The 67,530-nt window shown below is 41.7% G+C and overlaps 1 protein-coding gene across 1 annotated transcript; it reads left to right on the top strand.

Moving 5' to 3' along the window:
• The first annotated feature begins 21,976 nt into the window (after positions 1 to 21,976).
• On the top strand, positions 21,977 to 51,657 carry LOC138590756 (protein NLRC3-like). Its single transcript, XM_069661116.1, has 11 exons — positions 21,977 to 22,194; positions 22,497 to 22,665; positions 23,578 to 23,813; positions 26,760 to 28,560; positions 33,311 to 33,481; positions 35,332 to 35,505; positions 37,204 to 37,377; positions 45,745 to 45,855; positions 49,845 to 49,912; positions 50,041 to 50,189; positions 51,463 to 51,657. Exons 2-11 carry the CDS (start codon positions 22,535 to 22,537, stop codon positions 51,655 to 51,657), a joined length of 3,210 nt encoding a protein of 1,069 aa, XP_069517217.1. The 5' UTR covers positions 21,977 to 22,194; positions 22,497 to 22,534.
• The last annotated feature ends 15,873 nt before the right edge of the window (positions 51,658 to 67,530 follow it).

Below are 67,530 nucleotides of genomic sequence, written 5' to 3'. Positions count from 1 at the left end.
TCACACCATTAAAATGTCCATTAATTGATATAAAGCGGTGTGGCTGGCGTCCGTCTCCCTCTGCAGGAGGAGGTGAAGCAGCCAACTCTAGCAGGTGGCCAGACGAGCAGCATGCAGGGCAAGAGACGGACAACCAAACAACTTCCGAACAGTCAGTAGGATCCTCGAACACAAAGCAGCAGTGTTTCCTAGTCAGCTGATGGTGACGTGACGTATAGCGGCGAAATATTTACAGCCGCTCCGTTCAACTTCACCTCTCAGCAGCAGCAGACCCACACACACACGAGAGGAGGGCAGAAGAGAGACCCAGGCAGCTACCGGCATCTCACCACAGCAACACGGAGAGAGACACACACGCGCCAGGGGCACACCAGTCGCTCTGTCGCAGCCGAAAGTGACAGACAGGAGCGCAAAAGAAAGAGGCAGGGGGGAAGTCGCTGCTTAAATGCTTCCCCCTAGTTCAATGATTGGCCAACAGTGGTGCTCCATTAATTGCAGCCGCACACTGCATAAAGAAATAAATATATTTCTATGCTGCTACAACAGCAACACAGAAAATAGGCCCGATGACATTTCCAGCAAGCTAGCACTGTTACAGTTGGGACGCCAGTTTAGCTCAGCGGTTTAATCACACGTCCCATGTACAGAGGCTACAGTCCTTGATGCACGGGCCCGGGTTCTACTCCCACCCTCGGCCCTTTGCCGCGTGTCATCCCCACTCTCTCTTCCCCTGTTTCCGACACTATCCACTGTCCTCTCTCCTTAAATAGACGCATAAAAATGGGTTGTTTAACTTGAGGAACTACTTAAAATCACCTTTATTCTGCAACAGAGGCAATATCTTTGAATCCACATGTTCACAGGAGTTCTTGCAGACCTTTCGGAGCAGCAGTGAGTGTTGCTCTGAAAGGTCTGCAAGAACTCCTGTGAACAAGACTTGCTGGCTTTTTCAGAGATGACAGTTTGAAATGCTGTGAATTAGTATTTAATGTGTGAGAAGTTTGTTTGATGTGTGTCTGTGTGTGTAATGCTGCAGCCCTGTTACCATGCTGTACCAACACTCATCACACACACTCTGCTCATTTGCTCAGAACTAAAGTTAAGGAAAGTTAAACTACATGTCACATAGGTTCTGGTTGATCTCAGATTACAGACAAAAGACGACAAGAACGTGTTCACGTGTAGAGAAACCCAGAGAGGATTTCAGAGCTGATCCTAGAACTAACACTGATCTGTTTGTGGTGGCAGATACTTCTATCATTAATCTAAGAAGTTAATAAATACAAAGAGGACAATTCAGATTTATTTTGATGTTCATGTCAAGAATAAAAATAAAAGTTGGTTTACGTTTTGACTCAAACAATAAGAGAAGAATCAGATCCGGATTGAAGAAGAACAAGAACCAACAAAGAGAACCCAAACTGATCAAACTGTATGTGGAGCTTTAAATAGTGTTAAAGGAAGTGATGACATCATGTTCTCAGTACCAACAATACTCTGTTAAGGTTAAGCACCTGCCTTCTCATTGTGACTTTATTAAAGTACAAAACACTTGAATTTCAAAGTAAGTACTCACAGGGCAGTGTTGTGTTCTTATGTTAGTGGATCATTATTGTTGATATATCATAATGTAGGAGTTACTTTATTGTTGTAGTTTGTCCAGGTAGAGTTCGGGTGGATTTTATCTGAACTAATGCATCATATGTTAACTGATCACATGTTTGTATTTAAAATGTTCATCTATGAAGTAACTTGAAAATAGAGCTTTGAAATAAACGTAGAGGAGTCAAAAATACAACACTTCCTGCTGAATTTATTGGGCACAAGCACCAAGTAGATGTTCTCAGGTAAAGTTCAAGTCCCTCAAAATCTCCAAACAGCTCCTTAAGGGGAGACAAGAGGAGAAAAGTGGATGTGAAGAGGTTAATAAAACGTCAAAGCTTCCTGATATTTATGTTGATGTTTCTGAGTTGTGTCCGTGTCACAGGTTTGATCCCAGTTTGTCTCCCTGTGTGTCTGTCTGAGTGCAGAGAAGACAAAAACACACTGATGTTTATGTCTCGGCTCGTTGTTGGTGCAGCGGCGCCACCTGCTGTCCACACCAGCAAACCTCCAGCTGAAGTCAGACGAGCTCTCTGTCTGTTCTTAAATCACACATCCTTCATGCTCTCTGCTGTGTGTGGGATATTTCTGTGTTTTGTGTCACATATCTTGTGTTGTTCTGTGTGTGACGCACCCAGAGAAGTGATTTGTGAGCCTCAAGGACAAAATTCTATACGGAGAAAACACAAAACATTTCTTTATTATTTACTCAGGTTTTGCTTTCAGTTTCATCTTTTTCCTTTTGAGTGGCTGCAGGATTTTATTTTATACTTTGTAATTCCTCTCAACTACATTTATAAAAAAGGTTTTCTTACTGCAGATCAAGTTTCAGACACTAAATATATCATGAGTGTAAAGGACCTCAATACACAGTGCAGTATGTGTTTAATTCATGTGTTCATAATATGTAATTCATGGTTTTATTTTGATATTTGTGGTTTTATTTCATTTGTAATTGGTAAATTTGAGTTTAAAATGATATCTTCCTGGTGCTAACAGTAATGTATTGTCTTCCTTTCTGCTTGTTTAATTTCTGTTTTAGCTCTTACCTTGGTCCATGTATGTTGTTAAGAAGATTGTCGCAAATAAACAGCATTAGACCATCAGTCCAGGCTTGCTTAATTCGGCTGGGAGCTACAGTAAGAGCTTGGCCAACCGCCGCCACGTTGTACAACGGGATCTCAACGTTGCAAGGTGTAGTACCCGCCATGGACAGCAGGTGGCAGAAGTTGACCTGGAAACTGAACCAATAAAGAAGTAAACAAGGTTGCACTCAAAATGAATGACACCATTAATGAAAAGATTGAATGTCTACTAAAGGAAATTGAGGATCATAAATGCTTGCTTAAAAATGCAAGTGAAATTACAAGACAGGACATTAAAGAGACAATTGAATGTAAAGAAAAAATGTTGAAGGATTTACAATGTAAAGCACAGAGCACTACAGACGAACTTCGCAGCTCTGCAACAGAAACAATGCTTGCTCATCAGATGGAAGAAGCTAGCAAAAAAGAAAAAAGACTTACTAACTTATATGAACAGTGGAAAATCCAAGCACGTCAGGCCAGGGAAAAACTAAAGTCAGACATAAATGACGACGACCCGTCATCGCTTGCAGAAATTATAGATAAAGGAAAAAATGACATTTTGAAACTCTTTATTGAAATAAGAAATCTTGGAGCACCAACAGCTGATTTAAGGCGGAAGATTGATGCGTGTGAAGCAGTAACTCGTGACATTATCAAAATCATACATGAAAGATTAACGGGTATCAATGGAGATTTTGATGCAGAAAATGAAAAATGTCGTCTTCGTGAGCTGCTGGAACGAGACTATGCAGTTTCCATTTACGGTTCTACTGCTGCACGGTCAAACAGCACCCATCATTCTTTGTCGTCACACATCGCATCCAAACAGGCTGATGCAGCAAAGGAGGCAGAATACAAGATTCTGCAAGAGGAAGTAAGCAAAGGGAAAAGATAAAAGCTCTAGAAGAACAGCACAAGAAAGAGCTGGAAATTCAAAGGTCTGAGCTGGAGCGCTTGCAAGCTGAACGAGACGTAGAGGCAGCTAGAGCCAGATTTGAAGCCTATAACAGAGAAATAGGTGATTTCCAGTCAGCCAAGAGTGAGCAGGTGCGCTCATATTCTGTATCTCAGCCCCCTGCACCACACCCATCGAACACAGCCATGTTATCTGCGCCCCCTGACGTCTCTCAACTAGCACAAGCCGTTCAGGACAGTATAGCAATGAACAGACTTCCCATACCAGAGCCGACAGTGTTCAGTGGTGAGCCAATCCATTTTATTGAATGGAAAGCCAGCTTTATGTCATTAATAGACAAAAGGGGCATTTCTGTTGCTGAGTATGTTACTGGTCCAGCTCGTAAATGCCTAGAAGGCACCTTTTTCAGAAATGATCAGGAAGCTAACCAAGACGCCTGGAAAAAACTCAACCAGCGATATGGCCAGGCATTTGTAATTCAAAGGGCATTTAGAGAGAAGTTATCAAGCTGGCCAAAAATACAGTCTAAAGATGTAGAAGGACTAAGAAACTTTGCAGACTTTACAAATGCTTGTCTGCTAGCTATGCCTCATGTAAAGGGCCTGGAGATACTTAATGATTGCGAAGAGAATCAAAGACTCATTCAGAAACTGCCTGAGTGGGCAGCTGCAAGATGGAACCGCCAGGTTACCAAAGCCCTAATGGAAGGGAAGGAGTTTCCCAGTTTCAAGGATTTTGTTACATTTCTGTTGTTGGAGGCAGAAGTCGCCTGCAACCCAGTCACCTCCATCTACGCTCTTTGTTCTTCAGAGTCATTCAGTGACAAAGGGAATCAAAGGGACAACAAGAGAAACAGGGCAAGTGTCTTCAGTATAAAAACAGACGTACACTGTGACAAACAACAACTTACCAGAGCAAACGTGGGATCTCCATGCATGTTGTGCAAAAACACACATCAGCTCCACAAGTGTCCAAACCTGATGAAAAAATCACTGGGGGATAGAAGGTGTAGCGTGGTATCAGGATAGGCCTGATCCAGGCCTGACCTGGTCACTTGACCCCACCGGGAAGAGAGCTAGACCACTAGCTCTGTTCTGGGGACCAATAAATTAAAGATTGTGTCCACAGGGGAAACTTTATAACTCTTCGTCTGCAGGACCAACATTCCACAGACACCAGATGAAGGACGTCATCTGATAAACCATGGGATTACGGTCGGTTAATGTTTGTCTTAGTTGATTAGCTGTGGGGAAATAAGGAACCACATGCTTTGATCCAGGGACGGTGGATCAACAGAAACAACTCACACTCCAGAGCCCTGGGGAGAAGAAAGAGTTTTGGAGCATCCATTTGTTTCCCCCCCCCCTAACACCCCTCTCTCTGCCGGACCTGCAGACAGGCAGGGGAAGGGGGGGTGAGACTGAGACAAAGGGATGTTGATTCAGTCAGGACATCTATTAATGAATTTAGCAAAGTTGTGTGTCTGTGAATACATATATGCCCTACAAGTATATATGTATATATATATATATATAGATCCAGGTGTCACATTCACACGGAAATGCATAAAGACTGTGGAAGGTTGCTATGTGTTGATCTGGACATTCATCATTAACTTGTACTTTTATCCTCAGGAATCTGCCATGTAACCTCATTCTGTGTATTTTCATCCTGTGGTGTTTGGAGTCTATGTGCAGCTGAGAATCCAGAGGTATTACATGTTGGGAGGTTAGATGGATAAGGATAACTACTTTGGGGTAAAAATAAGTAGTTTAATAAGTAGAGAAAGTCTCGGATATGAGGATTGGTCAAACTCGCGCCATTGCCCGACGCCCCCCCGGGGAGGGGAGACCCTTTAAATGAGAGGTGACAACTTCTCTCGTTCTCTTGCTTCTTCCCTTCTTGTGCTACACCCTGCGTCCCGGCCGCTGACGAGCGCCTCCGCCTCCCCCTTCCTCCGTAACTTCTTCCCTTTCCCCTTTTTAAGTTTTTGCCCGAGAGTAGGCCCAGAACCTGCGTGCACTCTGCCATGCTGAAGACCTCGCGTGTCCATATTGCTCCAGCATTAGATCTGACTGCTCAAAATACAGACTCTAGCTCTCCCGGTGCTCAAGCCCCGGTACTCGGACAGAATCTCAGTCCCGAACCCAGAAGACGCATTCAGCCTCCATCCGGCTCAGGCCGCAACGTGGGACTGACCAGCACGTCATCATCCAGAGAGGACGAACCGGCCGTGCGGCGCCGCTCCGAGGGAACCCGGGTACAAACCCCGGCATCAGAAGCTCCGAACCACTCCAACCTGACGCTCTCCACACGCCTCATCAGCAACGCGGTTGACCCTCCTCACCCTCCGAGTAGGTCTAACTTTGGTTTTACTGTATATTGGGGTTGATGCTTTAGTCACAGATTTGTTAGGAAGGTTAGGATAAGGTTTTGGGCGATATACCTCCTAATATCTCAGCTGCTACACTTCACTCCTTTGAACAGGTTTCAATCCATCTTTCATCCTATTCATCCTGTTATTAATCATTTCACGTTCATCACCATATTTAGTTATCTCATGTATGTTTAGTAGTATTAGTCAATAAATTCTCCATTTATAAAGTACTGATTCAAGTGTCTTTGTGTGTGTGAAGTACTAAGCCTCTGTACACCGCGAAACGAACTCAATTCTAAACTGTAGCAACCTTCAGATTATGAGACTGAATTAAACAATTAGGTAACTAATTATATGTTTTCCCTGTTTTGTCAAAATTGGGTGGTGCCCCGTTAAATACCTATGATAGGTTAAGTCTTTTAATTAACTTTAAAGTTAACTTCTCGTCAATATAGAGTGCAGGCATTCTATGACGAGTTTAATTAATTATTAAATAATTAATCGACCGATTTACACTACAAAGGACATATGTTAAGGATAACAAACTGTGTTATGGCTGCTTGAGACAAGGTCACATGGCAAAGGATTGTCAACGTCGACTCACCTGTGACACCTGCAAGAGAAGGCACCCAACCTGCCGTCACGATGATAACTACTTCAACCACAGACTACAAAAGGAGAATGGCATGTGAATACGGAAAATGCAACACAAACTAACACCACAGAGACAACGGCTGTTATGTCACTTAATGTTGCTAAGGAACGACAGTCTGCTAGCACTTCAATGATAGTTCCAGTTTGGGTGTCATCTGCTGCAAGCCCACACAAAGAAAAACTTGTCTATGCTTTATTAGACACTCAAAGTGACACCGCTTTCATTGATCAAGAAGTGAGTCGTGAGCTGCAGATGAATGCTAGTCCAGTGAAACTAAAACTAACGACAATGATGGGAGAGAATGCAGTTGTAAATAGTGAAAGGGTGTCCGGTCTCCAGGTGAGGGGTTACAGCTCTGCAACACACATCCACCTCCCTGCTGCGTACACAAAGGATTGTATACCTGTAAACAGAGGACACATACCAACCTGTGAAACGGCTAAACTCTGGATTCACCTATCACCAATCGTAGATGAAGTCCCGCCACTCCTCAGTTGTGAAGTAGGTCTCTTGATAGGCTACAACTGTGCCAGAGCACTAGCCCCTAGACGAGTGATGCTAGGCAAAGATGATGAGCCTTATGCTGTGCAAACAGATCTAGGCTGGAGCATAGTCGGCAGTGTAGCACCTACCCTTAAAACAGATATGATGAACAGCTTTTGTCACTGTGTTGCTGTAAAGGAAATCCCCCCAGTAACTCCCATGGATGCAATTCGTGCTTTAGAAAGAGACTTCAAAGAAATCAGTGGAAATGACAAAACAGTGTCTCAGGATGATCTCATCTTCCTCAACAAACTTAAAGAAGGCATAAAGCAAAATGAACAAGGACATTACATAATGCCATTGCCCTTTAAGGAAAGGCCATATGTGCGTGATAACAGACATCTCGCAGAGGCCAGACTTAGCCACCTCAAGAGGAAATTCTCCAGAAATGAGAAATATAAGGATGATTACGTCAAGTACATGAATGACATCATCAAAAGAGGTGACGTCGAGGAAGTTCAGGGTGATGGACCTCCTGGTGAGAAATGGTACATACCGCACCACGGTATTTATCACCCAAAGAAACCAGAAAAGTTGCGCGTTGTCTTTGACTGCTCAGCCAAGCATAATGGAACCAACCTTAACGAGCACCTTCTGTCTGGACCAGACATGACAAACAATTTAACTGGTGTCCTTGTACGCTTTCGACAGCATGAAGTGGCCTTGATGTGTGACATAGAAAAAATGTTCCATCAGTTTAAAGTCCAAGAGAACGATCGCAACTAACTCTGCTTCTTATGGTGGAAAAATGGAGACCTAAACACTACACCACAAGAGTACAGGATGACAGTACATCTCTTTGGTGCAGCCTCTTCGCCAGGATGTGCAAATTACGGATTGAAACACTTAGGCAAAGAGAACAGCCTTGCATATCCATTAGGTGCACAGTTCATCGTCAGAGACTTTTACGTGGATGATGGAGTGACAAGTGCGGAGACAGTAGAAAAGGCCATACAGCTGGCACGAGAGGCTCGTGAATTATGTGCTAAAGGCGGTCTCATAACATAAGTTTCTATCAAACAACAATGGTGTTCTAAACAGTATACCGGCATCAGAACATGCGACAGACACCAAAACAAAAGGACCTTGCGTTTAGTGAGATGCAAACAGAGAGAGCGCTCTGCATTCACTGGAACCTTGAAAGGGATTGCTTCACATTTAACATAACAAAGAAAGATCAACCTCCCTCACGGCGTGGAATATTATCCACTGTTGCGTCGATATACGACCCCTTGGGATTTGTCGCCCCCTATCTTCTCTGTGGAAAAGGGATACTGCAAGAAATGTGTCGTGAAGGTAGTGGCTGGGATGACCCGCTGCCTGAACAGCTGAGACCACGGTGGGAGCGATGGAGAAATGATCTCGTCAATCTGGAGAAAGTACAGGTAGCCAGATGTTATGAGCCTGCCAACTTTGGAAAGGTGGTGAAAAGGGAACTGCATCATTTCTCAGATGCAAGCACCACTGGCTTTGGACAATGTACTTATCTGAGGCTAAAAAACAAGGATGGAGACGTTCACTGTGCTTTCATCATGGGGAAGTCTCGGGTGTCTCCCACAAAGGTCATCACTATTCCAAGGCTAGAGCTGACAGCAGCAACAGTCTCGGTCACAGTGAGCAACATGCTAAGAGATGAGCTAGTTTATAGTGATGTTGAAGAGTTCTTTTGGACAGACTCTAAAGTTGTCCTAGGGTACATAAATAATGAAGCGAGGCGTTTTCACACATTTGTCGCAAACAGAGTGCAAAAGATTCGCAATAGCACAACGCCCCAACAATGGTTTTATGTCCCCACCAATGAAATCCCTCCAGACTATGCGTCTAGGGGAACAACAGTGGATGAGCTGCTGTCATCCACTTGGCTCATAGGTCCAAAGTTCCTGTGGGAAAAGGAAATAAATCCTCCAGCAAAAGAGATTCTGGAACTTCCTGTAGGAGACCCAGAAGTTAGAAAGGCTCTAACATTGCAAACAAAGACTAATGAACAAAGGAGTCTTACAGATCGGCTGACAAAATTCTCTTCCTGGGCTCAGGCTGTCAGCACTGTAGCACGTCTCCGAAGGCCACTCCTAAAGGACAAATCAAATGCACACCCTACTGTTAGTGAACGACAAAAGGCAGAGCTCGTGATCATCAAAGACCTGCAAAAACAAGCATATCAAGAAGAAATAAAGGCACTAAGCAAGGGAAATCTGCTACCAAGTAACAACAAGCTACATCATCTTGATGTCTTTTTGGACAGGGATGCTGTGATCAAGGTGGGAGGAAGACTACGTTGTTCAGCCCTTCCTAACTCAGTCAAGTACCCGACAGTCATTCCTAAAGAGCATCATGTCACCACATTGATAATCGCACACTACCATGAAAGGGTTAAACACCAGGGTAAAGGCTTTACCATCAATGAAATCCGTTCAAATGGCTATTGGATCCCTGGATTAAGTCAAGCCGTCTCATCCTACATTCACAAGTGTGTGGTCTGTCGGAAACTAAGGAGACCTGTGGAAGGACAAAAAATGAATGATCTCCCTGGAGAGCGAGTGGAGCCCTCTTCACCGTTCACGTACTGTGGCATGGATTGTTTCAGCCCATTCATGACCAAACAAGGACAAAAAGAAAACAAAAGATATGGACTGCTCTTTATGTGTTTCTGCTCTCGCGCAATTCATATGGAGATGTTAGATGATCTGTCGACTGACTCCTTTATCAATGGACTACGTTGCTTTATTGCAGTGCGAGGCTCAGTCAGACAAATTAAGTGTGACCAAGGTACCAATTTCGTAGGTGCCAAAAACGGACTAAATGCAGCTCTAAAGGAAGTTGATGCTGAGAGACTGGCAACCTTCCTTACAGAAAAACAATGTGATTTTGTCTTGAATGCACCTCATGCAAGTCATGCAGGTGGAGTGTGGGAGCGACAAATAAGGACTGTCAGAAATGTTCTCAACGCTACACTCTCACTCTCCCCTGGCAGACTCAATGACACTTCCCTAAGGACCTTATTGTATGAAGTCACGGCAATCGTAAACAGTTGGCCTCTTACAACGGACAATCTGAACGATCCAAATAGTTTGGAATCACTCACTCCAAATCACCTCATCACCATGAAGGCCACCGCTGCTCTACCTCCTCCAGGCAAGTTTGTCAGAGAGGATTTATATGGACGAAAAAGATGGCGCCAAGTGCAGTATCTGGCAGAGCAGTTTTGGAGCCGGTGGCGGAAGGAGTACCTCTTTAACATCATGGTCAGACAAAGATGGCACACGCCTAAGAGAAACATTCAACCAGGTGACATAGTCATAGACACTGATGAGACACAACCAAGGTCTGTTTGGAGACTAGGAAGAGTCTCAGAGACAGTATCTGACAAAGATGACCTCGTACGAAGAGTCAAGATATGCCTAAAAGGGTGAACGCACAAGTAAAGTATCTGTGGTAGAACATCCAGTTCATAAGTTAGTTCTGCTCTTAGAGGCCTCTTAAGTAATAAGTGTAAGGTTAAAACACTTAAAAGTTTTCAGTATAAATGTATTGTAAAAGTGTTTTGTACAAGGGTCATTTCATAAGAGGAAATTATTTGTGTTTCGAGTTCACTTGTGTGTGAAACACTTAAATAATTTGGTGGGAGTGTAAAGGACCTCAATACACAGTGCAGTATGTGTTTAATTCATGTGTTCATAATATGTAATTCATGGTTTTATTTTGATATCTGTGGTTTTATTTTGATATATTTCCTGTTATACCGGAAGTGAAGTGAAGCGGTGCAGCAGTGTAAACATAGACAAGGAGACAAGGAGAAAACGGGAGAGATAAAGTGATACACAAGTAAGACAAACTGATGAAAGTGTAAAGATAAATGAAACAGTATTAAGGACGAACGGGGAGAGAAAGAAAGGAGTTTAGCGCCAGTCGAGAGGGCAACAAGGTAACTATTTCATTTGTAATTGGTAAATTTGAGTTTAAAATGATATCTTCCTGGTGCTAACAGTAATATATTGTCTTCCTTTCTGCTTGTTTAATTTCTGTTTTAGCTCTTACGTTGGTCCATGTATGTTGTTAAGAAGATAGTCGCAAATAAACAGCACTAGACCATCAGTCCAGGCTTGCTTAATTCGGCTGGGAGTTACAATTATACAGAAGCAAGTAGAGTGTAAATATCGTAAAGACAAAAAGAAGAAGAAGAAAAAGACACTGTATGAATCCTCTGTTAGTTATTAGTCCTGAAATTCACACATGCACTTAGAGGACATAGACACATGCATCACTGTGTGGAGTCACAGCCACACAGTAAAAGGGTTCATGCTTACACACAAACATCATTGTCACATGTTCACTTATTTTCATTCACAGTCTCTTAAAATGACATCAGACCGTTTGTGTGTTCGGTTTAGAATGAGTTTAAACGCACTTGAAAAAGACGATCACTAAACTCAGCTAGTGTAAGTAAGTTTGTCTGTAATAAAAGCTGCATCATGGAACTTGTATCTGGTGTGCACATTAAAACACAGGGATCCAAGAGCCATTGAACCATTTAATGAGTACAGGCTGAGTGGATGGCGGTACAGATGATTGGATGGATGGATGGATGATTTCTCTGTTCAATTAATGAACATAAATGTGTCAAAGAATGGGACATACAGCAGGCCAATGTAAAGGAAAGCTAAGATGTGGAGGAGAACATGACTCTGGAAAATGTGGACAAGATGTAAAAATCAGATGTTGGTGAACATAGTGCTGCTTTTGGAGGATGCCCTGTTCAAAGACAAGCTAGAGAGGTGCATATAAAGAATGACAATAATATAGGGAGCGATCACTTTCCTATAATATGCTCTGTGAATTTTGATATGTATGTACAGTGTCATGGTTGTAGTTTTTGTTACTTTTATTTTGGTGTTTTTTGTGTTTTGGTTTGTTCTGCTTTATTTCCCTTTTCCTCAGTTTGCAGTGGTGTGGCAGGGGGCGTGGCTGACCTACTTTCTGTGTCCTGAGCTGCAGCTGAGCACACACCTGGTTCTCATCCACCAGCAGTCAACTCCTCTATAAAAGCTTGGTCCTCACTCCACTTCCTTGCCAGATAATTCCGTCCTGTTCCGTAGAGCTCTTGCTTCTAGTGTTGTTTCGCATATGTGAGTTTTCTCCAGTGTGGTTTTTTGTAAGTGTTTTTCTAATATCTTTTCTCTCGTGTTTTTCCTAGTGTGTGCCTCACTGCCGCTGAAGAGTGTTTTTGTGTTGCTGCATGCTCCTGCAGTTCCTGGTCAGCACGTCTCCTGCCACACCACCTGGAGTTTTTGTTTGCTACTTTGTGCTCGGTGATATTTTTGTATATTTTTGCCTCTCATAAATTAAAAGACTGTTCCTTAACCTGCTACTGTGTCTGTGTCCGCAACTTTGGGTCCAACTAGTCCAAAACGTGTCATACAGGAAGGTAATGTAATACAACGATGGTGTTTTTCTAAAGCTGACAAAGAGTTGGGTGACATTTGGGCTCTGATTAAAAAGACGAGTGGGAAAAGGAAATCTGTTAAAATCCCAGCATTGATAGATGGAGACAATATGGCAGTTACAAATAAGGAAAAAGCGGATCTATTGGGAAAGAAGTTTGCAAGTGTTCACAGTGGCAATCACCTAGATGAAACACATCAGCGACAAAAAGCTGACATTTTAAGAGCCAATGCTGATGTAACAAAGAAGAAGCACAGTGAGGGGTCGGCATTAGACATTAGACTTTACTTTGTTTGAGTTGAAAAGGGCCTTAGAGGGAAGTGGATATACAGCTCCAGGACAAGATCAACTGTGCTGTGCTATGTTTAGACAATGACCAGATGAAGTCATGGAAATTATATTAAACCTATTTAATATGATATGGAGAGAAGGTGTAATGCCTGGCAGCTGGAAAAGTGCTTTGATACTACCCTTTAGTGAGCCTGGCAAAGACCCGGCTAATGCAGGAAATGACAGGCCTATAGCACTTACATCTCATTTAAGTGAATGGTTGGAAAAGGTCATAGTTCATAGACTATCATACTGGTTAGAACAAAGAGGATTATTATGTGCATATCAAAGTGGTGTCCGAAGAGGCAGGTCTACACTAGATGCTTTAGTGAAGGTTAGTAATGAGGCAGAAAGAGCCATTAGTGTGAAAGAGGTTATGGCTATAGTATATTTTGATATGAGAAAGCTTATGATTCCATGTGGAGAGAAGGGCTACTGATTAAAATGAGTAAGATGGGTGGTGGCGGTAGGCTATACAACTGGGTGTTCGATTTCTTGTCTAACTGGACATTCCATGTTAAAGTTGGAGATGCTGTTTCAGATGATTATGATCTTGTTAAAGGAATACCACAAGGTAGTGCTATTAGCCCTATTTTGTTTAACATTGATGATGAATGTTGATGGAGATATTGGGTCATCGCTTTCTGCAGATGATGGGGCTATATGGAAGAGGGGGGAAAACATTAAACATGTAACCACTAGCATTCAGAGGGCGATAATGAAGGTTGAAAAATGCTCTTATGACTGGGGACTCAAGATGTCAGTTGAAAAGTCATGTTACATGTTCTTTACTAAAAGGAAAAGTGTAGAGCAGATACAACTTAAGTTATATGGACAAAATATGGAAAGAGTAAAAGACTTCAAATATTTAGGTTTGTGCTCTGATGAGAAATGTGTCTGGAGGAATCACGTGAAGCAAGTTGAAACAAAATGTAAAAAAGTACTGAGTCTCATGAGATCAGTTTGTGGTCATGAATGGGGAGCAGACAGACAGTCACTACTGGATATATATCAGGCATTAATGCGATGTTGTATTGATTATGGATGTGTGGTGTATGGAGCAGCAGCCAAGAGCATATTGGAAAAATTAGACAAAATACAGTTTAGAGCTCTTACAATGAGTATTGGTGCAATCAGATCAACTCCTACAAATGCAGTGCTGGTGGAAACTGATGAACTACCATTATATCTCAGACGCACAAAGTTGTCGCTGGCATATTGGGTTAAGTTAAAGGGAGCTGGAGAGGAACAACCTACAACAAAGGTGCTGTGTAATTGTTGGGAATATTCACAACCACACAAAGGTCAAGGATTTGGTTGGAAGATCAATAAAACGGCAGAAGAATCTGGTTTAAATAGACTAGAGTATGGACCAAGTACACTGTGGGGTAATGTTCCTCCATGGATATTTCCAGTGCCAAACGTGGACATGAAACTTGTAGAGCAGAAGAAGGTGTGGAGTGAAAGAAATATGGTTAACGTTGGACACATTGTTCAAAAGTATATTCAAAGTAAATATTATAACTTTATGCAAATATTTACTGATGGATCTAAAGATCCAGGAAGTGGACTTGTAGGATCAGGAGTGTTTATACCAGAATTTGATATAGTTAGATGTAAAAGAATGAATGATTGCTTGTCTGTGTATACAGCAGAAATAGTTGCTATAATTTTAGGATTACAATGGGTAGAAGAGGTAAGGCCAGAGAGAGTCGTCGTCTGTTCAGATTCTACTGCAGCACTCAGCAGCCTGAATTCTAAAGAAACAATAAGAGATGATTTATTGATGGAAATATGTACAATAATGCTGAGACTGCAAAGGATTGGAACTAATGTACAGTGTTGCTGGGTTCCTGCTCATGCTGGGGTGGAGGGTAACCAACGAGCAGATAAGATTGCAAAGAGAGCATTGAAATGAGATGAAGATAAAATATTGAAAGTTCCTTTTGGAAAAGGGGAAGCCAAATCACTAATAAGAACGGCAGTGAGGGACTCGTGGCAGAAGAAGTGGGACATGGATGTCAAAGGGAGGCACTATTATAACATACAAAAACCAATTAAGGTTAAGTCATATAAAGGGAAGTGCAGAAAAGAGGAAGTGGCAGTGGCAAGGTTAAGATTTGGACATACCGGATTGAAATCAACTCTTTATTTAATGGCAAAGTGTGGTTCAGAAAAGTGTGATGCATGTGATGTTCCTGAGAATGTTGGACATGTCTTTATGAAGTGTCGGAAATATAATGCAGAGAGAAACATATTGCATGTCAAGATCGGTAGGTTAGGACGGGGATGGAATTTGGAAGGGATTTTAGGGATGGGTGAAAATGTAAACGTGGCAAAGCACTCATTATGTTTCTGAGAGAAACAGGACTGTATCGTAGGATATAAGAATATTATTCCTTTGTATTTTTTATTTATTTGTTTTGTATCATTTTTTAATTAATTAATTGATTTATTATGTTACTTAACCTGAGGTACAGTATCAGCCCATGATGTTACACACTCTGGTATAGTAGGTGGCGGTATGCACCTTTTAACGTTGGTTGCAATCCGCCATAATCTCAGAGAGAAGAAGAAGAAGAAGAAGAGGTAGACTGGTCCGATGCATACTAGAGATTTTCTCCGATTCAGTACGACTTCCGGGTATTTTTGGCATACTGCACATTTAGCTTTTGTTTGCATAGTGCATACTACATGTTGGCCAAATCAGGACGTACTGCTAGTATAGTACTGCATTTGGAACACAGCATGTGAGTTACTCCACCCATTCTGCCTCGAGGAAGTTCAGCTCTGAGATTTTGAACAGCACGTGTGATAGTACACAAAAATGTACATTGCTTTGTCATTGCTTTAATTAGATTCTATGAATTATTTTCTCTTTTCCTTTGAGTTACCTGCTGCTGTGTCTCCTTCCTGCTTTCTTCTTCTCCATAATCCATAATCATTACATCACCACCACCTACTGGATTGTTTCAGTTTTACACTGTAAAATATTGACATTGTCCACCCAACGTGATCCCCTTTCATGACATATCCCATTCTATAACCCAGACTCAACCGTCTCCTCTTCCTTTTGCACAGCCATCACTTCATCAGTTCTCTCCATCCTTCTCACAGCTTCAGCGTGTGACAGTCCCCTCTCAGCTCTGATCCTATTCACTCTCTCCTCCTTCAGTCTTTTGGGACACTGTGTACACCCTGTGAAGTGATTTCCCTTGCAGTGAAGGCACGTTGCCTGATCTTTCTCTACTTTACAGTTACTGTCATAACAGTTGTTTTCCCCACATCTTCTGATTCCTCTACACACAGCAGCAACATGTCCGTCCTCCTGACAGCAGGAGCACCTGAGAGGAGCTTTCTCATACGGCCTCACTCTGTAGCACACGTAATCAAGATACACTCTCTCAGGCAATTCTCCTTCTAAAGACAAACACACTGATGTAGTGTCCTCCGTCTCTCCTTCTCGACATCTTGTCATTCGTCTTGCTTCACACACTCCTGGAAGATCCAAAAGAGTCCACCTCAACAGACAGAGGCACGCCACTTAGCACCCCCTTCTTCCTGACCTCTGCTCCGTGTGGGAAGCAGGTGACACTGCTGTAGTCCTCACATGTTTGTGTTTTCAGAGCTTTATCTCTCTGCTGCTTCGACATACATTCAATGATAACCATCCCACTTCTCGTTATCCTAACATATCTGACTTTTTCTCCAACAAACTTTCCTACCACATGTAGATCCTTGAAAATCCTGTTTGTTTGGGTTACAGCGATCATTCCAACCACATACACATCATCCTTCCTCATCGTTTGGCTGCCATCACTTGAAATACTGTCCTTTTTCCTTTTCTTTTTTATTTACATGCGGTAAGAACATTGTTTCATGTTCAGGGCAGCTTTGAACGCAGCCCCTTACCTGACTCCTCCTCCACCGACACACTAATCAGATAATATAAGGTACTGCGGGCCTTGTGAAGTCGCTCTTGCTCCTGTCTGGCGAGCTGTTGTGTTGTTGGTGTTGCAGCAGGTATGTCACAATCCCATTTGAGTTGTAGTTTCTTTTGAAACAGGTTTTTAATGAGATGTTTTTGTTTTAGCTTTACAGTGTGACTTAGCGTACTCTGGCCCGTGGTTCCCTGCCCTTGCTGAATAATCCCTCGTGAAGCCTCATGGTGGTGAGTAGGGTGGCTCAGCATGTATTTAAATGGCAGCAGTACGAGCCTGGTTCATGTTTAGTGTTTCATTCTCGGCTGCTCTACCATAATACTGCTGCTGTTTTTGCCCTTTTATACTCATTGCTTTGCCCCTTTTTCATTCTTGGTTTTTGCCGGCTTATGATACGTGGTTAGATTTGTTGTTTTGCTCTTTTTGCCTTAGTTTATTAGTTTGGTTTGAGTAACTGTTTGTTTATACTGTCTTGTTGATTTCTTTGAGGAATAGTTTCACACATTTTCTTCATTAGTCGGTTTATTCGAGTTACTTTGCCTTTTAACCAACTGTGTTTGTTGTGTTTCTTCTGTTTGCTTGTTAATTCTTTTTGTATTAGTTCTTTTTCTTACAGGAGCTGAGAGTCACTTTGTTGGGAGACGAGGCACCCATGGTGAGGTCCCTGCACCTATTGCATGCCAGTTAAGAGCACTGGGACACCAACAGACTGCACCATCGTTACTGTGAGGTTTGCTGTGTTTCACATGAGGTGAGTCAGTGGTAGCACCCCTGCGCTCTCCAGTGTAGTCTGCCTCTCCACTCGTGGCCTCAGCTCAGTTTAGTTTAATTTTGGGCTGGCAGCTTCACTATTTTAAGGTCACTCTATATTTTAACTTTTGTAATCGTCCTTTTTAGATTCTGTTATAATAAAGAATCATTTTAATTCTCATTAGTTTGGTTTAGCTTTGAACTTGTCCAGCCATCTGTTTCCTTCCCCACAGCTCCAGTCCCATCTTATTTAGTGTTTTTATCTTTTATGAATTCAATCAAATATTTGATTTCTTTTGAAAACACGTCTCTGCCTCCTGAGTTACGAATCTGTGTGCTTTATTAATGTAAAAGAATAGTAGTTAAAGCTTTGGTCCTTCCTGGGGTGCAAGTCCCCAGGTGGCGTTGTCCACCTTTCTAATTCTCACTGACTGTTCCCACCACCCTCGCCACATATATATCCTGAAGTGTCTTCATTTTCATTCCCACGCTCCGACTCCTGCTCTGACTCCCTCTCCGACACTCACCGTCCAGGCTCGATACAGACACGTTTTTAATCGAGTTGTGTTGACCTCTTTTAAAGGGCCCTATATCTCCTTTAATGTGCCTGATTTAGTTATTTGCTTTGATCAAACCCTTTTTTATTTTAGGATTAAAAAGCCTGAACTTTAACCTTGTGTTGCTTTGGGTCTTGACTGCTTCGACCTCAGCATGTGGAGAGATGGCCGAGCAGGGGGGCTGGAACATAGTAACTCGTCCCGAGCAGTTAGCAAAGGTAGCAATTCCACAACGTACAAATATGTAACTTCTAATAAAAGCCTGCATTTACTTTGTTTCTTGGTTAAATGTACGACGTATTTGCAGGTAAAGTAACGACCCCTGTCAACGTTATTTTGTCATCATTCATAATATCAGACTGAAAGCTATAAATGTATTGTTTAAACTCATGATATATTTAGTGTCTGAAACTTGATCTGCAGTAAGAAAACCTTTTTTATAAATGTAGTTGAGAGGAATTACAAAGTATAAAATAAAATCCTGCAGCCACTCAAAAGGAAAAAGATGAAACTGAAAGCAAAACCTGAGTAAATAATAAAGAAATGTTTTGTGTTTTCTCCGTATAGAATTTTGTCCTTGAGGCTCACAAATCACTTCTCTGGGTGCGTCACACACAGAACAACACAAGATATGTGACACAAAACACAGAAACATCCCACACGCAGCAGAGAGCATGAAGGATGTGTGATTTAAGAACAGACAGAGAGCTCGTCTGACTTCAGCTGGAGGTTTGCTGGTGTGGACAGCAGGTGGCGCCGCTGCACCAACAACGAGCCCAGACATAAACATCAGTGTGTTTTTGTCTTCTCTGCACTCAGACAGACACACAGGGAGACAAACTGGGATCAAACCTGTGACACGGACACAACTCAGAAACATCAACAGAAATATCAGGAAGCTTTGACGTTTTATTAACCTCTTCACATCCACTTTTCTCCTCTTGTCTCCCCTTAAGGAGCTGTTTGGAGATTTTGAGGGACTTGAACTTTACCTGAGAACATCTACTTGGTGCTTGTGCCCAATAAATTCAGCAGGAAGTGTTGTATTTTTGACTCCTCTACGTTTATTTCAAAGCTCTACTTTCAAGTTGCTTCATAGATGAACATTTTAAATACAAACATGTGATCAGTTAACATATGATGCATTAGTTCAGATAAAATCCACCCGAACTCTACCTGGACAAACTACAACAATAAAGTAACTCCTACATTATGATATATCAACAATAATGATCCACTAACATAAGAACACAACACTGCCCTGTGAGTACTTTTACTTTGAAATTCAAGTCTTTTGTACTTTAATAAAGTCACAATGAGAAGGCAGGTGCTTAACCTTAACAGAGTATTTTTGGTACTGAGAACATGATGTCATCACTTCCTTTAATACTATTTAAAGCTCCACATACAGTTTGATCAGTTTGGGTTCTCTTTGTTGGTTCTTGTTCTTCTTGAATCCGGATCTGATTCTTCTCTTATTGTTTGAGTCAAAACGTAAACCAACTTTTATTTTTTATTCTTGACATGAACATCAAAATAAATCTGAATTGTCCTCTTTGTATTTATTAACTTCTTAGATTAATGATAGAAGTATCTGCCACCACAAACAGATCAGTGTTAGTTCTAGGATCAGCTCTGAAATCCTCTCTGGGTTTCTCTACACGTGAACACGTTCTTGTCGTCTTTTGTCTGTAATCTGAGATCAACCAGAATCTATCACTGTCACTGAAATCTCAACACCTGGTCGTCTCATTTAGAATGAGGACTTTGGTTAGTGTGTCAGCTTTGTGATGAACAACTACATTTCCCATGAGTCCTTAAACATATCTCCTTGCTAGCGCCCATGTGACATGTAGTTTAACTTTCCTTCACTTTAGTTCTGAGCAAATGAGCAGAGTGTGTGTGATGAGTGTTGGTACAGCATGGTAACAGGGCTGCAGCATTACACACACAGACACACATCAAACAAACTTGTCACACATTAAATACTAATTCACAGCATTTCAAACTGTCATCTCTGAAAAAGCCAGCAAGTCTTGTTCACAGGAGTTCTTGCAGACCTTTCAGAGCAACACTCACTGCTGCTCCGAAAGGTCTGCAAGAACTCCTGTGAACATGTGGATTCAAAAATATTGCCTCTGTTGCAGAATAAAGGTGATTTTAAGTAGTTCCTCAAGTTAAACAACACATTTTTTATGCCTCTATTGAAGGAGAGAGGACAGTGGATAGTGTCGGAAACAGGGGAAGAGAGAGTGAGGATGACACGCGGCAAGGGGCCGAGGGTGGGAGTCGAACCCGGGCCCGTGCATCTAGGACTGTAGCCTCTGTACATGGGACGTGTGATTAAACCGCTGAGCTAAACTGGCGTCCCAACTGTAACAATGCTAGCTTGCTGGAAATGTCATCGGGCCTACTTTCGTTGTTGCTGTTTTGGTAATAAAGAAATAAAAAATGTGTGGGAATAATAAATAAAAGATAAATTAATACAAGAAAAGGAAGGAATGCAACTGTTGATCAGCTGCAGGAGAAGTTAGCCATAGTCGTTGCCTCTTTTATTTTTCCAAGCAGAAACTAACAATCAATTCTTTCTGACTCGCAACCCAGATCATGAGATTGATTGTTATCAAAGTTCTATCTGATTAAATTCACTCCTTTGAAACTTGTGCCTCTTTCTTCATGAGTGAAATTTAAAGTTTCATAAGTAGTTATTTATGCTGCTTATTTATGGTTCCCCGTGTGATGTGGAAATATACCGGAGGTTCACCATTGAATTAAAATAAACAGACAAACCTTGGCTGATTGAGACACTGAGTTAATACTGACACATATGTTTTGTTATATTAATAATAGACTGGACCCTGTCAGTGAGTCCCCTGTCCAAGTGGTGCCGGTGTACTCAGAGCAGGTGGGCCTGTCATCCACAGCATTAGTAGAAGACAGTATCAGGGCTTCACCCCTGTTAGCTCGCATGACGAGCGTGAGATATGCTTATTGAAAGGACTTGGTGTGTTTCTGTTATTCTGGTTCCAGTAGCTTGATCCCACCCGGAGTGTCAAGGAATTTGTCCTCAAAGTTTCAGAGCACTAAGCCGGCCTCAGACCCACTGCGCTAACCTGTTAGCTTAGCTACCTAACCCGTAACCATCTGTGGAGGCAGTAGGAGGTAAAAAAAATCAGCACTTTCATCATTTCAATATAAATAAACAATCTGAACTTACAAACCAGATAATGACATTGATTATTACCAAACTTCAATGTGTTTAATTCCCTCCCTTAGAAGGTGGTGCCTCTTTCTTAATAAGTGCAAATAATATGTTTTATTTTCATGAATAGTTACTTGTGCTACATGAGAAAAGATGAGATTTGATTCTTCTAGAGTCTCTACTGAAGTCTTGCAAATCTCCCAGTATACATGACTCTGGTGTGAGTGGAACGTCAATATTGATGTAAGTTGTCGTTTGCTTTGTAACGCCATCCCAAAGATCTTTAACTCTTTGCACTCCCACAGCAGAACATGCAGAGTTCCTTCAGTAGCACCACATTTAACACATTTACCATCATCTCTTACGCCCATTTTGCACCACTGTGAAGGAATGTAATAATATCTGTTTAGTATTTTAAGTTGCATTTGTTTGTTTTCAGTACAGCGAGTATTTTTCCATTCATCATTCCATGAATTATCAGCTTCAAGTCTTTCATCCAGTTCAGTGCACGGTTCTTAAATTGATCACCTATGCCTTCTTTTAATGTTGTGTGAAAGATTTCAACTCTATTCTGAACACGTCTTTCTGAGGCAGCTTTGAAGTGTGTTCATGAAACATCATCGACTCACCATATTTCCTGTAAATGGAGAGGGGAGGAGCAACCTGATCACGGGATACAGGCTCAACAGGGCTGGAACATGAAAGTGAAAGTGTTCAGTCACTTCACGACGGAGCAGACTCCACCATTTTGAATCGATGGCGCAGCAGGAGACAAAACTGAAGGCTGAGGCAGGGTGAGTGTTAATTAACATTTGTATCATTTGACTGTTAAAGTCTCTGAGTCACTTTTCCACCTGTGGACTGTAGAGGAAAGAGCACTTAGAGTATATTCGAAAGTTTGTTTCATCTGTGGACACAAAGTGTTGATTGGCTGAATAAGTTACATTAAACCGTCAGTAACTCACGAAAACAAGCAGAGATATAAAGAACACTGAGCAGGTGGAGCGCTGACTGGTTTTATTAAACTGTATACTGTTGTGTGTGTGTGTGTGTGTGTGTGTGTGTGTGTGTGTGTGTTCCTGTTCTCTCGTTCTAGCGTGTGACTCTTGCACAGACGTGTGTTTTCTCAATAAGATGAGTGTTTGTGTGGAGGAAGAGGAGGACAGAGCAGAGTCTGCAGTATCCAGCTGTCTGTCTCTGAAGAGTGAACAGTCCAAAGGTCGTCCTCCACTCTTCAGTAATGAACCTGGACCCTCAGACACAAAGTAAGAGACTGTTGTTACTGTAAACTGACCTGACAGACGACGATGCATTGAGGATGAATACTAAATGTTTTGCTAATAGATTTATATTCATGGTGCAGAGTTATTACTGCAGAAACTGTTTCAAACTAAGGTGGATATATTCTGAGTTTGAGAATAATATAATCATAAAATAGTAATTTAGTGATTATTATTGCTGAGTTTTCTGTGTTATGAAGTGTTACTTTCATTGCATGCTGGGATATATGTAAATAAAGTAAGAACAGGAGGAACAATCAGAAACTTGTTGCAGTTACAATGTGGTTAGAAAACGTAAAGAAAAGACTTCATGTGTTTAAATGTGTTTATTCAGGATGAGGAGCACAGCAGGCTCTGAGACTCAGTGAGTGTTGTTGTTCAACTAGAGAGAAAGACACAAACATCTCATATGAAACACTGCAGCACACTGACATCATTGTATTTGTGATAGTACTACAGAAGACATGAAGAGACTGAAAACAAAGGCACCTGTCTGGACTTGAACCTGTGACACCTCTGTGACATGCTGTGTGTCTGAGCCTGCTGCTCTACCTCAGTTTAATTTAGGCCACTTCTGACCTCAGTTCAAACATCACTGACTCAAGCTGAGCCGCCCACAGTGACTGTAAAACAGTGAAGCACATAATCAGCTGTCTTTAATGGAAGGCTTTTACTGTGAAGCAGCTGCAGGAAGTGTTGAGTTTGTATTAATAACAAACTACAGGCAGATCACACAATGTTTAATAAGACTGTCTGATAGGAAAGCAGTTAATTAATGACAAACACTTTTACTGCTCTCCGTGAGCTATCACAGCTTCTAGACTGTGTCGATCACATGGTGATATTTTTCTACCAAATTCAACAAATCATTTTAGTCATGAAGAAATGTGTTCACAGAGAGAAGAAGAGGAGTCATGTTTCTATGGAGGAGCAGTCGTCCTGCTGTGCTGTGTGTCAGGACGTCCTGAAGGATCCAGTCTCTACCAGCTGTGGACACTGGTTCTGCAGACAGTGCCTCACCTCATACTGGGACCAGTCTGGTTCATCAGGAGACTCCTCCTGTCCCCAGTGTGGAAAAAGATCCAGAACAACACCTGGACTGCAGACAGCCAGTGAGACCAGCACTTTCCAAAGTAAGACCGTCCATCAGTCTGCTGATGTCATCGTGTCTGAAAACACGGCTTGTTGTTTTAATACAGAGACATTTGTTGTGGCATTCAGCACCAACATTAAGATCTTTATAAATACCATTACAAATGAACTGATGTGTTCTGCTCCAGCATACATATCTGCTCTGTGTCACTCGTCCCGTGTTCTCCTTTGAGGAAAAATCTCAACCCAAAACAAATTTATATTTAACATGTTGTGATTTTATTGTAGCGCCCCCTGTCTTTGCTTAAAATATCAGCATGCTGCTTGTTCTCCATCAGGAAGAACTTTTAAACTGCTGCTGTTCACCATAGACTGTATATAAGAAGAGGGACATAGCCAACGTGACATCACCTCTTTTGTTTGTGGACAACAGTTTTGAGGCTAAGCTGACGCCCAGCAGGCAGCAAACGGCATCCACCTGTCACTCAAAGAGTTCAGGCCCTTAATAATGCAAAATTATAAGTATAAATATAATTAAAATGGCTGAGTCAAATAAAGATGACCCTCATTCAGATGTCATAACGAAATGAGCTGTAGAGAACAAAACAGTTTTTAGTCCCAGGCTGTAAACATGTTTATTTGTGCTGTAAAGTTGGGGATTTTAACATGGGGTCTGTGGGGATTGACTCACTTTTGGAGCCAGCCTCAAGTGGTCATTATGGGAACTTCAACTGTTTTTGGCACTTCTGTTTTGGTTTAATTTTTCAGCTCCTGAGGTTTCTGTCTGACATAAACATTTCCTGTTGCTGCTGCTTCACATGAAAGTTTTCCATCAGCAAACCAGCGGGGAGGGTTGTCACAGGGACTTTTTAATATCGTAGCTTGCCTACTTGAAACCCTATGTCCAATAAATCAACTGAAAATGAAATAAAATGTGTAAACTTAATAAACTTAGGCTAAATATTATCCAGTATTAGCAGTGAAGCACCGTTTATCCCCCCTGTGTTTATATAAAGAGATTTGACAAGGAGCACTGAAGCTGTTCTGGAGGCTTGTGGTGGCCTGACTCCATACTGAGACACTTCATCTTGCATTAGTAATTTTATATTATTTCATTGTACTCTATTTTATCTTTTCTATTTGCTGATCTCATTGTTATGTTATTGATCCCTTTGATACACAGTAACTGAGCATCTCCTTTATTTCACCGCATGTTTTACTTTGCATCTCTGTGCACATGACAAATGAAGAATCCTTGAAACTAGACTATTACATCATTTTGGGTCTACTGTTGCCCACTTTTCTGACAAGACAGCACTACTACGATTAAAAACAAACCCCAATAACAACAATAAAAGACCAACACCACACAGCTGCTATCTCACCTCTGTAGGTAGCCTCTGAAGTTCACCTGGGCCCAGTGTGCAGCGTTTCTTGGCCAGCTGCTGCTGAGACACATCTTTCAGTGACATCACAGTATTTTCTTTCACCATTATACTGTACCTAGCTGACACTACACTGCCGTGCCTGTCTTAATCTCAGTCTAATACACTGAACGTCAACGAGTCCGACTAATTCTGACCCAATTTATGACTCGTACTCGTGCTCGCTCTCTTTTACCTGCCACCTAGTGGTTGGTGGTTTCAGCAGCTGCTGCTAGATGGATAAATGCTGTCAGGGCGCTGGTGATGTGCGCCCTGTCTACTCCTATCTCTTGTATTGAAGAGGCGCAAACTGCGCATGTGCAACTTATAACGAGGGTCAACGGACAAAGATTCTTGCGCCCCAGGCCGGAAACACGTGACCTATCAGTAACTTTAGACGACGTAAACATTTTGAATCTACATTTTATTGCAGATTATACACTTTATTCACCAAACATGTAATACTTACCTTGCTAATAAAAAAGTTATAAAATCTAGATAAATTACAAATTAATGTAAAGTCTTGTCCAGTGGAGGTCTAGGACGTTGGGAGTGGTGGGACGGCGCCCTAGCGCCCTCTATTGGCCAGCTGCCACTGATCAGCGTGTTTTCTGCTTCTCTCAAGCAACATTTTTATGGTGTACTGTATGCATTAAACAGCAAACAAAGCATATACTGATATGCTGAGCCAGCTTCACAGACCTACATGTCTGCAGAGCACTCCTAAGTCATTATTCAAACAGGGGTCTCTCCCTCTCTCTCGGTGCAGTAGTTAGACCCGCTGTCACGCAGATAACGATCAAATTAGTGATGTCCAATCAAAATGTAGTCGATGGCCCAATTTTGTATAAAGGTAAACATTCTTACTGGTTTAAATCAACATTTTTATAGTTGTCCCCATCTTTGCTGTCCAAGAGTTTTGCACAAAAATATATATTATTTGCATTTAAGTATTTAATTAGTGTTAAAACTGTGTAATCCTCGTCATTTAAAAAGCAACAATATAAGTAACAATAGCCTGACAATAAAGCTTACTTATACTTCACTAAAATCAGCATAAATAAAAACACAAAAGATACATGGTGGTAATACCGCATACCGCTCGGTTGAGCCGTCCTAAATCACCGCAGGGTAAATTCCTTCACCGCGACAGCCCTACCAGCGGGAGGATTTTATTTTGCAGCAGCTATAGGAAATGTAGTGTATTTGTTACAGAGATTGTCAGTGCTTTGTTAGTGGTTCCAATCATTCAAAGAAGGTCTACACAACAAGATGTGAACATCGTCTGCATGATTTTATCAGTGCATCAGTTTTAAATATTGCAGTGATGAAGAAACAGCCACAGTGAGCTGTTTAGATGAAGCGCTGCAGACGAGCTGCTGAGGATCAACCTGTTCTCTCTGCTGTCAATCAAACACGTTCACTGACACACAGTCAGAGGCTGATTTGGACTCAACTTTAACACTTTATATTTTCTTATTTTGATCTTTTTTAGTAACAAGATAATCACCAGATTGTCAAATGTTCTTGTTTCGTCTCATTTTGTTCTCTGTTTTGTGAAAGGTGGTCAGCAGGAGGTTTTCGATCAACATAAGATCAGTCTGAGGAGGAGATGTGAACGTGTGACTGAAGGAACTGATGAACCAGGAAGTGGAACCCTCCTCAAAAGAATCTACACTGAGCTCTACATCACTGAGGGACATAGTGAAGAGGTTCACACCCAACATGAGGTTAGACAGCTTGAGACAGCTTCCAAGAGGAAGACCCTCCATGACACTCCAATCAAGTGCCACGAAATCTTTAAATCCTTACCTGACCAACAGAGAGACATCAGAGTGGTCCTGACGAACGGCGTCGCTGGTGTTGGAAAAACCTTCTCAGTGCAGAAGTTCACTCTGGACTGGGCAGAGGGCTCGGAAAACCAAGATGTCAGTCTGCTGATTCTGCTTTCCTTCAGGGAGCTGAACTTGATCAAAGACGAGCAGTACAGTCTTCTCAAGCTGCTCCATGTTTTCCATCCAGCATTACAGAAGGTCACAGCAGAGACGCTCGCTGTCTGTAAACTGTTGTTCATCTTTGACGGCCTGGATGAAAGCAGGCTTTCACTGGACTTCACCAACAATCAGGTTGTGTCTGACGTCTCACAGGAGTCATCAGTCAACGTCCTGCTGATGAATCTCATCGAGGGGAATCTGCTTCCCAAGGCTCTCGTCTGGATAACTTCCCGACCTGCAGCAGCCAATCAGATCCCTCCTACGTGTGTTGACAAGTTAACTGAAGTCCGAGGCTTCACTGACGCCCAGAAGGAGGAGTACTTCAGGAGGAGATTCAGCGATGAAGAGCTGTCCAGCAGAATCATCTCACACATGAAGACATCCAGGAGCCTCCACATCATGTGTCTAATCCCAGTCTTCTGCTGGATCACTGCGACAGTTCTGGAGCACATGTTGACCACAGGCCAGAGAGGAGAGCTGCCCAAGACCCTGACTGACATGTACTCACACTTCCTGCTGGTTCAGACCAAGAGGAAGAAGCAGAAGTATGATGAGGGACATCAGGTGAGTCCTCAGGAGCTGATGGAGGCTGACAGGGAAGTTCTTCTGAAGCTGGGGAGGCTGGCGTTTGAACATCTGGAGACAGGAAACATCATGTTCTACCAAGAAGACCTGGAGCGCTGTGGTCTGGATGTCACAGAGGCCTCGGTGTACTCAGGAGTTTGTACTGAGATCTTTAAAAGAGAGTGTGTGATCTTCCAGAAAACAGTCTACTGCTTTGTTCATCTGAGCGTTCAAGAGTTTCTGGCTGCAGTCTACATGTTCCACTGTTACACAAACAGCAACACACAAGTACTGAAGGCTTTCCTAGAAGAGAACAAACACATCTGTGATAGACAGTTCTCATCCCTGGATGACATTCTGAGGAGCGCCATGATGAAATCCCTTCAAAGTAAGAGTGGTCACCTGGACCTGTTTGTTCGCTTCCTTCATGGCCTCTCTCTGAAGTCCAACCAGAGACTCTTAGGAGGCCTGCTGGGCCGGACAGACAACAGTCCAGAAATCATCCAGAGAGTCATCAACAACCTGAAGGAGATGAACAGTGATGATATCTCTCCTGACAGAAGCATCAACATCTTCCACTGTCTGACTGAGATGAACGACCACTCAGTACATCAGGAGATCCAAGAGTTCCTGAAGTCAAAGAACAGATCAGATAAAGGACTCTCTGAGATCCACTGCTCTGCTCTGGCCTACATGCTGCAGATGTCAGAGGAGGTTCTGGATGAGTTGGACCTGAAGAAGTACAACACATCACAGCAGGGACGGCTGAGACTGATTCCAGCTGTGAGGAACTGCAGAAAGGCTCGGTAAGTCCAGATGTGATTAACATTTTAAATCAGGGTTAATAAGTCGTTTAGTTCTTCAGATATCAACACTATAGAATTATCATTACTCTTAAAATACTGTTCCACTTGTTTATTCATAAATCTATTGTCTTTTGTATTCTGTCACTGACGTTCTTGAGCTGTTTCAGAAGTTTTCAATGCAAAAATGTTGTTTTTCAGTCAGTTTTGTTTCTAGCTGTTAAGTTCATGAAAGAAAAGCTGTTCTATTTATTTCTAATATGTGTTACATTTGACTTTTTTACTATACAGCATTGGTTCATGAAGGCAACATGCAAACCTGTTTAAACACATGAAGGATTTAAGAGTTTGTTGTTGAGGTTTTATCACAGCAGCATTTAATCACAACATATAACAGTATTTAACAGTTATCAGTAAAGTTATTACTACATGAGTAGATTCTACAAGGTGTGCTATATAATCACTGACTATAACCACTATTCTTAAAAGTTTCAAATAAGTTCTGTTTCATTTTCTAAAGCAGATTTCTGAAGACAGAGAGAATTTCTTTCATGCAGTTATTTCTGTCATGTTTCTGTTACTGGTTTTGGATCCATTTCAAAGTGAGGACTCAACTCAACTCAACTTTATTTATAGAGCACTTTAAAAACAACAGAGTTGGCCAAGTGCTGTACACACACATAAAAACACAAAGCAGTTAAAACAATAGAAGAAAACAATAAAAGCCAGCATCTCAAACTGAGTTAAAAGCCAAAGAGAAAAAATGTGTTTTAAGAGAGGATTTAAAAACAGGAAGTGAGTCGACCTGCCTTATGTGCAAAGGCTTCTCATTCCAGAGTTTTGGGGCAGCAACTGAAAAGGCTCGGTCCCCTCTCGACTTCCTCTTCGTCTTTGGGACGACTAACAATAACTGATCTGCTGACCTGAGGGAGCGTGAGGGAGCGTACGGCTGAAGCAGGTCGGACAGATACCGAGGGCCATGAAAACATTTAAAAACAAAGAGAAGAATTTTAAAATCAATCCGAAAACGATTAGATGCTAAAACCGGGGTGATGTGCTCTCGTCTTTTGGTACCAGTCAAAAGTCGAGCAGCAGCATTTTGAACCAGCTGTAGTCGAGTGAGTGACTTCTGGCTAAGACCAACATAAAGTGCATTGCAGTAATCTAAACGAGCTGTGATAAAAGCATGGATTAAAATCTCGGAAGTGATGCCAGGACAAAAAAGGCTTAACTTAAGCCAGTTGTCTCAGCTGAAAAAAGCTGGACTTGACCACTGAATTGATCTGTGCGTCAAGTTTAAGATCACTGTCCAGTCTTACACCCAGATTTGTTGCTGTTGGTGTCAAATATTGACTTAAAGGGCCTAGATCAGCATGGACTATGGTAGCATCACTAGGCCCAAACAACATGACCTCGGTCTTTTTGTCATTTAAATGCAGAAAATTAATTGACATCCATGTCTTTATTTCTGGAAAGCACTCCAATAGATGATTGGCATTCCCATGCTTTAGTGGCACATAAATTTGGCTATCATCGGCATAAAAATGGAATGCGATGCCGTGTTTACAGAGAATTGATCCTAGAAGAAGTAAGTACAGTGAGAAGAGAAGAGGGCCAAGAATAGAGCCTTGAGGCACTCCACATGTGAGAGGCGCTGCAGAAGACTCAGCGGCTCCAACACAAACGCGAATACTTCTCTCTTTTAAATAGGGCCTGAACCAATCCAAAGCACCACCCTGAATACCCACCCAGTTCTCCAGGCGCGACAGGAGGATCTGATGGTCAATTGTGTCAAAGGCAGCTGTTAGGTCCAACAGAACCAAAGCAACACTGTGACCAGAGTCTGTGGCTAAAAAAATGTCATTAAAAACCCTCAACAGTGCCCACTCAGTATTGTGTCGGGTTTTAAACCCAGACTGGAACACCTCAAAAATGTTGTGCTCATCTAAGAATGACTTCAGCTGGCAATAAACAATTTTCTCCAAAATCTTAGACAGAAAAGGGAGTTTAGAGATTGGCCAAAAATTTGACATTACAGAAGAGTCTAAGCCAGGGTTTTTTTATCAATGGTGTCACCACTGCATGCTAAAAACTCACAGGTAAAGTCCCATTAGTTAGGCTGCTGTTTATAATATTGAGCACATATGGTGCCAAGGTGGGGAAAACCTCTTTAAAAGGACGAGGTGGGATTGGATCGTTAGGAGACCCAGCAGGCTTCATATGACCAACTATATCCATCAAAGAGGGCAGACTGACAAGCTCAAACTGGTCAAAAACGGCAGAGCATGTGACAAATATGGAGGGGTCATAAGAAGGAGGACTAATGAGGGCCCTAATACTCGAAACCTTATCAGTAAAAAAGCTCAAGAAGTTCTCACACACTTCAGTCGAGTTCTCCAGGCAGGCTGATTGTGGGGCGTTGATAACAGAGGTTCCGATTTTAAACAGAACACGAGGATTGTGACAGTTAGAGGCAATAATATCAGAAAAATGATGGGCTTTAGCAGCTCTCGCAGTTCTCTGATAAGTACGCCAGCTGTCCTTCAACATCTGGAAAGACACCTGTAACTTGTCCTTTTTCCATTTTCGCTCCGCTCTCCTGCACTCACGCCTGACAGCGCGTGGCGTCATTTATCCAGGGCTCGGGTCTAGGCTTGGAAGCCTCGTTTTTAAAGGAGCCACAGCATCTAAAATGGTTTGACATGTTGAGTTAAAGTGAGAAGATAATGCCTCAACATCTGAGTAAAAGCCCATGGACTCGGTTGGGCTGAGCGCTGAGTTGAAGGCTGCAGAGAACTGAGCAGCAGTGGAGGAATTAACAGCCCGACAGCGCTGTACAGGAGCACGAGGTTTGACCATGTGACAAGGAAAAGGCATGTCAAATATAACAGGCATATGGTCTGAAAACGCAGCATCACAAACTTCTAAGTTACAAACAGTAAAACCATGTGTTAAAACTAGGTCAAAAGTGTGTCCACGTTCTTGTGTAGGACCAGACACAAGCTGTACAAGATTAAAAGAGTCAATGAGATGTAAAAAGTCTTTGGCCAACGGCTTCACAGGACAACACACGTGGGTATTAAAATCCCCAACGATTAAAACTCGGTCATAATTAGGCATTATTCCTGCCAATAGATCAGCAAAGTCACCAATAAAGTCTTTGTTATACTTGGGTGGTCTGTAAATAACAGCGCACAACACCCGGGGGGCAGAGCCAAGCTCAAATAGGTTCATCTCAAAGCTGGAGTAAGAAGTTGTCAGTGTGACCTGTTTACAAATATAGCTTTCCCTGTAAACAGTCGCTATGCCTCCTCCGCGACCTGATGACCTCGGGGAGTTAAAGTAGCTGGAGCCGGGGCAGTAGCCGTCTGTGGAGCCCGAGCAAGCGGCCGCAGGTTGTGTAGGTTCACCCCGCGCCTGCAGAAGTAGGGAAAGGAGAGACGCCGGGTCGGCCGCCCCTCATCCGAGCCGGCCACAGGAACCAGAGAAGGACCGATTGGATCCACGGAGCGCCACAAAGTGAAGCGATGACAAATCAACCCAGTATATCCAGGAAAACCAGCAGGAGAGCACGCCAAACAGGCTTTCAGTTTCACTAGCCTGCCGCTGCGCTTCCCCCGACGTTTGCGTCCTCTGCGCGCCGGTGGAGCTGGACCACGGTAGAGGTAAGCAGGTATACCAGAGAGAAGCGGGGGACAGACTGTTTTCTGTCCATCTTGTTGAAACTGACCCATATTTTCAAAAGAGGATCGAAGATTTAGGAGTGTTTGGCGATCATATATCAGCAGAGACTTGACATTAAAGGAGAAAAGCGACAAAAACAACAGAAACACAACCAAAGTTTGCAGAGACAGACAGCAGGCCGAATAAAATAGTTGCTTATGAATTCCACATTTGAAAGAGGGAGGTTGTGTTACATGGCTGTGTTTTGAAGTGTTTCCTGATATTCTGTTGCTCACAGAAAGAAGCTGACAGGTGTTTCTCTCTCTTGTTGCTGTAGAGAAGAGTAGTAGCAGGAAATGCACAGCTTCCACCAATATTTAAGGTCTGATGAATATCTCAGAACATTATGGTGAAATTCAGACTTTAAGAGATCGTATACACACCAATGTTATTGATCTTAATACTGATACAGTGACAACATCTTTCTGATGACGTCATGGTAACGATAATGAAACCTTACCGGTTTGTTAACTATGTTTGTTTGCTGAATAAGTTCTTCAGATGCTCACAACAGAATGTAGACGACAAAACTTCATGCACTCAGCTGTCATACACATCAAAATGTTTGATTATAATATTATTTAAATATGTACACGTCTAATACTGTTAAAAGGTTCCTTTTGTTTCGATCCCACTTGACACCAGTCACTGAATTTTCCCACTCATGCACGTGAACCTGAAAGCAGCAGGTAGCCAGCAAAGACAGATCGTCTTTCTCGACTGTAATTGTTAACTAAGTTGTAAAAAAGGTTTCTAATCAAGACGTCCTCATGCTAACTCTTTGGAGACAGACATTTTCTCCTCCTTTATCTGCACATTAAAGCAAATCAAAGATGCAAAGTGTGCAGGTACGAGAGGGAGTGAGGAGAATTATTGTTTCATGTCAAACACAGAAAGATAAGATGAGCTGAACCCTGAGGTGAACAGCAAACTTAGATTGTTATTTAGTCTGATGTGTCAAACTGTCATGAAGTAAACACAAAGGGTCTCTTTCATTGTAACATATCATGTAATTTATGTGTCATAACAGACTTTCTTACTGTGGACTGTCAGAGACTCACTGTGAAGTTGTGGCCTCAGCTCTGAAGTCCAACCCCTCCCATCTGAGAGAGCTGGACCTGAGTGACAACAATCTGCAGGATTCAGGAGTGAAGCTGTCTGCTGGACTGGAGAGTCCAAACTGTAGACTGGAGACTCTGAGGTCAGTTTACTGACTGTAGCATGTAGTTTTTCTTATGTGTTCAATTCAACTCCTTGACTGAGGTTCAAAGTTTTGGGTGGTTAATCTTCAGGATTGACCTGATCACAGATCTGAAGAAGTGATTTTAAAATGTTCTGTCTTTCCAAATGGCTGAACAACAAGTGAAGAAAAGAAAAGAGATATTCACTGTTTGAAAGTTTCCACACGACTCACATTGGTGTCGATCAGACAGTGAAGATGATGTCAGCACTGACGAGGCTGTAATGTGTGTGAGGGATGTGAACGATGTCGTAGATCTGATGATAGCAGATGAAAACCGGCTGCAGAGAGTTTGAGCTTCTGTGTAAACAGACAGAGAGACAGGGTCGATAAAGAAAAGGGAGTCATGAATGCAGAGCTCAGTAAAGGTGAAGGAAGGAACTGTGATGATCTTCATGGTATCAGAAGCTGACGCCCCACACAGCTGCTGTGGTGTGGTGTGCATCAAAGCAGAGCTAAGAGTAATAAACAGCAGCCTAACAGCGGCCAAAACAACACGACAGAGCAGGATTCAAAGTCTGTGTGAAGATTTAAAAAAGGACTCTGATGTAATTACTCCAAAAATATCAGTCATAGTGTTTGTGATTCACAACATGAACAGACTGTAAATATATGCAGATTTTATTGTTCAAAGTTCAGTCAAACTTTAGAAGCTTAATAAAGATTAAATTACACATCAAAGTCATTTGAACATGTCAAAAGGTGCAGCATCCTTCAAAAGAACAAGTGTTACACCTGGTTAAAGCCACATGAAGTGATGATTCTGAATGACAGCGTTAAGTTTGAGTTATCTGAGCTTCTATATTATTTCCTGTTATTCTTTCTAACAGATCAAAGTGTTGCTTTGTTTTCATGTCAGCATTGAGGAACTATTTGAAGAAACAGACCTTTAGATTTCAGCCAAAACAAATCAATAGTCTGCACCAGAAACATGTTTGTCTTAATGGAGAGGTTCATATTTCTTCAGGTCAATCTAAAGACAACACTCACATTCCCATATGCACATATATTTATAGAGTTATTTTCTGTCTGTCATCATTCCCTCTGTCCATACTGTCTGTGAAGAAATCCTCTTCTAACCTGACTCCAATGTTACGAGATGGAGGACAAACATTCACACTCTTTCACTTCACAAAAATGACTTTTACAGTTTAGCTGAAACTAATAAGAGGCTTCAGCAGACTGAGCTACACATATCAAGTGTTTGGTGTTTGACTGTCTCCTTGTTGAGCTGCAGTGGAGGAATAGTGACTCAAAGAGTGAATTTGGTTGTAAATAGTTTGAACCTTTGGTGGACACAGACTTGATTTGGCTGACTCAGACTGCTGAAGCTTCATATTAGTTTCACATGAACTTATGGAGTTTATCCTGCTGTGTAGTTTTGTTAGGAAGGGACCACTTCACACTCACTGGGGACAGTAGGAATCATTGCTGCCACTAATGAGTCTTTAATGTGCAGAAAGCATGTGGCTGTTATTTTAAGACTTCAACAAATGTGGACATCTCCTTTTATTCCATAGACCTACTAAGCCCCCAAATACAGTAAGAAGAAGGTCATTTCATAAATGAATGAATGAACAGTGTTTAGTCCAACATGTCTGATGTGTTCATGATTCTCTAATTACAGACGTGACTGAGATCAGCAGCATGTTATTAACCTGTGCTGACATGAAAAGGTGTATGAATGTTCTGTTGACATTTGGATGATGACTGCAGAAGGCTGACGTCATGATGATCCACAGAACACAATGGAAAAGTCACTCCACTCATTTGAAGGAAAATCTGTAATTTTGTCTTCATTATTTATTCAGATTGAGTCGCTGCAGGTTGTCAGAGACGAGCTGTGCTTCTCTGGCCTCAGCTCTGAAGTCCAACCCCTCCCATCTGAGAGAGCTGCAGCTGAGCCTCAACGAGCTGCAGGATTCAGGAGTGAAGCTGCTGTGTGGTTTTCTGGAGAGTCCACACTGTAGACTGGAGACTCTGAGGTCAGAAACCATGTTTTACTTCTGTGCTGAGATTAATATGATGTGAAAGTTGTGTTGAAACTAAACTGCAGACATGAGGCTGATATTATACTGATCCACACTGAGTATCTTAATGCTGAAGTCTATTTTCTTCTTCACTGCTTTAGTCCATTGACTGTAGCAGAGCAATGTTGAGTTCCACATTTAAAACCTTCATAGAACAAGAAAAATCCTACACTGTATAATTCACTGTGAACCTCTGAAACACCTGATTTCATCTTTTATTCCACATCATGTTTTTAAATAAATCAGTCATAGAAACATTTATTAATTATTTCAGTTTGTACGAGCAGAAAATAACAAATATATTCAGTATTTTCTTTTTCCAACATTTAGATTAAAATATTTGTTTCTTGTAGCGACTGAAAAGTTTAAAGTGAAGATGCTTTGAGTTTATGGCTCCACTATTTCTAAAAGAAATACTGTTCATGTCTTTGTTCACATTCACCAAAATTCATTGTGACATATTTGGCATCTTGGAAACTTTAGTATTTTGAGTCGACTCTTCAGTTATTTTCTGCTGGTTTTTATTGTATTTCTTGTTTGTTGTGTTTGGCTGCACAACATGAGTTTGTATAGATGGAGCCACTGGAGCTTCTTGTGTTACGCTCCTGAAAAATGAGGAGAAATAATCACACAGTGATCGGGTGATGTTTCTCAGAGACGTCTGAAGTTCAATGAGGAAAGTGCTGTGATTTCTCCTGGTGAGGGATTAAAAGACCACTTTCAGCGTTACAGAAGACCTCTGTTGCAGTTTAAACTCAACAACAAAGAATGAATCAAATGTTTCTAAATATCACATAATTAGCATTACAACCATTTTAATAGTGTAACAATTTTCAAAGGAACAATATGCAACATTGACAGCTAGCGTCTTAAAAGGGTACTGCAGTCCAAATTCCAAATATTGGAGAGCGTTTCCTCCCCCCGTCCCCTCCTCCCCAGATTTGAAGCTCAAGCGGGTTGCCAGGTTGAGGACACTGAACCTATTCGAACACAAGACGTGCTCTTTGACAATGACAAGTAATGAGTCCTGTGCCCCAATTTGTTTCATATCTGGCAACCTGGGGTCACGAAATGGGCAGTGGGCGGGATCACGCAGACCAAAACACACACAGACGTTTCACACCGGAATGAAATTTTAAAAGACAACATAATGGCTGCAGCATTGTTGTTGGAGAAGCCAGTATTTCAACTAAATATGTTTCCTTAATCTCTGATGACATATCACGGTAATTTTATGATAAATACAGTAAATATATTTCTTTATTTGAATCAGTCGTCATAAATGTTTGATCTTTTTAACCTAATCACAGATTTTAACATCATCACAGACCAAGAAGCACTAAACTGTAACTTGTATCAGACTATGAGTGTGTTATATTTGAACTTGTCACACTTGCAGAGTTTAAGAGGTGAAGTCGCTGCGTCTTTATTGAAGTAGCAGCATGTTGTCATTAATATTAATGAGAGCTCTTTTTCACTTTGTGTATTTCACACATTTTAACCTGCATCCTGTTGTGTTCAGGTGTTTGGAGTTTCTACTTTCTGAACTTTGACCTTCTTAACCTTCTTCAGCTCTGAACACATTATTAAACATTAAAGGATTTCATGCAGGAACATTGTATTCTAACGTCACATCATTTATTCTTTATTCAGATTGTGGGACTGCTGGTTGTCAGAGATGAGCTGTGCTTCTCTGGCCTCAGCTCTGAAGTCCAACCCCTCCCATCTGAGAGAGCTGGAGCTGAGACACAACGAGCTGCAGGATTCAGGAGTGAAGCTGCTGTGTGGTTTTCTGGAGAGTCCACACTGTAGACTGGAGAGTCTGAGGTCAGAAACCATGTTTTACTTCTGTGCTGAGATTAATATGATGTGAAAGTTGTGTTGACACTAAACTGCAGACATGAGGCTGATATTATACTGATCCACACTGAGTATCTTAATGCTGAAGTCTATTTTCTTCTTCACTGCTTTAGTCCATTGACTGTAGCAGAGCAATGTTGAGTTCCACATTTAAAACCTTCATAGAACAAGAAAAATCCTACTCTGTATAATTCACTGTGAACCTGTGAAACACCTGATTTCATCTTTTATTCCACATCATGTTTTTAAATAAATCAGTCATAGAAACATTTATTAATTATTTCAGTTTGTACGAGCAGAAAATAACAAATATATTCAGTATTTTCTTTTTCCAACATTTCGATTAAAATATTTGTTTCTTGTAACGACTGAAAAGTTTAAAGTGAAGATGCTTTGAGTTTATGGCTCCACTATTTCTAAAAGAAATACTGTCCATGTCTTTGTTCACATTCACCAAAATTCATTCCGACATATTTGGCATCTTGGAAACTTTAGTATTTTGAGTCGACTCTTCAGTTATTTTCTGCTGGTTTTTCTTGTATTTCTTGTTTGTTGTGTTTGGCTGCACAACATGAGTTTGTATAGATGGAGCCACTGGTGCTTCTTGTGTTACGCTCCTGAAAAATGAGGAGAAATAATCACACAGTGATCGGGTGATGTTTCTCAGACACGTCTGTAGTTAAAGATCAGCTTCAGTCATGTTTCAACACATTCTCTGCTTGAAATAATAAATTGTGTCTGATATGTTTTTGTTCTGCAAAATATGTTTAATTACCTTTTATAAACATCCTCCCAAAGTATCTCTTCCTCCTCCCTCATTACAAATTCCTGAATCTGCATAGTCCCCGCCCACTCTGCAAATTTCCAACCGCCCCCCCCGTCGCAAAAACAAATCACATCTCTGCCATCGTTTAGTCGCAACTTATTGAAACTTAGCTAGCTTGAAATGTAGTAATTAGTAGTAGTCACGTTAACGTTAGTAGTCAGTAGTGAGTTTAAAAAATTACGATGACGGTTACAGCTGGCTCGCGCATCACGGAAGTGGTTGCCATAGGTTACACATATTGATATGCATAGCATCACCCCGTCCATTAACAGGATTGGCTCCTTAGGTTTGTGACGTCTCAAACCTGCCAATCTGAAAACGTGTTGTTCAGCCTGTCCTTGGTTCACTGCAGTTTAAAAGCAGACAGGCCCCGCCATGGTGATGACTGCTGATGTTGTCCCTGATATGTCTTGTAGCTCATGAGAAACACCACATGGAGGTGTTTACAAGGTTAAACACTTTAAATGAGGAAAGTGCTGTGGGTCGGCTGTGGCTCAGTGGCAGAGTCGGTCGTCTTTCAGCTGGAAGATTGGCGGTTCGATCCCCAGCTCCCTCAGTCTACGTGTCGAAGAGTCCTTGGACAAGACACTGAACCCCAAATTGCTCCCAGTGTGTCAACGGTGTGTGAATGTGATATCTGACTGACAGTTGGGCACTTTACGTAGCAGCCTCTGCCATCAGTGTGTGAATGGGTGAATGTGACATGTAATGTAAAAGCAGCTTTGAGTGGTCGCAAGACGAGAAAAGTGCTTTATAACAACAGTTAATTTACCATTTACCATTTACCCTGGTGAGGAATTAAAAGACCACTTTCAGCGTTACATCACATGTTTCTAAATATCACATAACTAGCATTTCATCCATTTTTTTTTTTAAATTTTTTTTTTTATTGATTTTCCTTTTTTTTACACAAGACAGGACCAAACAAAAAACAAAACAAAAACAAGCTGGGGATAACAACATAAAAAAAAACCAAAAATACATTATACAGCACAGGGTGAAACACAACGGGAGCCAAATAAAGAGAAATAATATAGTTTTTTTTTTTATACAAATGCTCTGGTCATTATAGCAGAAATATTTACATTAATGTAATCAAGAAATGGTTTCCATATTCTTTCAAAGGCATTTGTTTTGTAGTGCAGGAGACAGGTCAGAAAGTCCAGAGGTATATATTCCATTATTGTCCTGTGCCATCCCACAACTGAGGGGGCTTTATCCGAGATCCAGTGCTGAAGAATATTTTTCCTGGCACAAAATGTCATAACATTATACAGTTTTTTCTGATATATATCAGTTACACGGCCACTGGGAAGACCCAGAAGGAGGGAAACCGGGTCAAGTTCAAGCTCCTCCTTCAGAACCTTTTGTATTTCAAATAAGACATCACTCCAATACTTCTGTATCTCAACACAGGACCAGAAACGGTGAGTAAGATAACCAATTCCCGTCCTACAGTTAAGACAAAGTGGGGAGACATCCTTTCTGTATTTAGAGAGACGGTTGGGGGCAACATGTGCTCTATGCAGTATCTTAAGTTGCATCGCTGTTGTCCGATGACAAACTGTGATCTTCCTTGCATTATCCCAGATGTCATCCCACATCTCCTCAGTTATAACAACACCCAGCTCCCTCTCCCAGATCACTCCCAGCGCCTGAGCACCAAGACTTGAGCGATCCCTCAGACCGGCATAAAAGGTTCTAATGGAAGCATCCCCCTGAGAAAGAAGCACTTGTTTTTCTATCTGTGTGACATTAACATCAGCAAGCAGCGATGTGTCTTTTATTATAAAATCTCTGACCTGAAAATAACAAAAAAGATCATTTCTTGATATGCCATATTTTTCCATAACTTGATTGAAAGTCATGAGGGTAGGGCCATCAAAAAGGTAACCCAAGGAAGAAATTCCCTTAGCTGTCCAGCATTTGAAAGCTGTGTCCAAGGTCCCTGGGAGAAAGTCAGGGTTATCAGTAATTGGGGTGAAAACCGATGTTAGTCCTGATCTGCCTTCCATATGCTGTGTGGTCCTCCATGCTCTAATAGTATTAATTGTAACAGGATTGCTGCAAAGCTTTTTAATACATTTCAGTTTATCAATAAAAAGTCGATTTTTTAGGGGACACTGGGATAGGGACTTCTCGATATCAAGCCAGATTGAGGAAGCATCCAATCCAATCAGCTATATATCTTAGATGGGCACTCAATTGATATCTTTTAATATCTGGGAGATCCAGCCCACCCATAGCACTTGGTAACTGCAACACCGACATCCTGATCCGTGGTCTTTGCTTACACCAGATAAAAGAACTAAACCAACCACTCAGTTTTTTCACTATTTTATGATTGAATAAGATGGGAATCATTTTTATTGGATAGAGCAAAAGTGGAAGGATATTCATTTTCAGAAGTGAGATTCGGCCCAGCCATGATATGGGAAGATTGTTCAATCTCTCCATATCTTGTTTGATTTTATCTAATAGTGGGTTAAAGTTGGCTTGAAACATCCGATTAAATTTAGGTGTAATATATATACCCAAATATATGAAACCTGCAGGGGACCACTTGAATGGGAAAGGATTAGGGTTATCTGGCGGTGGTTGCAAATTACCCAGAGGCATCGCCTCTGATTTGGAGAAATTAACTTTGTATCCAGAAAAGGCAGCAAACCGGGCAATAATCTGAACAAGACGAGGGACTGATACGGAGGGGTTTAACATGAACAACAACACATCATCTGCATATAATGTAATTTTATGTGATTTTTCACCCACATCCAATCCAGCTATTAAAGGGTCTCGTCTGATAGCTTCCGCTAGAGGTTCAATTGCCACTGCAAACAAAGATGGTGATAAAGGACAGCCCTGTCTGCTACCCCTCTGGACCATAAAATTTGTGGACCTAAGTCCATTGGTTATGACTGCAGCCATTGGCTGGGTATACAGGACCTTCACCCATTTAACAAAGCTATCACCTAAGCCGAACCGTTCAAGTGTAAAAAATAAATAAGACAATTCAACGCGGTCAAAAGCTTTTTTCGCATCTAGGGAAATCACAAGCCCATCCACTGACTGCTGTTCAGATAGTTGAATAATATTTAGCAATCTTCTAATGTTGTTATAGGAATTACGGCCCTTAATAAAGCCAGTTTGATCCTCCTTCACTATACTTGGTAGAAGGCCTTCTAAGCGTCTTGCTAAGACTTTGGAAAGAATTTTTAAATCTTCATTCAGCAGCGAGATCGGCCTATACGAGGCGCAATCCTCAGGGCATTTCCCTTTTTTAAGAATCAGAGAAATATTGGCTTCTCTTAATGATGGTGGGAGGGTGCCACATTCAAAGGAGTGGTTGAACATATTCATCATAGGCTCTAATAAAAGACTTTAAATTCTTTATAGAACTTGCTACCGAGACCATCACTGCCTGGTGCTTTGCCTGTTGGAAGGAGTTGAATGGCCTCACGCAGTTCAGCCGCTGAGATCAGGGCATTTTTAATTTTAGATTTCTGATCTTGTGATATAGTTGGGAGATCAAGTTCGGAGAAGAAAGCTTCCATTAATGTGTTGGCATTGCTAGCTTGTTCCGACTGATATCATTTCGTATAAAAATTTCTAAAAGTGTCATTAATTAGTTTAGAATCAGAAGAGCAAGTCCCTGACCCGTCTTAAATTGACTCAATGATTTGAGAGGCCCTTCGTCTTTTGTTAAATTGGATAAATATCTTCCTGGTTTGTCACCATGTTCAAAGAACCTTTGTTTTGCATATCCTAATTTTTCCCCCGCCTTCTTTGTTAACAAGGAGTCTAGTGTAGAGCGAATAGCAGTTATTTCCTTCAGTTTAGCTGCTGTAGGTTTCTTGACATATTCCCTCTCTGATATACTTAACCTTTTTTCTTATAAAGCTTGTTGTTCCATATTTTTACGTCTTTTGGTAGCAGTATAGGATATGATTAACCCCCTGGCATAGGCCTTGGAGGTCTCCCAAAGCAGAGATGAGTTGTAAGCAGAGGGGGAGTTAATGGAGAGGAAATGCCTAAATTCTGTAGTGAAATATGATATGAATTTGTGATCTTTTAGAATTGAGGTGTCCATCCCCAGCTTGTGGGTTTTTTGGAAAGTTTTCTAAATGTAATGTTCATATATACTACCGCATGGTCTGATATTATAATGTTTCCAATTGAACAGGAGACAACAGATTCTACAAACTGTTTGGGGGCAAGAAAGTAATCAATTCTTGTGTAACAATTGTGAGGGTTAGAAAAAAAGGTGAATTCTTTATCTGCAGGGTGAAGTGTCCTCCAAACGTCCACATATCCAAAGTCCTCACAGAGACCAATGATTTGTTTCGACTGTTTTGATAGGGGTAAGGCACCTAAAGGAAACCTGTCCATCAAAGGATTCAGAAGACAATTAAAGTCACCTCCTACAAAAGTTCTATCCACCGCAAGATCAGATAACTTGGCAAATGTCTCCATCAAAAAATTAAGGGGATGGCATGGAGGACAGTAAACATTTAAGAGAGCAAAATCCTCCCCATGTAAGGAGGCTGAAATAAGTACATACCGTCCATATTTATCTTTGATACATCTCACCCCTCTGCTTTTGGTGGTGAAAGATGAGAAATAGACTTGATCAAAGCCGCACTACTGCAACTTTGAATGCTCCTCATCATTCAGGTGTGTTTCTTGCAACATAGCGATGTCAATCTTTTCCTTTTTTAAAGATAGCAATATTTTTTTCCTTTTGATGGGCGAGTGGCTTCCCCTAATATTCCAAGTGCACAGTCTCAATGTGTCACAGGTCATAACATTTTTTACTGAAAAGATTTAGGCTTCCAAATGTATTAACATCCCTACGCCCATCCTGCACCTGATTGTATCCCAGCTCAGAAACAAATAACAGAAAACACACATTAGAAATAACAGATGTGCCAACAGCACTGTTGGAGGAACCTTCCCCACGCGATAACCAGGGGATTACCTTAACCTTCTTCATAACTTCTCTTACAGCTCCAAGCTCAAATAACACCACCAGAATGATAATGATATCCACCCTTAAACAATGCCCCCACAAAAAAACAAATTAAAATACTCTCTGTATTATTGGTTTACACATCATGTTATCAGCCACCCATAAATAAAGGATAGTAGGGCAAAGGTTGACATTTGAAATGGTTCAGTTTGACTTTATGAGTCAGCATCATTATTCAAATAGATATATTATCCGCCCATAAACAAACTTAGTTCAAAACAACGTCTTCATCCAGATAGATAACCTGCCCATAAACATAAACAGATCGGCTGGTGACTCGCGTGTAGTTCACCTGAGAGTGTCAACAAAAGCCATGGCTTTAGCTGGGGAGTCAAAGCTCCTGGCTTCCCCACCGTGGATTATTTTCAGCGTAGCCGGGTAGAGCATCATGTATTTAGCTTCAATGTCCCGCAGCCGCTTCTTCACATCATCAAACCCTTTTTGTTTGCGCAGAACCGCGGCTGACAGATCCTGGAAAAACATGATGCTCGACTCTTGGTACCTCACGGTCCCGCTGCGTCTTGCGGCGTCCAACACCCTCTGTTTGTCAGCGAAGTTGTGAAACCTGATTAGGACAGGTCGCGGTTGCTGGTTCGGCCCCGGCTTCGGAGCTGGTGTGCGGTGAGCTCTTTCAATTTTCACCCGGCCGGCTTTCGTCTCCAGCCCGAGCAGGCTGGGTATCCAGCTCTCGAAAAACGTTGCTGGGTTACTACCCTCCGCGTCTTCTGGTAAGCCAATAACCCGTACGTTTTTTCTCCTGCTTTGTTCTCAAGATCGTCGACATGCTCGGCCATGCTTTGTAATTGGTTTTCCAGCACCTGAATCCGCTGTTCTGCCGCCTCTGAGGTGTGTTCAGCCGCAGAGATCCTGTTCTCTGCCTCAGTGGTTCTTTCCTCAATTTTTTTCAGCTGCCGAGTATGGGCCTGTAGAGTTTGGGATAGTGGCCCCAGCTTTTCATCAATCACCCTGGTTATGTTTGCCGTTATTTCCTGAATAGTTTGACAAAAAGCCGGGTCAAGGACATCCTCGGTGTTAGCTATTAGCGGTTGTTGCTCTTCTTCCACCGGGGAAAGGTCAGGCAAGCTAGCAGTAGCTTCTGGTCTGTTCGTCTTGGCAGATTTTCTACTTTCTTTTGGTGGCATTTTGTCCTGGCGTCTCAGAAAATACTCATCGATGCTCATATTAAAATACCCGAAAAGAAAGTTGTCGTGAATATTGAATTGGGCTGAGTTATGTTGTAAATATCAGTGCAGTGGTGCGGAGCTCAGAACAGTCACGCGTAGCCACTCTCTACGCCACCATCTTGAGTCCCCCCATTTCATCCATTTTAATAGTGTAACAATTTTTAAAGGAACAATATGCAACATTGACAGCTAGCGTCTTAAAAGGGTACTGCAGTCCAAATTCCAAATATTGGAGAGCGTTTCCTCCCCCCGTCCCCTCCTCCCCAGATTTGAAGCTCAAGCGGGTTGCCAGGTTGAGGACGCTGAACCTATTCGAGCACAAGATATGCTCTTTGACAATGACAATTACAATTGAGTAATGAGTCCTGTGCCCCAATTTGTTTCATATCTGGCAACCTGGGGTCACGAAATGGGCAGTGGGCGGGATCACGCAGACCAAAACACACACAGACGTTTCACACCGGATTGAAATTTTAAAAGACAACATAATGGCTGCAGCATTGTTGTTGGAGAAGCCAGTATTTCAACTTAATATGTTTCCTTAATCTCTGATGACATATCACGGTAATTTTATGATAAATACAGTAAATATATTTCTTTATTTGAATCAGTCGTCATAAATGTTTGATCTTTTTAACCTAATCACAGATTTTAACATCATCACAGACCAAGAAGCACTAAACTGTAACTTGTATCAGACTATGAGTGTGTTATATTTGAACTTGTCACACTTGCAGAGTTTAAGAGGTGAAGTCGCTGCGTCTTTATTGAAGTAGCAGCATGTTGTCATTAATATTAATGAGAGCTCTTTTTCACTATGTGTATTTCACACATTTTAACCTGCATCCTGTTGTGTTCAGGTGTTTGGAGTTTCCACTTTCTGAACTTTGACCTTCTTAACCTTCTTCAGCTCTGAACACATTATTAAACATTAAAGGATTTCATGCAGGAACATTGTATTCTAGGGGCGGCTGTGGCTCAGTGGTAGAGTCGGTCGGTCGTCTTTCCATCGGAAGGTCGGAGGTTCAATCCCCAGCTCCCTCAGGCTACATGTCCAAGTGTCCTTGGGCAAGACACTGAACCCCAGATTGCTCCCGGTGGCATAGCCAATGTGATAACTGGCTGACAGTTGGGCACTTTACGTAACAGCTTCTGTCATCAGTTTGTGAATGTGTGTGTGAATGGGTGAATGTGACATGTAGTGTAAAAGCAGCTTTGAGTGGTCGCAAAGACTAGAAAAGCGCTATATAAGTACAGTCCATGTTCTAACATCACATCATTTATTCTTTATTCAGATTGATTGACTGCAGTTTGTCAGAGATGAGCTGTGCTTCTCTGGCCTCAGCTCTGAAGTCCAACCCCTCCCATCTGAGAGAGCTGCAGCTGAGTGACAACGTGCTGCAGGATTCAGGAGTGAAGCTGCTGTGTGGTTTTCTGGAGAGTCCACACTGTAGACTGGAGACTCTGAGGTCAGAAACCATGTTTTACTTCTGTGCTGAGATTAATATGATGTGAAAGTTGTGTTGACACTAAACTGCAGACATGAGGCTGATATTATACTGATCCACACTGAGTATCTTAATGCTGAAGTCTATTTTCTTCTTCACTGCTTTAGTCCATTGACTGTAGCAGAGCAATGTTGAGTTCCACATTTAAAACCTTCATAGAACAAGAAAAATCCTACACTGTATAATTCACTGTGAACCTGTGAAACACCTGATTTCATCTTTTATTCCACATCATGTTTTTAAATAAATCAGTAATAGAAACATTTATTAATTATTTCAGTTTGTACGAGCAGAAAATAACAAATATATTCAGTATTTTCTTTTTCCAACATTTCGATTAAAATATTTGTTTCTTGTAACGACTGAAAAGTTTAAAGTGAAGATGCTTTGAGTTTATGGCTCCACTATTTCTAAAAGAAATACTGTCCATGTCTTTGTTCACATTCACCAAAATTCATTCGGACATATTTGGCATCTTTGAAACTTTAGTATTTTGAGTCGACTCTTCAGTTATTTTCTGCTGGTTTTTATTGTATTTCTTGTTTGTTGTGTTTGGCTGCACAACATGAGTTTGTATAGATGGAGCCACTGGTGCTTCTTGTGTTACGCTCCTGAAAAATGAGGAGAAATAATCACACAGTGATCGTGTGATGTTTTTCAGACACGTCTGAAGTTCAATGAGGAAAGTGCTGTGATTTCTCCTGGTGAGGGATTAAAAGACCACTTTCAGCATTACAGAAGACCTCTGTAACCACCATTTCTTAGTTAGATGTTTGTTAATTTTCTTTGAATAGTATAATTTGCTGGAGTACAACGAGTATTATATGTCTGTTTCATTTAGGGAATGTTGCTAAACATTAAATGTAATTTATTCTTGCATTTCCCTTCTGTAAGTTTCTTACCGTCCTGTGCAGCTTCCACAGTCATGTGACTAATTGACAGAAAATGAGTCTTTTTATTTTAATATATTCTGTAAAAGTTCAGTAAACGAGTGATGGCAAAGCAACACGGTTGTTTTACCCTGCCTGTGGACTAAACACGTAAAACATTGTCGTGTGGTTACCATAAGAAGTAATTGTGGAGAAAGATGACCACTACAAGCTCTGTTGCAGTTTAAAATCAAAAAGGAATTAATCAAATGTTTCTAAATATCACCTAATTAGCATTACAACCATTTTCTTTTTACAATTTTGTTTATTGGAAATTAAATGACATACGCTAAAGTGCAATGGGTTGTACAGGAATATAAATGTAATTTAAAGTATAGCCTAAACTAAGGCAACAACTAGAACACAACGTAACATTTACATTACAACCATTTTAATAGTGTTTTAAATATGTGTTTTATTTGAATCAGTCGTCATAAATGTTTGATCTTTTTAACCTAATCACAGATTTTAACATCATCACAGACCAAGAAGCACTAAACTGTAACTTGTATCAGACTATCATTTATTCTTTATTCAGATTGAGTCGCTGCAGTTTGTCAGAGACGAGCTGTGCTTCTCTGGCCTCAGCTCTGAAGTCCAACCCCTCCCATCTGAGAGAGCTGCAGCTGAGCCTCAACGAGCTGCAGGATTCAGGAGTGAAGCTGCTGTGTGGTTTTCTGGAGAGTCCACACTGTAGACTGGAGACTCTGAGGTCAGAAACCATGTTTTACTTCTGTGCTGAGATTAATATGATGTGAAAGTTGTGTTGACACTAAACTGCAGACATGAGGCTGATATTATACTGATCCACACTGAGTATCTTAATGCTGAAGTCTATTTTCTTCTTCACTGCTTTAGTCCATTGACTGTAGCAGAGCAATGTTGAGTTCCACATTTAAAACCTTCATAGAACAAGAAAAATCCTACACTGTATAATTCACTGTGAACCTGTGAAACACCTGATTTCATCTTTTATTCCACATCATGTTTTTAAATAAATCAGTAATAGAAACATTTATTAATTATTTCAGTTTGTACGAGCAGAAAATACCAAATATATTCAGTATTTTCTTTTTCCAACATTTTCCTCCAAAGTCACATCATTTATTCTTTATTCAGATTGAGTCGCTGCAGGTTGTCAGAGATGAGCTGTGCTTCTCTGGCCTCAGCTCTGAAGTCCAACCCCTCCCATCTGAGAGAGCTGGAGCTGAGCATCAACAAGCTGCAGGATTCAGGAGTGAAGCTGCTCTCTGATCTTGTGAAGAGTCCACACTGTAGACTGGAGACTCTGAGGTCAGTCCATGTTCGCTTCAGCAGTATTGTACTAAACACAGTTATTATCACAGCAAAGTTCCAGTATTGTCTGCTAAACCTCCAACCCTCCCAGTGGCTGCTGTCCTCAGTGAAGCTGTGAGAGGAGAACAGTGACAGGCTTCAGGATTGGACAGAAACACAGAGAGAGAACAGACAGCCAATCAGATCAGCACGAAGCTTGTTGTGATCACGTGTTTGATTTGATGTGAAGACAACTGTTGTTGTTGTGTTCATGTGTACAGGACATTAAGCTGGATTACAGCTGACAGCATCACAAGATGTTTAGAGACAGTGGTCCTCGTTCATCAAACTGTCGTACCATCAAATCTGATCTCAAAGTGTTCGTTCTCTCATTTCAGCACTAAACAATTCATCAGTTCATCTTTGTCACAGCTCTGAGATCAGTCTGCCTGAAGCCTGCAAATCACTATCTGTTATTACACAGAACCATGGTTACGTTTAGTAACCACGGTCTTTGTACAGAACAAAACCTCTGCTGAAGTCCAGAAATCACAGCTGATGTTTCTGCTCTTCAGTCTTTGCATGAACATGAAGGACTTTTAACATCATATATAGTTTATATATCTGTCCATGTGACAGCAGCTTGTCCAAATGTTTCTGTGACAGACACCATTTTTACACTTCATGTGATATTTCACATTTGAAGCAGTTATACTGAAGTAGTTATACCATGTTCTGGGTGAATACTTGATTCTGATTGGCTGCTGGGTGTTGATTACTTCCTGACAATGGACACCTTTTAAGTAGTTGTGGATACGTATACGCTGGCTACGTAGTATCAGCCTGTTTCTACAATGACTGACCATGGCAACAGGTACAAAGTCAAAGCCTCTGTTTACAGTTGATGCACCTTGTTAACGAGCTAACATCGACCTACAGCAATGAGGGACTTCAACAGCTCTTTGACCTTATTGGGAGGATATGAGAACTTTGCTGACTGGGATGCAGTTGAAGAAAGAGAGAGTGGAAAGAAAAGAGAAACCTTTATTTACAGCACTGAGTGTAGTCCTTCAGTACCTCTGAGCACCACAGGATGGCGCCTGTAAAACAGGAGCTGCAGGAAGTACACAGCCCCTCTGAACTTACTGATCCTGTGGATCACATCAGCCATCATCTGACATCCCGCTCACCATTCAACTCTCTACTTCATTCTGCGGCCGACAGTAAACATGGCCGATCATTTGTTCGTACAAATCCTGATGTTGATTTCAGGACAATGACACGGCTGGTTAGCTACATAGTCTTCTTATTATGTCTCATTATATTTAACTTATATCCGACACAATGTCATTGACTTTTAATGTAGCAAGTATATTGTTAGCTTTCTCGCTAATAGCTGAGCAGACAAGAAATATCTCCTATTGCAGAGTGGTGTCCAAGACCCGTTTTATTTACTGGAGGAGTGAATAATGTTTTCGTGTTATTAGTTCCTTATTAGATTGTAATGATTGTTCCAGGTATCAGTCAAACCCTCAGGTGTTAGCGGCTCTGGCCTCCATGAGTCCACAGATTCCTGATAATGGACACCTCGTCGGGCATTATCCCTGACAGAAAAAATGTCACAGAGAAACTGATTTGAATCCATGTTTACAGTAAGCAGTGAATATGTCTCTGTTTCTGCAGTCATGATGCGTTCAGGGTCTCTCAGCAGTTAAGTTCCACTGTGTACTTAAGTCCTGTTCAGACTTGTGGTATGAACAGACTGAAGTCTCTGCTGGTCTTTAAACTGGATGTGCTGCCTCGCTGACTGACAGCTGATGAGGGCCTCTCTGTCAACACTGATATATGACTTCTGTTGTCTGTCTTCTTCTCTCATCAGGTGGAAGTATTGATCTCTGTCAGAGTGTGAGCGATCAGGAGGATGGTCGTGTATCAGAGGATCAGCTGTGTCCTGATGATCCAGAGAGGGTGAAGCAGCAGCATCAGCTTGTGTGTGTGGAGGCTCTGACTGGGCCATGTTACTGGGAGGTAGAGTGGAGAGGAGAGCTTCATCCAGCAGTGACTGACAGAGGAATTGTTGGAAAAAAATGTGCCTGGATGATGCATTTGTCATGAGTGATACTAATCGTCTTAATGATCACTTAAAGTTGTTGCTATGGAACTTTTCAGTCCCACAGGAGGGAATGTTTGAAAGAATGTGAAACTTTATAATGAAATGTTTTAGAGTTGAAGTTATATATCCAAAAGTTTTATAATCAAATGTTTTAACTGAAACTTTATAATCAAATGTCTTAAAGGTAAAGTTTTTTATGGTCAAAATGTAGTTAACGTTTCTATTGTCCAATGCCTTCAAGTTTTACAGTCACATGTTTTATAGTTCAGGTTTTATAGTCAAATGTTTTAAAGTAAGTTCTTATAATCCAATGCTCTAAAGCTCTAAAGGAGAATCCTAACAAGCTGAGGGCAGAGAGCCAGAGTTGAGGGAGGGGGGCTCCAACAGGTGGTGGCACAAGTCTGCCACTTGCGACACACTAACTAATTAGGCAGAGACCTGACAATGGGGAAAAAACGTGCCAGAGCCCAGCGAGGGAGGAGTTTAGAGTATATAAGACCGAGCAGCTAATGTGTGGGCAGTCTTATCCGGATGGACTCGGGTTTATTTGTTTGTATTTATACGGGAATAAACTCTCGCATCAGATTCTGCCAGTCTCTAGTGTTTGCTTGTCCGAGTTTTTTCAAGACTTTGACTATATTTTTAATAGTTTTATAACCTATTGGAGATTGACATTAAGTGGCAGACAAGAGGGTTCGGGGAACTTTTTTGCCACAACAGAATCACACCCAGTGGAGATGACTCTCGGTGCTGTAGTCTAAACTGCTCTGAGATCAGCTCCACTGTCAGACACAAAGTCCATCATCATCCCCGTGTGTTCCTCTGGGTGTGACAGAGTATCATCACAGTATGTGGACTGCTCTGCTGCTGCTCTGTCCTTCTACACAGTCTCTGCAGACACACTGAGACTCCTCCACTCCTGCTGCTCCACACTCAACCACCTCCTCCACCCTCCACCTGGACCTGGACTTTACTTTGTCTTTATTTCTGAACCCAAAGTGACCACTTGTGATCATATTACCCTGATAAGATATGTCAGTTTGTTTAATAAGTCACCCATTTAAAATATATTAAGGCTTACAGTTATACATATTTAGGGTTGGGTTGCTCTGAGTCACAGGTGGGTGCTGCCAGCGGTCCAGTCACTGCTCACGGTCACCTGCTCCTTTTCATCTGCCATCTGATGAGCATCACTGGGAGGGGGCCCGGACTGTGCAGACCCCAGACCAATCAGCAGGAGTCTCTAGTACTGTGACGATGGAGACTGAGTCCATCAGAAGACACGACCAGGGCTACCTCTGTCCTCTCCAGCCTGCCAGACGCAAAGGCTACATGCAGGGGGGGGTCAACAGCCCCGCCAGACGCAAAGGGTACCCGGGGTAAAACCCCGCCAGATGCAAAGTCGGCCCTCAGGATGAAAGAAACGTCGATCCAGCCGCCGTGCCAAAATGTGGAGAGGGTACAGAGAGCCCCCCGGTGCAAGGTGCTACCTGTGGGGTCTTCAGCCCTGCCAGACACGAGGGCTGTCCCTGGAATCACTGGTCCCGCCAGATGCAGAGGCCAGTTGTCGTGGAAGAAAGGGTCGCTGCAGCATCCTGCCAGATGTTTTGGAGAGAAACCTGTGGTGTGGAAGAGAGGAAGAGAGACAACATGGTGGAGTCAGTCAGAGTCGCTGTCTGACCACCTCGGCCTCTGAGCGGCAGCCTCCTCCTCCTCCTCCTCCTCCTCCTCTCCGTCTTCCCTGCTCCTCTTCCTGGAGGAGCCAGAAGTAGAGGGAGATGGAGGGACGTGTTTACAGACTAAAAGTGAGTCCACCTTAAATCAGGAGATCACATCATCACTGAAAAAAAGAGACAGTAGCTGATAAACACCAAATGTGATGCTCTCCACACAGATTGTTTTCCTGAACACAAAGAAACTCTCTCTAAACACTATCAGACAACATCCCTGCATCCACACAGTGATGGAATAATCAGAAACATTAGTTTCCGGCTGGGAGAGTTCACATGAACACAGATTTGACATCATATTACAGGAAACATGACGGACCAAAGTAGATCATGCCTTTATGGACAAGAACTTTGTATTCATTCTGGTATTACAAATACATTTGTATCTCATTTGTATAATGTGGTGTAAGGCTGTAACTGATAGTTGCTGTCCACTGAGAGTGACCTAGATTAAATCTAAGCAATAAAATACAACACATTTTATTAGTAACATCTGTGATGTATTCTTAAGTAGTGTTCTTAATAAAAATGTTGCAGAACTGTAGTGGAGTCAGGAAAGCACAATAAGGCCTCATAAATGTAGTGGAGAATTAAGTGGGTATAAAGTAGCATCCAATGGAAATACACAAGCAAAGTACAAGTATCTCTTAATTATAGTTTGTTAAAGTCCTTAGTAATTGTACATTTCACCACTGTTGAATTGTCAAACACATTTCAGTATGAAAACACCAACATGTCAAGAACAACATGGTGATGAACACACAGCTCTGGCTGTAGGTTCAATAACAGACACACACTTTATCTGTTTCACTCAGACTCACAACAACATTCAGCTGTTACTGCGTTTTGACTCATATCTGTAAATTATAGTTATTTATGCTCTTATCTTTCTACACTCAACTCATCTATCCACATATAGAAACAGGCGCTGGTTTGTTTACACCTGCATGTTCTGATGTTCTGAATGTTAGCTCCATCGTCGCCATGGTGACCAAGAAACGCTGATCTTAGCATTATACAATTTTTATTTCCAAAACCATGATCGAGAAATGTTACGTTTCTATCAAAAAGGAAACATGACGGACCAAAGTAGATCATGCCCACCGTGCAGCCCATCTCATATTAATTTTACACCAGTTTTACTAAATAATGTCCATCTGTACTTTGAACAGTATTAATTCAGCATTAAATTTGTACTGGAAAAATGATTTAAATTAATTTCAATGTGTGGCCGAAAATGGGGGGAGGAGAGTCGAGAATTGCCAGGCAACGCCACCTGGGGGATTGCACCCCGGGAAATACAATAACCACTCACACCACCACCACCACCACAATTACAAGACCGAAGGCGCTCTTTGCCCCAGGGCGCGAAATGTTCTACAAAGAAGCTCTCAGGGATCGTGGACACCATGGACCCGCTGTCCAACAAGCATGGGACAGTGACCCCACCCATTAAAACATCAATATGTGGACAGGGCGCCATTATTCGATCGATAAGATCTGGTTGTGAGCCTCCAACCTCCCCATCTGAGCTTTGGCTCCCCGGCTCAGCGGGCTTCAGTTTTCCGGCTGGAATGCGGAGCGGGAAAACCCAGCCACATTAGAAGATCGGCCAGTGGCAGAGCCAGCACGGGACGAGGGGGAACCCGCTCCCCGTCACACTCGCTGGCATAATGGCCTGGCTGTTGACACCTTCGGCAAATCATAGGCCCGTTGCGAAGAGGCCGAGGGGGAAAAGGACTGGCCTGCAAAGAAGCCATGGTCTGGGCAAGCTGCTCAAGCTGTTCCTGTTGACGCTTCTAGAGTCCCTTCACCTCACTCAACTCTGAGTCATGGGCCGAAGGAAGGGAGTGGCTACGTTCCCTAGCAGCCCTTGGGGACCCCTCCCTCTCCCATCTAATGACCTCTCCACGTACATCAAGCACAGAAGAAGTAGGGCAGCGGCGAACCAACTGCTTCAATTCCCTGCGAAGGGCACCATCAAGCACGTGCTCCACGAACTGATCGCGAAGGAGAAGTTCTGCGTTAGGCAGGTCATCAGGTGCTGACTGCTTGACACGCTCCATGAGGGCCATCAGAGCCAAGGAAAACTCAAGTAATGTCTCCCCTTCCTGCTGCTGCTTCCTGGAAAAGAAAGTTTGCTGTAGGGTTACATATGACCGAACGCAGCCATAAAGCTCAGTCAAGATAGCCAAAACCTTGGCTGGATCCTCTCTTTCCACACGGGGGCGATACTTGATCTCCTCTCTGGCCTCCCCTTCCAGATGGTCAACGAGGAAGAAGGCCTGATCGCGAACTGACAGGTGGCGGGCACGCATACATGCCTGTAGCTCCTCTTTCCACTCAACTATACCTATACCTGTCCTACCATTAAACATGGGACATCTACGGTCTCTAGGTATAACAATCAGCCGTTCAGTGACCGTGGCGCTGGCCCCTGCAGCTGGAGGATTATCACCTGAAGTGATAGGAGCGGGGTCAGCTCTGCTGGAACTGGCCTGGGAAGCATCCCTCGCCCGAGACAGCTGCTCATTATCTGCTTTAAGCTGTGCCACTAGCTCTCTGAGCTGCTGCAGCTCCTCCTCCATAGCAAACCGCAGAGGCCACACTCACAACCCTCGAAATGGAGACCTGACGTTACCTACTGGCCAAAAAAATGCTGCCGCTCCGTCTCCTCCGCTACCTCCACACACCACCACAAACTCTAACACAACACAAAAATAACCAAAGAAAGGGAAAAGGAATAGTACCAACAAAAAAAAAAAAAAGGAAGCCACGTCTCTGTCCTCTAACAGTGCATCCTGCCGGCAACGCCAATCGTGGCCAAAAATGGGGGGAGGAGAGTCGAGAATTGCCAGGCAACGCCACCTGGGGAATTGCACCCCAGGAAGTACAATAACCACTCTTACTATAGAAGATCACACAGATTCGTTAAACAAACATTATTTTTATAAATTTATAAATTATTGCACTTCTGTGTGATTAGAGATGATGTTTGTGATCTGTCATTGCCTCTACAGACACTCCTGCAGCACCTGAATGCGTCACTGCAATTATAAACACACTTTAACAACTTGTTTATTAATTCCTTTTACATGCAAACTGCAGGCAAACGCGCTCTCCGCGTTGTCAACAATTATATTTCATAAAGGCGTGTTCTTTTTTTACGGAACTGAACGACCCGTGTGTGAGAACGAGCTGCTGCATGTTGAGACTTATGCAACTCAATCATTTTAAAATATTTTCGAGAGCAAAACTATTCAAATGAGAAGGAATATTATCTATTTTAATTAAAAGTATTAATAATTGTTAAAAATGTGGACAATTATTTGCAAATTGTAAAATAAAGAGAGAAAGGCTTTCCCCCTTGAGCTCGAGTAACAGATTTTTTCCTACATTGTTTCGACGTCTGAAAGTATCATTTGAGATTTGATCCAAAACAACTTAGAAAAACTATAAAACAGTCGCTTGACGTTCTTAAAGGCCTCCTCACTTAAGTACATTTGTTCATTTGTCCATACAGCATCATGTTTGTCCTCGTGAATACTGTCAAAAAAGTCATCTTACAGTTTTCTGTTTTTCAAGCACACATAACATGTCTGCCTCTGTTGATTTAAAATGCAGAAGTGTTTGAGCTCTTATGTTAAAACTAATTAAACCCAAATATAGGAGCAAAAAAGTCTCATATCGTTGGGAGGATACTGTTTGCAATGTGTGATGTATCCACCAGATGGCAGTACAATCTTTTACTCAATTTGTTCTACATGGCAGTTAAGAATTTAGAAGCGAAACGCTACTTCTGTCTCAACAGATTAATAAGGAGCCATTGGTTACAGCATAATACACATATCCCATGTGCATGATGATAGAGAATGACAGACTATTACTGTATTAAAAAGACAGACAAATGGAAGAGGGTATCGGTGTGAATGTTCAGCTTTACGGCAGTAAGTGAATTTGTTTCATTTCTATGCTGCAAAACAATAAAATCCTGATTTGAGGAAAGAAACAACTCTCTCATAAAGCTATAAATAGAAGATGCGACTGTTGGAGTGTTTCTGTTTCTTGATGAGGGTTATTGTCTTCCAGTCAACACACCTCGTTAGGCTGTTTTTTGCTGCAGCCCTGACTGGCCAATATATTGTATAATTCCACTATCTGTACAGCAGTTAAGACTAAATATTGTTAGTTTAATTCTCTGAGTTCATAAAATCCAGTTATACTATGCAAGGACCTGCTGCACAATGAACACATTTTTAAAGTTAGAATAATATTGATTTATTGTCAAGGCAAACATTCCCTTCTATTTATCTTCTATTATAGTTACAATGGAAGAGTGTAAGACATAATAGATTTACCTGTTGCGCATAGATTTAGAGAAACTAGGGATGCACAATATTATCGGCATGTTATCTGCACATTATGGCTTGAAAATGACATATCAGCATCGGCAGATATGTCATTTTTCTGCAGATATGTTCCGCCGATAAAACAACACTTTAATTATGCCTAAATGCTCGACGATTCCCCAAATTTTAACAGACAACCAGCTCACCACAGCCTCCTGCAGAGCCATGGTGACAGACAGAAAGTGTTAGGTAATCTGCAGGCCTGTTAGTCCCCTTGAATGGTCGGAGTGACAGTGGTAATTATCCTGTCACGGTACAGCAATTAAACAGAGGTATTTAAAGGCAGCACTAAAGTGAAAGAGATTCCTTAAATGATAGGCTCTGTTCACTCTCTTGTCCAGCAGTATCCTCTCCTCTTCTGCGTGGGACTGGTTTACTATTAAATAGAGGGAACATGAATTTGCATATGCTTTACACTAAGTGGCGTCACAGTGTAACAGCTGATCTCTGGAGGTGTTTTTCTCAGGATGTGTCAGTCAAATATATACAACCTCTATAATACCCCTTCTCACCATATTAACATGTTAACGCAGGTTTTTCAGACCCGGGAAGACACGCTAATAAATGCCGACTGTCTCTTTTCCCATTGCCATGTGAAGTATACTCCTTTCAGTCTCTTTCCGCTGCGTCACCGTCTGACGTCACAAACAGGCCGGAAACAAGTGCTGTGTTCGAAATGCCATGCTATACTAGCAGCACGTACTGATTTGGCCAAAATGTAGTCTGCAGTATGCAAACAAAAGCGTACTGTATCCCACAATGCAAAGCGCTGGAACGTCACAGCAGCAGTTGAAAAGACGGACAGCAGCAGCATTCCAGCAGAAGGGGGCGCTGTAGCTAAAGAAGCAGCGGTTATTGTTTACTTCCGCCTGGCGTAGCATACTGCAAAATGAATTTAAAAAGCTCCTCCATACTACAAACTACCGCCGAACGCAGTATGCAGTATATAGCATGTAGTATATAGTATGCAGTATATAGCATGTAGTATATAGTATGCAGTATATAGCATGTAGTATATAGTATGCAGTATATAGCATGTAGTATATAGTATGGCATTTCCAACACAGCCAGGGTTAGTAAACAGTGAAGATGTTACGGTGGTGTTATCTATAACTCATTCAGTCTGTTTATCAAACTCTGCGCCGACAAATTTGGAACAATGTTCGAGCGCTGCTTGGACGGAAACGGGCGATTTGTTGCTGAGATGAAAAGGAGTCACAGAAGTTACTGACGGAGCTTAGCGTCGCGCCGGAAAGGGGGCGGAGATTATTTATTAATGTTGACATGGGTTTGGTGTTCTCATCAATGCCGATCGGAGCCGAGGCGATAATTATCCGGGACTTACTGCAGAGTCATTTGACCAGGTCTGAGTACCGATTGTAACCTTTCCCACTTAGCAAAAAAGTTGTGTGTTAGCAGGTTTTTTGACCAGTGGGAAAGGGGCTTAAGAGGAAATTTTAAGTTAAAAATAAATTAAAAAACAACCCTTTTACATCGGTTTCCTGTAAAATAGAGTCAATAAACAACGTAGAACATCTTAGACTGGAGTTATAAATCATATCAATACATACTTGGGACACTACATGCACAAAAGTGCCCAACTATTAAGCCCTTTTCACACATGCACTGCATCATTGGACCAATGACTGTATATAAAGATGGACGATGTGTCTCAACCGCTCAGCTCAATCCCTGTATTTATTGTTTTAGTTATGTCTCCTCTCGCCATTCCTCCTCTACTCTGCTCAAGAACAGAACGCTGCAGGAGCCGGATTTGTCAACAGCGCTGTCGATCATGAGGTCACACCCCCTTTTTATATTTACAGTGGTCATTCAACATCTGCCAATACCAGCAGGTAACTACAGTTTTATATCCACTTTTCGTCATGTCTTGCTGTGTATTTAAAAGGGACAAAAGATGGAGGACGAGAGAGAGAGTGTGCCTTTGTTCTGTGACCAATGAAACAATCCCCGAATCTATACCAGCCAAGGTCACCAAGAGCAGAAGCTCTAAAATGTAAGAAGAGATACTACAACTATAATCATGTGTGTAATTACATGATACGGAGGCTTGTTTGGAGATTTAGTGCCACACGATTCTCCGAAGGTGACTTTCATGTTGTCTAAACCACCTCAGCAGGGATGTCTAACGGCCGCTCTGAGATGAAACACGTTAACAGGATCGGCTCTGCTCTGCTGCAGATTGGATCCAAGAGTTAGTCTGTAAGGTTCTCCTCTGTTTTTCAATACATCCAACGTTATCTCTAATGCCATGTTAACATTAGACACGTTCAGACTGTGGCAAGTATTTTATTGTTCAACTCAGCCTCCTAATTTCATGTTGAGTCAGACATATCAGGTATGAAATCTACTTCCAAGGAAATCAACCGCTGGCAAAATGGCTGCACATCTGTGGCATCGTACAAGTGCCTAAAAATACTTCTGTCAAATAATTAAAAGAATAAAATGTTGACATTTAAAAGGAATGAATAAAAGTGGATAAAAAATACTGAAAACATAAAGAGAAATAAATCAAAGAATTAATAAATCTATAAAAACTAATTATAAATCCAGAATAATTGATATAACAGTTCTCATTCATTTTTAAATTTTATGTTACTATTATTACTATTATCATTTTAATGTTACTCTATGTTAACATTTTTAGTATATAGTTGGAAAACAACAGAAATAGCCTCGGCAGAAAGGCCCGCCCAAAACAGTTGATTGACAGCTTAGCCCTTGAAGGAATTCTAGGAGAGTAAATGTAGGGAAAGTAAAAGTGAAAAGTAAAGGGATAAAAACTAATAATTAAACAACATTATAATTGAAAATAAAAATAACAGAGTTAAAGCAATCCAATGCAAGATAAATGAAGAAAAAAAATGTTATTACAAAAGGCCTAAAGAGGCTTTCAAAGTTTTTCCAGCAATGCACCAAGAGCAGTGCAACATGTTGGATATGTAATAGAATCAATGAGAAGACGGGGACAACCTTAAACAGACATCCGTCCAGGATGCACCCTGGAACCTCAGGTGATGGGGACTTGACCGATTCTTCTTTGGTGACTTGGACTTGAATACTGGGGACTCGAGACTCGTCTCAGACTCGAGGTTTGGTGACTCGACTCTCACACTGTCTTTCCCAGATTTTTTCTTTTTCATGCCACTCCTTTGACTTCATATTGACCTTCGTCTTTCGTTAAGCCCTTAATCCACCAGGTACAATCAATACCAATAATCAATATCCTCTGCAGCTGTGATACACTTCCAGCGTTATGTGGGGACGAGGTTTTTGTCCTTTGTTGACTTACTGCTTTAGCTGAGAGATGTGGAGACTCCTGGGACACGCAGTCTGAAGTTAATCCTGGAGCCGTTATCAATTCTCTGCCAGAGACGGAGTGAACCGCAGGAGACAGCTCGGGACACACAGGGACAAAGAGGCGCTCTGAGATGAGGTGAGGACGGCTGCTAAATAACTGTGAACATCACATGATGAGAGGGAAAGAGAGGTTTTTCTTAATGATGCAGAGCTGCGGAAGCACATTGATTACAACCATTGATTCTTTAATCACAGTACATGGTTTCCCAGGCAGTGCAGAGGTTAATGCGATCATGCCAGAAAAGCACTGTGGTTATTTCACTTTACATTGTTTTCCCTGAAATGCAGATGTGTTCATCAGCCTCTTTATTTGCATTCTCTTTGTAATGGTCAGAGAAATGCAGTTTCACACTTGAATTTCAAATTGCACGAAGAAGAAAACATTTTGTACCCATTACATGGTAGTCAACCCTTTTTGTATGTTTGTATTGTAAATATTTTCACCCTCGTCATTTGTCAGCCTTTTTCCTTTGGCACGACGTTTTTCTCAACTGTTCAAGGACGTCATGACAGCTCCCTAAAAGTGAAGCCAAAACCTCTCTTATCATGCTGATTTGTGTCCAAGAGTTAAGTTTACTTTTAATTAGTTATTTGATGCTGTAAAAAGGGGGTGTGACCTCATGATTGACAGCTCTGTTGACAAATACAGCTCCTGCAGCGTTCTGTTCCAGAGCAGAGTAAGAAATTGTTTGACATCAGACTGTGCCGTGCTGTTTCTAAATTCAATGATATTCTCACATCTGTCCTTTGGTTTGGCCGCCTGGTCTCAGGCCAACCAGTCTGTAATTAAATCTATAGAGTGTCTTTATAATCGGGCCTTGAAAACCTTGGACAAAAAACAAATAAGGAACCACCATTGCCCCATTTTAAGTCAATACTAGATTTTAAGTTTTGCTAACTTTCCATCATGTAAAGCTGGTGTTAAACGTTTAAATGGACTTGCTCTTAAGCCTCTCTGTGAAAACAGCAAAAGATTACAGAGTTTTAGCAGATCCACCAGGGCAGCTTATAGTGACAATTGTAAGGTGGCATTCTTCAGCTTTTTCTGTGAAAGGAACAAAGTCTTGGAACTTGCTGCAAACTTCACCACTTTTAAAAGAGCTACCAAATCCTGCTTTTCTCAACAACAAAACTGCACTCATGTCTAGTTTTAAATGTTTTTAATGTGTGCTTAATTGTTTCTTGTTGTATTTATTTTCTTTCCTACTTTTTCTGTTACTCATCTCTGCAGGACACACTCTGGATACAAATGACGTCCTCAGGGCACGATGGAAGTGATATTTTGGCTTCACTTTTGTCAGAGAGAAAGTGGAAAGACGTCGTCCGTCTTTATGTATGTGCACTGTGTTTGTCATATTCCAGCTGTTTGGGTGAAAAGTGCTGTGGTGAGCTGAACTGAATAAACTTCACTTTCCAAAAGATTTTAAAGATAGGTCATGCTTGTGTTGTCTGGACTGTTCAAACAAAGAGGGTCCAATCATATAGATTTCACTGTTCCTTTGACTGATATTGAGCTCAGGCAGCTGTGGCTAGCAGCTCTAAATATACATTGACACTTGTCGAGCAGCACAGAGACAACTTCACGTCAGTTATCATTTTGCTCAAGAAAACTATGAAAAACATCTCCTCATAGCCAGCTAGACGCTTAAATGTCAGGACAGCTTGCGTTAAATAAATGAAACAACTCACTAAACAACCGGAGAAGTTGTCTCTCTCTCTCTTTTCACCGTTGCATGTGGAGGAATACAGATGTTGTACGCTGTAGCGTGAATCGCCTTGACCTCAATTCTGCATCTTTTTTTCAAAGTATTCTGATCATTGGAACAGACACATGCAGAGTCTGTAAGAAGAGTGCTGGTACAAATGGTCAATTTAGGTACCAACCATCCCCCAAGTTTACGACCCTTCTCACATTCCAGAGAAGATAACTCACATGCAGACACATCCTTTCTGCAGAGAATATAAGGACTAAAGTGACTAACTCTCCTATGCAATTGAAATGTACTTAAAGTAATGTTATGCGGAGCTAACATATTTTAATACTGTGAAAATTGTTTTAACGTGAATCTGAAACTGCAGTTCTCCTCATCCTGATCACACCTCCTCCTCATGTCTGTCTGCTAACAAAGGAAGACCACATGTGGACACATGAGATCATTGGATCCATTCATTGGATGTGCAGAAAGGTTTACCTGTGCATATGCAGACGTGTACGTGTACATGTATATACTATTTGTTGTCATAATGGATGTTGCCATCAACCTTGTTGTTTAATTGTTTAGTTCATCTAATCCCTTTTCAACAGGTTTTATTCAACAGTTAATATAAAGTGTTTGGTATCGTTCTGTAGTTGACAGAGCCCAACTTTTAAATATGGAAGAATTAAATATGTGAAGTAGACAATATTGATTTTAATGCTTAAAAAGACATAATCTCACTCTCAGAGCCTTCTCCTCATGGGTGTGGCTAGAGAGGGACCCCAGAAACCAGACCCCTCTGGTCCCAAGGTTATAAAGCCCCAAGCAACTTCCTCTTGTTTTTTTCTCCTGTTGGCTCGTGGTCCTGTGTCTTGTCCTGTTACTCTTGTTCCTGAGTCCTCTGAGTTCTCTTCCCCCCCTTGGGGCGGGGGAAGGGTTGGCCACATGGCCTGTCCCAGGTTCTGCTGTCAGCTTATGCAGCCTGAACCTCTCCTGAAGTCCTGAGCCGTCAAGAACGGCCTTATTGTGTACTGGGCCGCAGAACGCCGCCAGTATCACCATGCTGATCCCGCGCTGCACTGAACGTGCCGAAGAAGCCGAATCCAGCAACCTTTAAAGGAGACTTTGCACAAAAGACACTCCCGAACGACGTCTGGCAAAACTGCCACAGACCTCACCCCAGCCAGAGAAAGGGGGGTGAAGATGAAGATGATTCAGCTTCCTGCTGAGCCAGAGAGGGAGATGGAGAAACCCGATTCAAGCCGAATCGGCCACGAGGGACGAAAGCTGTCCTGAAAAGGCCCGAGCGCCAAAAGAGAGCCTGCTGCCACAACCATCAGATGATCATCAGGTGATACAATTACATCTCCCATGTGTTGATGCTTGATGCTAAATTAACTAGGATTAATAAACATTAAACCTAAAACTAAATCTTTTAAAATTAGAATTACTTTTGAATTGCTTCACAATCTTCCTTGGTGCCCTTTTAAACTCTCAACTGCTGAACGATGCATTAGTAATTAAATCCCATTTAATTCTAAACATCAAAGAAACCAGTCACAGATGCCTTCTACAATGTGGTCCGTTGTCATTCATGTATTGTTCATCGTTGTATTCATTGTCCCTGTTTATTTCTTCATTCGTATTCCACTTAGAAGTAGTTAAATAAACCTTTCATTTATAAAGACCTTGATCCATGTGATTTGTGTGTGTATAAAATGGTAAAGTCACTGTACACCATGTCCAAGAACCTCGTAGCAACCCTGAGATCATGAGCCTAAAGTCTTTAATAACTAATTATAAGTTTTCCCTGTTTTATCAAAATTGGGTGGCGTCCAACACTGAATTTAAGGTAAACCTGAATCCTTTTGCTATTAATTAGTTATTAATCTTGCTACCCCTTTAACGCTACAACGCTTGAGAAAATTGATTTAAAGTGATATTTTTTTAAGGTGGGACCATTCTTCAAGGGATAGTTGGATTTGTTTGAAGTGAGGTTGTATGAGATACTTACCAATAGTAAGTGTACTACACACAGTGGATGCCGGTCAGCACGGCCCCGGTGTTTAGAAACCGGATGCTAGGCTATATGCTGCTGCAGATGGAGTCACTTTCACATGTACTTTATCCACCCATAAGGTCGTCTCACCTAAAAATCAATAGTGGTTTCAATTGTGCTCTGTATTTGAATATTTCACAGCATTTAACTTTGCAATAAGACAGCCTCGTTATTTGGCACTACTTTGTGTGGACCGCAGCACGTACTATTGTTAAGTAGCTCATACAACCCTACTGAACTCTCCCTTTAAGGGGCTGAAGTTTGTTTTGCTACAAACCCCGTCCACAGAGATAGATAGCTTTGCTTCAGTGTCTCTACTTTGGACGCCGTCTTCAAACAAGGGCCGTGCTGACCGTCATCAACTGTGCATGATTACACGGTGTATTGATACGTCCCTGATACAACCCCACTTCAAAAAATATAAACTGTCCCTTCAAAGAGAAATTCAATGAGAAACTTTACCTTTAAAGCATCTACTTTTCACTAATTACACCTGATGATTTGTAGCCTTTTCTTTAATGAGGTTCTTTGCCATAAATACAGGGAAAAAATAAACTTTTTTTTTAATGTTTAAAACACCAACATGTCCAGTACCTTAGTGTTAAGGATACATACCCCCTGACTTAAACTCCTCAGAGCCGCAGCAGTTTAGCCTCTCCTCCATCCGTTAACGTCTTTACAGGAGCTATAATTAACTTCTGCAGAGGTGAAGCACTTTCTACTTCTCTGAGATTAATGAAAAGGTAGTCAGCACATGAATAATTTAGGTTTGTCCTCTTCGTTCAATGCTGAACTCAATTTGGGCTGATACCCACTTAACCCTCCAGTTTCCCGTCTGTTTGAAACTTTGCAGGAATTAGACGAGGTTTTTCTGTCCGTGAGTGTTTGTTGTAGAATTATGAAGATGTTTATAATAATTCAATACAAGTTTATAAACTGTATTCAATATAAAGAACTGCTTTGAATGCAATTATGGAAATATTTGTTACACATTTGAGCAATTTCTTAAAGGATAACTTTGGTATTTTTCAACCTAGACCCTATTTTCCCACGTGTTTGTGCGTAAGTGACTAGTGGAGACAACAATTATTGAAATCGATCCAGCATTCAGGGAGGGAGCACCGGCCGGCAGCCGCGAAATTAGATACAATGTAACTAAACGGGGCACCGGGCATACGCCAATTACAGCCAGTAAAAGTGCTTGTTTTTGCTACTGACAGGCTCACATCGTTATAATAAGTGTCTGACAACACTGTGGCAGCCATGCTACTTTACCTTATGCTCTCTGTTGTTGTCTGTAACCAAGCCTCGCTCACGGAGAAGTCTCGCGCTGAAATCTCGCGCAAGACCGTAGTTGTTGCAGGAAGAAGGAGAGAGGAGTGAGAGAAGACGAAGACAAAGAGGGAGAAGTGCCGTTTGTTGTGTTGGAGAACAGAAAGCGATGCTCAGTGCGATCTAAAAGATTGTCATGACTGAAGATCCTCTCTCCCTCTTCGTCCTCTCTCACTCATTCAAGTGGACCATTCTTTCATTCATTCATTCGAGTTTGATGCACTTTGCATTAGCAGTATTACGGACTGGGTGTCTGTGGCGACTGTCGCAGATAAAATCACCCAGTTAGTGACGCGTTTTCCATCAGCCAGCAGTGGTTGGTCTGCCAGAGAGGGTAGGCGGAGCTAAGCAGCTGCTTTTCCGCTCTCTGCAAGTGTTGCGAGTAAACAGTAATCTACTATGGCTGAACAAACAAAGAAAAGATGGATGACTACAGATACAACTTCAACAAGAAGTGAAAATCCAAAGAAAAAGAAACAAACTCGACGCTGAGATGAAGGCAAACAGTCTGAAAAGGAAAGCGACCATCAGCGAGGTCATCAAGAGTTGCAACCGGATCCAAAAGTGGGTGTCTGGTTAAATTGGGAAGTTTACTCACGCAACTCGCCAAAGGTGCCGCCAAAGAGAACGAAAGTAAAATCTTCAAGATTACATCTTTAATAATAAAGAACATGGCTGAGGGACATGTGTGTTCACCTAGAGGAAAGACTCAAATTTCAGAAACGGTTTAATGCCATGCAGGGTTTGATACACAGATGAGCAGTCAGATCAGGCAGAGGTATCCAAAAACGTGAGGCAATAAAAGGCGAGGTCAGAAGGCAAAACAGGGTCAGATCAGTAGTCAAAAACGAGAGCAAGGAAACAGAATGCTGGAACGCGACACAGAGATACAAACAAACCTGCAAAGAGACAGGGGAAGACAGAGGGTAAAATACACGCAGTAATGGGGCTGATGAGACACAGCTGGGGAGAGCACAATCAGGAGCAGGTGAGCACACGACAGGGGAGGAGCAGGACACAGACCTGGAACAGAGACAGGGGTGAGTGATTTCAAAATAAAACAGGATATACCAGACATGAAACAGAAAGAACAAACAAAAGAAAACTTAACCTAACGGGCGGACATGACACATTATTGTTGTAAAGAAATATATACATATGAAGCAGGTGTATTTAAGTAAAAAAAAAGACATCGTACGCCAAACAACAACAATCTTCATTCCCAATACACACATTGTACATGTGGCTGGCTGTACTCCATGGACTAAAACACTCCCATCCCTCCTTTAGGGAAAGACTTTTCATGCTCGCAGCAGCTTGGTGACATTTTAAAGAGCAATTTTCAAGAAATGGATCTAAATGGAAAGTTGGTTCAACCATGTGATTGAGTTTCCATCATGTCCTCAATGATATTTAGAAAGGTGTGCAGAGCAGAACAGTCGAATAATTAACACTCTGCCCTCAGCTGGGTTTTCAAGAATCCCAAAGTTCTGTGTTTCTAATGACTGAGGAGTTCTTACACAGTAATAAAGACTCTTTGGTGATGTACTGAATGATGTCCAACAAATGTAAACGTTGATAACAGCTCTGCATACCTTTCAACCTTCCTTTTTGAAAAGAATGACTACATTGAGATTTATTTCTCATCTCGTTCCTGCTGGAAATTTACAGCAAGAATAACAAACAATGAAACAGGAACAGCTTTTGGCCACAGCTGTCCTTGGGTCTCATTCATGAAACGTTAGTAACTTTGTGTGTAGATTTGCACATAAAAGCCTACGCTACTAAAAACCTACTCCGGATTCATGAACACCGCGGGAAACTCAGATCTGATCGTAAACACGTGTGTATGATCATGAATGCCAATCCATCGTAAAGTGACAGCGCGCTCCCGGTAATCAGCTATTAGCATAAATCCCCGCCCATGAATTGCCAATGACCACCACATAAGGAGGTGTAGATGCATCCAGTCGACCTGTCAGTCAGGACGCAAACAAAGAAAGAGAAAGAAAGATAAAATAATTTTTCTGAAGCGGAGATAGAAATAATTTTGGGTGAAGTGGAGTTAAGAAAACACATTTTATTTTCATCTGTTAGCAGTGGTGTGACAGGGACAGGCAAAGCGAAGGCCTGGAGGGAGGTGACAGATGCCGTTAATGTTGTCTCTGTAGTCCAAAGAACCGTGTCCGAGGTGAAGCGTAAATCGTTTGACATGAAACTGGAGGCAAAGAAACGCATAAGCGCACAAAAAAAATACATCAGCCACAGGAGGAGGAGGCTCACAGTCACAACTATCAACTGCAGACGAGCGCATCACTGGCATAATTGGGGAGACCTCTCTGTCAGGAATGATACCTGACGGAGACAGCGACATGCCTCCACTGGAGTCAACATCAAACCCAGATAGTAAGGTGATTAGTGTTGTATCGTAATACATTAAACCATCACTGATAGCTTAGTGGTCAGTATAGTTTAACCTAGGTCTTACAGTCCCACCAAACAAACAGAAGATTCATTTTTGAGTTTTCTCTCCGGATTGAATGAAGTGGAAACGGGAAACCAGAAATGTTATATTGTGCGTAATGGATCAAATCTAAATCATTGATGGCTGTCGGAATGTATATTTAACATTTATTTTAACAAAGGAT

This window comes from Semicossyphus pulcher, unplaced genomic scaffold, assembly GCF_022749685.1.
Source record: "Semicossyphus pulcher isolate SPU_LCO1_2020_fin unplaced genomic scaffold, fSemPul1.0.p SCAF_14, whole genome shotgun sequence".
Taxonomy (NCBI): Eukaryota; Metazoa; Chordata; class Actinopteri; order Labriformes; family Labridae; genus Semicossyphus; species Semicossyphus pulcher.
Note: the sequence above shows the minus strand (reverse complement) of the source record. Positions and strands in the feature narration are given on the sequence as shown.

Coding starts and splice junctions, on each gene's coding strand:
- LOC138590756 (XM_069661116.1), top strand. CDS start 22,535: ATGAGTGTTTGTGTGGAGGAAGAGGAGGACAGAGCAGAGTCTGCAGTA. Junction 28,561..33,310: donor AGGAACTGCAGAAAGGCTCG/GTAAGTCCAGAT, acceptor GTGTCATAACAG/ACTTTCTTACTGTGGACTGT. Junction 45,856..49,844: donor AGTGACAACGTGCTGCAGGA/TTCAGGAGTGAA, acceptor CTGTTTCTGCAG/TCATGATGCGTTCAGGGTCT.